The sequence below is a fragment of the Lathyrus oleraceus genome, chromosome 4 (genome assembly GCF_024323335.1).
Source record: "Lathyrus oleraceus cultivar Zhongwan6 chromosome 4, CAAS_Psat_ZW6_1.0, whole genome shotgun sequence".
NCBI classification, from domain to species: domain Eukaryota; kingdom Viridiplantae; phylum Streptophyta; class Magnoliopsida; order Fabales; family Fabaceae; genus Lathyrus; species Lathyrus oleraceus.
In genome coordinates this window covers 250,576,893-250,648,981 of record NC_066582.1, presented here as the reverse complement: position 1 = coordinate 250,648,981, position 72,089 = coordinate 250,576,893, and the positions used below count along the sequence as shown (strand labels likewise).

The window sequence follows — 72,089 nt, the reverse complement described above, 5'->3', positions numbered from 1 at the left end:
AGTTGATTAATATGATTTTTCACATTGACCTCCTAGGTTATGAGTTATGTACTACAATGAATTTTATCAACTTACTGGGTCTTAATGGAACACAAAAGGTCAAATTAAACACAATTAAAAAATATGACCAACAGAGACACACACATACACTTGAGAGAGCCTGAGAGAACTCAGTTTCCGCTGAGTAGTCCTACATCTATTTGATTTGAATATATTTTGCTTTGATAGTTTTCTATTACAGAATCCTGTTTCTTTTCTATGTTTAATACATTCAGGTTTGCTCGTGTTGGATCAGTTGTTTTAGCAATTCATGATGCTAGTGATGTGTTTCTTGAGATAGGAAAAATGTCCAAATACAGTGGTGCTGAAGCAACGGCTAGCACTGCATTTATTCTTTTTGTTTTGTCTTGGGTCATATTGCGCCTCATTTACTACCCATTCTGGATTCTTTGGAGTACAAGGTTAGTATTAGTTCATTTTCCAATTTACTTTTTTTTCCGTCTTCTGCTTTCTATTATATTTTCTGGTCCTCACCTAGTTATTATGTGGATTCTTCTCTTGGTCAATAAATATATGTCTTCCCTACATATACTTAATGAAAGTGAAAAAGATACTGCTATACATTCTTTTGAAAAGACTTGCATATTGGTTATCTTTTACTTACATTAGTGTCTTTATCACAAATCAAGTGCTCAGAGAACCTTATTACTATTAGTGGTTTATATTATGTATCTGGGGTACAACAATGGTTCAGTGCTGGTAGTTTTGTACTTTTGTAGAGCATTTGCAGTATTCATCGATGTCAAATAATGCGTGCTTTATTATGAACAAAAAATAGATACTTGGTGAAAACTCAATGTTGCACATTGTGGATAGCGGAAAATAGCAGATTGTTACAATTCTGCTCTGCAATAGTGTTATAGTGTCACTATATTACAATATTTTATGCTAACTAGTGTATTGTGGAACAATAGCAGTTTGTCCAAACACCGCTACCGATACCGGTGTAGCGCTGCTATAGCGTCTAATTAATGACATTGTATAAACTTCAACCAATAGCGCAGTAAGTACCAGAGTGAAAATGGTTTATGTTTTAGGAAAAACTTCGAAGCCGTTTTATTGGCTTGGTTAGTTTCACTATAGGTTTTTATCAATTCTTGACATTCTCCCCCTGGCCTTGTTTCACTTAAGAAGTATTGTTGTATACCCTTGCTATTTATGACATATGTCCGTCCCATGGAGATTCTCATTTGAACTGTTTTAAGAGTTTGGAAAAATCTACTGGATTCTCTTATGTGAGATTTTCACTTAATTAGCTCATGGTGAAAATTTTGTGTCTATCGAATGGACCAACAAGACTTGCATTTAATTTTTATTGACTTGGAGAAGGCGTATGATAGAGTGCCTAGAGAGATTTTGTGGAAAGTCTTAGAGAAGAAAGGGGTTAGGATTGCATATATTCGAGCCACCCAAGAGAGAAGACCTGTAGATTATGTGGTAAGGAGAGTAGATCAGATGGAGGAGTCAAATAGCTAGAGGTAGAGGAAGACCCAAGAAAACTGTAACAAAAGTTATTAAGAAAGATCTCGAGATTAACAATTTGGGTAAAAGCATGGCCACGAATAGAACATTACGGCGGAAGTTGATCCATGCAGCCGATCCCACTTAGTGGGAAGGCTTGATTGTTGATGTTGTGATCTCTCCGTAAATATTCATAAATTTTGGTAGAGGCTTACCTAGTTAATGTTTGAGAAGAGATAGATGTATAATTTTTTCATGATAAGTTTTGTTACCTGTAACATGCATAAAAAGTTAAAGAAACAGAGTCGCATGTGCATGCATCATTAGACTTACGTTATATCTGCATCATTGCATTATTATTTTTATATTTCTTTCCTGCCTTTGCTAGAGTTGTCTCCAGAATTTCAAATTTTGAGTGTAAATGGGCTCAGGATATATTGATAGGCACAGAATAGCCTGCTCAACTGGTTTGATTGGTTGATCCCATGGTCCTAATGGTGTGTTTTCTATATAACATTTGCTTTTGAAGCCAACTGTTATTGTACTAAGCCCTTTTAGTTTTATTAGAATCCTTCTTATTCTAAAAAAACATGTCAGTCAATCCATTCATGCTCTCTTTTCTATACTACCCATTATTAATTGTTCTTGTTAATCACTACAAGACATGTGAATGTTTGACCTGTGAAAAATCATGGGTAAAGGCATATAGGTCTGTGGTTAATAGTTTCCAATGTTTTACTTTGACATAGAACTCATCTGAAATCATATGGAAACTTCTGTTGAGGCAATGTTAGATGTCTTGTCTGAGCAGAATTATAAAATAAAATTTGTTCTCACAGGAATGTCTCTAGGTAAATCCTGAATCTTATTTTGAGCATAATAAAAAAACCTGTTTTCGTCAGTCATAATTTTAACAATTCAATATAAGTAGTAATACTAGATCTGTCCTTTGTTCATATATGATATGATATATCATTGTCGATTCAAGTGTTTTACTCTCTTCTCTTTTTTCCCAGCTATGAAGTTCTGCTCACCTTGGATAAGGAAAAGCACCAAGTGGATGGTCCAATATATTATTATATGTTCAATACTCTTCTATTCTGCTTGCTGGTTCTGCATATTTATTGGTGGGTGTTAATATATCGAATGCTTGTTAAACAAATCCAAGCAAGAGGAAAACTTAGTGAAGATGTTCGATCTGGTAAGCTGAATTTGTGCCTGGATTCCTAATCAAACTTTTAATGAAGTGAGAAAATTTCTGAAAATCATATACTGTATGCACAGTATTTTACTCCATCCACCCTAATTATAAGATCCACTTTCTGTACAGGGATACTGAAGTTACTAATTTACAAAAGAATATGATGTTATGACTTTTTTTGTGACATAATCCCTTTGATGTGTTTATCATAATGTCAGAAATTGATTGTGTTTTTTTATTCAATCAATCAGTTGCTGCAGTTGCTATATTGGCTTTAGTTTGTAAATATTTTAAACTAAGAAGCTATTTGTGTAATGCTTAACACAACTTCTCTAACTGTTTATGTGATCATAAACTGCTACATTCTTTTTATGCAGATTCAGAAGATGAACACGAAGATTGAGTAGGAAAGCAAAATCATCATTTAAACACAAGGCGAAGGTGAATTTAGTATAGTGCCAAATTGTTTTTCACCCTAACATAATGAAGAATTTCACTTTATTCATATGTTAGCACAGAAGTTGCTTGAAATCAATTATGGTTTATTTCTTGCAGATGACTTGGTTAGCTCCAAAAGTTTTATGTGCCTTTGCCCACAATGTTAATCATTTTCAAATGTTGATTCAAATTGGAGGGAATTGTATTTATACCGATTCGAGAGTAGACTACGGAGCTGATTTAAAGAGAAGCAGATTGAGAGAATTTTCAATCTTCTAAATTATTGGGCTATGCAGCACAACCAGAAGTTCAGTTCTGCTGCATGCCATTTTGCTATAATGGATTTGTCCCTCAATATTCATTCAAAATTTACAGTTAGAAATTTGAAGGACTGTGACCATTAATGTATACTATTTCTTGCACTAATTTTATCCTCGGCTTCCATATAGTTGGAAAACGAAATTGTTGTCCTTGATTTGCACAAATTTCAGGTGTCTTTTAAAACTTGATGTTGATTTTAGGATTTTAATCTAATTTATTAAAAAAAAATGGAAATATCTGTCGATGTGTAACATCATGTGAACACTTTATTCTTCATATAATATTCTAATGTTTCATTCGTATTGTTGGGATTTGGATCACCGCTGCCCAGCAGGAGTTCAGTTAGGTTTTGTAAGTGTGATGATAGAAAAATTAAAAATTAAAATTGAAGAGATGAGAGAGATGAAAATGATGGGAGAGACAGACACAGAAAAGAGTGCGAGGGAGGGTTGTAGGGACCAGCGCAACAAGGGATCCATATCCTACATTCACAGGTTTGTAATTGTTTATTGTCCGTCATTACCGTCACTAATTTCTGTCCGCTAACTTTTTCGGCCACTATTGACAACAATTTCTTTATAATCCTGGTTTATCGATCTTTTTGTTCCTGGGGTTTGGGGTTGTTGGGACTTGGGAATGTTTGAATATAAAAAGTTAAACTTTTTAATGTGTTTAGGCCCGATCACAAGGTTCATATTAGCTCTAGTCTAAATATGAAGTGTTTTAAAAGCTTTCAACACTTGAAAAGATTGGGGACATTTGAATCAGAGAATCATCGGATGATATCATTATAACTATGACGCTAGATCGATGATGTTATCATTTTAGCCATAATCCACGTGAAGGTTCTAGGACTGCAGGACTTGAGATGAATATGCCTAGAGGGACACTTGATAAAAAAAAATGATTAGAGCATGACCGTAGTTCATAGAATAAGTAATCTTCTGACAATTGTCCCCCCTTTCTTGGGCCCGGAGGTTTTACGTCTCTAAAGCCCTAAAACCTTGCAATGCAAAGAGAAGTGATAAGTCACGTCAAAGCACACACATTATAACCCCAAAATACAACTCATTATTGACAATCATTGATTTTAGCATAGAATTGTTTGCAAATACCATTTCTTTGACGCTGGAACAAAGCTTAAAGATATTAATGATACATTAAAGTTCACCACCTCATTTAGCTCACCCTCACATTTGTGAACATCTCGAGTCTTTGCGAGATCATTGACCACGTATATGGAAAACATGGATCAATGTTTCTACCACATCAATCAACATTAGAATGGTGAATTAAGGGAAAAGAACTGCACTGACCTCCACTTGGTCTTGTTGATCTATGACTAACGAGATCTTCCGAGTCAACCTCAACCCTAACGACGGGCTCACATCATCCCCACTGTATCAAAGTAAATCAACCCACTACCATTAGCATTTGCAAATTTCCCGTCCTCTCCCTTGCATCTTGAAAATGTCCCATCTTCAACGACCTCTTTGCCAAATGAAGAAATTCCAATTTCTCCTCTAAACCCATAAGGATATGATATCACACCACCACGTTGGTCCCACCGACTCCATAATCAACACCGAAATAAACACGTTGTTGAGGGGCTTGCCGAGGCAAAGAACGCATTTAGAACTGCTGAATGAACGACTCTAATGAATCAAGATGACCAATCCAGGTCATCGAGCGTCGCCACATCCATGAAGATGAGTTGGAGACCATATTAGAATCAACGAGGGAACATTAACATATCACAACAAAGATCAGACCAAATCAACTTGCCATCGCCGACCACACGATCATAGTTGGTGCATAACACGCTTTCCAACTCTCTGAAGGTGCCCATCCTCCGAGTTTGAATCCCCATGGTACCATCCTAGTCATCATCATATTTTTTGTTGGAATAACTCAGTCCTCTCTTTATCAAATGGTTCTTAGAGCGACGAAGATAGTCCTTTCAGAAACACCTTTAGTATAGTATCACCAATTCCTATTTGCCACATTAAGCATGACAGTTGAAGATCGGACAAAGTTAAGGAATAAGCTAAGTTAACACACAAAGTTAAGGAACATGCATCAATCAAATTTAATCAATACTAGTATATGCAACTAGAATTAAACAAAAAGAATACATAAAATATGATTGAAAGAAATTGAATAACAACTTATAATATAGTAACCTCAAAGTCTTGATGAAATTTCAAAACATGAGATTAATCTTGGACTTTAGTTGGTAATGTAATCCTAGTGCTCTATCTAATTTCGAAAAACTATCTAACTTTCCCTAATGTTGATTTTATCTTAAATAATAAAGATAATTAGACTTTAAGAGCACCAGCCCGAAAAACATAAACTGACCCAAAATTAACTAATTATTTTTATTAAGTTTGGAACTAAAACTGATAACTTGAATCCTCTGCACTCCGAATTGACTTCTGATATCAACATAAAACTTGTATCTGTTTCTCTTAATTTTTCAATGCATATTAGAACGTGTCTAACAATATCTCATAGCTCAAGTTATGACATGCATAGTGAGAAGGTATCAAACTATAATTTATTCTGAAAATAAGCAACAAAAATAAAATCAAAGAGAATTCAAACTTAACTTAAAAAATATATTAAAAGAAATTAAAATAACGCGAGAAATAAAATTGTCTCAGAACAAAGTAAAATATGATATATTAAAATACACTGATCAAAGTCCTCCACACTTGAACTTTTGCATTCCGAGAAAAACTCTAACTTCAAAATTCAAACATATTTAAAAACGAGAAATAAGAATAAAAATAGAACATGTAATTTCAAAGATTTTCAAGATCACATAGGGGTAAACAAATTTCTCATTCTAAGTTTCAAACATTATGGCATTAATGAGTAACTTCTCGTGACAATCAAAGCAAATAAGAGGATAATTTATCAAAGAATACACAAGAAGTGGCAAGATCCTCATAGGATGTAAATATTCTCTCACTCTCAAGTGTTTAGGTTCTCTGTTTAAACTCAAAATAAATCATGAAAGTTAGCACTATCATAAACTTGAAAAGACTCTAAGATTCACAGTTGAAATACATGCACATAAATATCCAAAGGACTTTGATTAGGTCGTAACGTAGTCAAGGTAATGGTGAGATGAATATTAAGGGGTACTAAGTTAAAATTTAAAGGGACAAAAGAGAATTGAAAGTAACTGTGGAAGTTGAACTAGTCATCATTTTATCACTGTAAAAACAACTTCTTTGCAACCATTTTCTCTTCTCTTTTCTCTTTTTCTTTTTTTTCAAAGGAATAATAATATGAATTTTCTTCCTTATTTTGTTTTCTGCCAATTGTTGGAATATCATAAATATACTAATTCAACCCACACACCTCCAAACAAGACTTCTTTATCCCCTTAAATAGGATCATACAATTGTTTTTCACTTTTAGGCTTGTTATGAGTTATAAACAAAAAATAAGATAAATATGCTCAAAGGAGTTTCAAACAAATGATGATAATTTTAGTGTTCACTTTTTGGCAAAGTGACTAAAAATAAAACAAAAACAAATTGCCTTTGTCATATTAGTGTGCACAAGTAAACAAAAAGTTTCAGCAATAGTCAAGTCAAGTTCTAGAGTAACTAACAACCATGAGTGAAATAACACAAGAAAGAAAAATAATAGAATTTTGTATGTCATCCATTATAAGACTCAAATTCTCACCAAGGGTAATCATCTATCACAAATGATGTATAATTTAGAACTTAGTCAATTTTATCATATTGAAAATGCAAAGAAAGACACTCATATCACACCACAAATCTTTAGTCAAAAGAAGGGAGAAACTACTTACACTACACAATCCCCAAAACCAACAAAAAAGCATGCATTTTTAATTATTTTTTATATTTTTTATATTTTAAAACGAGAAAATAAATGACATCCCTCACCCACACTAAAAACCCATATTATCCTCAACGAAAGAAACAAGCATAATATAAGAGAGAGGAGGGAGGAAAGAACACACCTGATTAGTCAAGGAAGATAGATGATTGAATAAGTAGTTTTTTCCAATGAGAGCATTTCTACAGTTTCCTCTTCCAATATGGGACTCTTATGGAATAGCTTAAGGCGGTGTCCACTGACTTTGAAATTTTTATCAATATCTTCACTTTTTATTCTTGGATCAAAGAACATTCTTCTATAAGTAAAAATGTCAAATGAAAAAGTGAAAATGGTATTCTCTTTATCCTCTTGTGCAATATAGATCTCAGGTTTTACAACATCCAAAATCAAGGGGTTAAGCCGCCTTTAGGACCGTCTCACTGCTTTTTCTCTATCTTCAAGTAAGATTCTATGCATACACATGGACGGGCTAATACTAGCAATGCCAGTCAAGGTCCGCCCAATTGCATTCTTATGTTTCTTTAATACCTGCAAAACTTTTGTTCCTTTTCCAATTCAAATTTAGATGAAATTATTACAGTAAATTTTTCTTCCAATTCTAAAAATTCATAATTTAAATTTGCAGGGAGTCACTTAACCTCTAAAGGCAGTTTTAGCGCAATGGATTGTAAAATTTTGGCAGTAGGAACTACCTTTACTTCTGCAATATTAACTTTGTCAATAAAAATCTCATAAGAAATATCAACTTGTAAAGCAACTTCATTTTCAACACAAATTGAACATAAATGAGTATTAATATAAACATTACAAGTATAAGTGTCATCAAAATCAGACATAGGAAGATTAATTAGTAAAAAGTGAATCAGGTGCAACAAGTTCTCTTTGTTGAATTGTAATTCCTTGTGCTGAAGCAGGTTGCTTGGCAGAAGCAAAGAAGTGTCAAATCACCTAGTGTGTTGAGTTGTGTTAGTGTGCCGAAGTGTCGAAGTATGTTGCTTTAGACAAAATTTCGACTTAGGCCTATTTTAGTAGTGTTAGCTATTTTGGGCTTTCGCTTGAGGTCCAAGTTAACCTAAATCTATGAATATAGAGAGTAACCCTTATTCTTATAATGAAGTGAATAAAGTATTCATAACATTGTAATTCAAAGTATTTTGCAGTTGCAAAGTGAATAAGAAGTTTTTCACAGTTTGTGGGCAGAGCGAAACTCTGCAGAATTTTTAATTCTTCTTCTCATTCATCGTTCTTTACTTTCTTTATTTCTCCATTGTTCTTCTCTTTTCATTGTTATTGTGTGGGTGATAACAATCTTGTTCATAAAGATCGATTGAAATTCTCCATAGGTTTTAGGGTATTTCCAACATCTGGTATCAAGAGCTCCAGTTTAATCGATTCGTGGGAAGAAAATCACCATGGCAACGAATCATCCAAACGGGTATTTTCCAGCAAATCTTCCGATTCTCAAGAACAACAATTATGAGAATTGGTGCAAGCAGATAAAGGTTATGTTCTGTTATCAAGATCTTTGGGATCTTGTGAAGGAAGGAGTAACAACACTTGCAGAAGACGCGACAAATCAAGAAAAGGTTGCACATAAATAATTGAAGAAGAAATATTATAAAGCTCTCTCTATAATCCATCAATGTGTTGATGCAGATAACTTTGAAAAGGTTAGTGATGCAGAGTATGCGAAAGAAGCATGGGAAATCATGGAGAAATCGTTTGGAGGCGTGGAGAAGGTGAAAGAGGTGAGGTTACAAACTCACAAAAGAACATATAAATTGCTTCAGATGGAAGACAATAAAAGCATAATTGATTTCTTTACCATGGTTACGAAACTGGTGAATCAAATGAAGGTTTGTGGAGAAATGTTGACATCAAGATTTGTTGTTGGAAAGATCTTAAGGTCGTTGGCTCCAAACTTCGATCACGTGGTAGTAGCCATAGAAGAGTCGAAAGATTTATCAAAAATGAAAAAGGAAGCGCTTCAAGGGACGCTTGAATCTCATGAACAAAGAATGGATGAAAGAGATGCAGGAAAGTCGAAGAGTGATATGGCTTTGCAGGCTCAATCAGCGAAGGAAAGAAAAGGCAAAGGAAGTTGGAATGGCAACAAAGACAGAGGAGGCTACAATAATTCTACTGGTCGAAATCAACAAGAAGGAAACTGGTTGAATCAGAGAAAACCTTGGACCAAGGCAACCAAAGAGGTGGTGTTGCAGGTAGAGGAAGATGTGGTGGTCAAAAGCCAGACAAGAGTCACATTCAGTGTTACAATTGTCATAAGTATGATCACTATTCTAGTGATTGTCCAGAAAAGCAGAAGAATTAAGAAATTTATGCAAAGCTGGCGAAACATGAAGAAGAAGAGACGTTGCTGATGGTTATAACAAGAGATGAAGAGAGATTCAAGGACCAGTGGTACTTGGACCCAGGATGCTCATCACACATGTCTGGAAGGAAAGATTGGTTTGTCAACATAAAACCCTCAATGAAGAACATGGTGAAATTTTCAAATGGCAACACTCTAGTAACTGAAGGTGTTGGTGATGTTCTGATTATGAGGAAAGGTGGCAAGAGGCCGGTAATTTCAAATGTGTTGTGCATACCAGGCATGAAGAGCAATTTGCTCAGCATATGGCAGTTAGTCAAAACAAACTACAAGGTGTCGATTGAAGATAAGATAATGAGAGTTATCGACTCAAATGGAAGGTTGATCTTAAAGGCTCTAATGTCTCAAAATATAACCTTCAAAATTGAACTAAATGTGATGGAGTATAAGTGCCTTGCAACAGCAGCCAAATAAGATGAATGGATATGGAATTATAGACTTGGCCATCTCAAGTTCAAAGACATCAGAGATTTGAAGAGAAGAAATTTGGGTTCAGGATTACTAGAAATCAACATTCCAAACGAAGTGTGTGAAGAATGTGTGCAGGTGAAGCAACATAAGAACATCTTCAGTAAGAATGCAGGAAGCAGGTCGAAGGCAATTCTTGAAGTCATATCCTCTGATGTATGCGGTCCTCTCCAGGTGGATTCGATTGGAGGTAACAAATACGTTGTTACATTTACAGACGATTTCAGTCGAAAACTGTGGTCTTACCTGATCAAGAAGAAAAGTGAAGTGATCGAAGTATTTGCCAAGTTTAAATCTATGGTCGAAAGACAGAGCGGTCAAAAGATCAAGATTTTGAGGACTGATGGTGGTGGAGAATATGTGTCGAAATACTTTTCGATGCATTATGTGTGAAAAAAAGGATTATGCATGAGGTGGTGCCACCCTACACTCCACAACAGAAGGGAGTCACAGAAAGGAAGAATATAACCATCATGAATATAGTTAGAAGTATGTTGAAAGGCAAGCATCTACCCAAAGAATTATGGGGAGAAGCTGTATCGACTATGACATATATCCTGAACAGATGTCTGACGAAGATGCTAGAAGGAATCACCCCAGAAGAATGTTGGTCTGGTGTCAAGCCTAGCTTGAGTCATCTGAAGGTGTTTGGATCTATAGCACATAGACATGTGCCAAATCAGTTGAGAAGAAAACTTGATGACAAGTCGAATCAGATGATCCTGATAGGATATCATTCGACTAGAGGATACAAGTTGTTTGACCCAGTGAATAAGCAAGTGGTGATCAGCAGGGACATGATCATAGATGAGCTTAAGGATTTGGATTGGACTGAGAATGTCAAGAAAGATTCAGTGAGAATCTTTTATGATGAACCAACTAATGAAGTCGAAAGAGAAGTTCTACAAGAAGAAGTTAGAGGTGAAGCAAGCCCAAGCAGACCTTAAAGAACAAGACACATGCCTGCAAGCTTGCAAGAATGTGTGATTACATCAGATGATGTGGTCAATGAAGAAGGTGAGCTGGTACATTATGCTTTCTACGCAGATGTCGAACCTATCAATGCAGTTGAGGAATTGAAAGATTCAAAGTGGATGAAAGCAATGGACGAAGAGTTGAAGTCAATCGAATTCAAGAACACTTGGTCACTTGTCGAATTTCCCCAACACAAGAAGGTAATCGATGTGAAGTGGATATACAAGGTGAAGTTGAATCCCAGAGGAGAAGTGACTCGACACAAGGCAAGACTTGTGGCGAAAGGATTTCTATAGAAATAAGGAGTCGAATTCGATGAAGTTTTTGCACCTGTTGCTAGGATCGAAACAACCAGGTTGGTTATTGGTCTAGCAAACATGAACAACTAGAAAATGTGTCATATGGATGTGAAATGTGCATTCCTTAATGGCCTCTTAGAAGAAAAAGTTTATATTGAACAACCAACTGGGTTTGTGAAACAAGGCGAAGAAAGAAAGGTGTACAGGCTGCATAAAGCCCTCTACGGACTTAAACAAGCTCCAAGAGATTGGAACAAGAAGATAGATGACTTTCTAAGGGAGAAGAAATTCATGAAGTGCAAATCTGAACATGGAGCATATGTAAGAAGAAGCAAGAATGAATTTCTTATACTATGTCTCTATGTCGATGACCTATTGATAACAGGTAGCTGTAAGAAGGAGATCGAAGACTTCAAAGGTGATCTCAACAAGGAATTCGAAATGTCATATCTGGGTGACATTTCATATTTTATTGGCATAGAATTCTACAAGAGTGGTAGAGGTTTTATGATGCACCAAAGAAGGTATGCAGGCGAAATACTCAAGAGATTTGAGATGCAAGATTGCAACCCAACTTCGACTCCAGCTGAGCCCAGATTACAACTGTCGAAAGATTCAGATGAAGATGATGTCAACCCAACCCAATATAGAAGACTTATTGGGTCACTTTGATACCTTTGTCACACAAGGCTTGACTTAGCATACAGTGTAAGTATGGTTAGTAAGTTCATGCAGAAGCCAAAGGTATCACATCTAACAATGACGAAGAGGATACTAAGGTACTTGAAAGGAACTCTCGACTATGGCATCTTGTTTCCTGCAGCCGATGAAGGAAAAGAATTCAAATGGTGTAGTGATGCTGAGGATCGAAAATCCACAGCTGGCTATGTGTTTATGCTAGGTGGTGCACCAGTTGCTTGGAGTTTGAGAAAAGAGTCAGTAGTGGCATTATCATCGTGTGAAGCAGAATACATAGATTCTTCTCTTTGTGCATGTCAAGCAACGTGGAAGGTGAATCTGGTCGAAGAGATAACAACAAAGAGTCATGGAGTAATTACCATGAGGATCGACAACATGTCAGTCATCAATATGGCGAAGAATATGATATCACATGGTCGAAGCAAACACATAGAGATGAGGTTCCATTATCTTCGAGAGCAGGTAACATATGAGAAGATGAATGTGGAACACTGCAGAACTGAGAATCAGATTGCAGACATCATGACGAAGGGAGTTCATGTCGAAGTGTTCAAAAGACTCAGAGCTGTGATGAATGTAGATAAATTGGACACAATGAATTAAATTGTGTGTTGAATTGTAATTCCTTGTGTCGAAGCAGGTTGCTTGATAGAAGCAAAGGAGTGTCGAACCACCTAGTGTGTTGAGTTGTATTAGTGTGTCGAAATGTTGAAGCATGTTGCTTCAGATAAGATTTCGACTTAGGCCTATTTTAGTAGTGTTAGCTATTTTGGGCTTTTATAGTTTTGGGATTTGGCTTAAGGTCCACGTTAAACTAAATCTATAGATAGAGGGAGTAACCCTTATTCTTGTAATGAAGTGAATAGAGTATTCATAACATTGTAATTCACAGTATTTTGCAGTTGCAAAGTGAATAAGAAGTTTTCCACAGTTTGTGGGCAGAGAGAAACTCTGCAGAATTTTTAATTCTTCTTCTCCTTCATCGTTCTTTACTTTATTTCTCCATTGTTCTTATCTTTTCATTGTTATTGTGTGGATGATAACAATCTTGTTTATCAAGATCGATTGAAATTCTCCACATGTTTTGGGGGATTTCCAACACTCCTAAGGTTCTATTTTGATAAGCCATAATATGATTATTAAATTCAAAATAAGAATCAAATTAACACATAATCAAATAAATCAATATCAAATATGACTAACAAAATCAAAATCAAAATCAAATCAACATAGAGTCAAATAGAATCACTATCAAATATTACTAAATAAAATCTAATGCAAAAAGATTAAAATAATATTTAAAAATTATGAAAGTGTGGCTAAAAATAAAGTAAAATAAAATAATGAATCCACCAATTTTTTTGGATTTTTTTTAAAATATGAAAATAGAAAAAATTCAAATAAAACAGAAAAACGAGGAATTTGCGATTTGATGGTCAAAATCCCTTAGAAGTTTCTTCAAAGGGAGTCAAGTTTGTTGTTTTTTTCTTCATATTTTCTAGAAAAAAATCAGAGTAATTCGAAACATTGACTTACATAGTCACTTGGTAAGCTGAGATACGTACCACTACTTACAACCCTGAAAATCAACAAACAAAAACAAAAAAACAAAAATAATAAAAAAAACAAAAAAATTGCTAACAATACTCTAAACTAGGATTCTAAAATTGGCAAATATCAACAGAGAGTCCACAGTAACATCGCCTATTTGATTTGTTGTCTCACACAAGTAAAAAATCGAGTAAATAAAGTGTAGAATATAGAATCGATACTTGATTCGTACCGCAAGGACTCTAAGTTAATTTAACCAAAGGAAAGAAACGAAAAAAAGGGAGTTTTAGATTTTAGGACAATTAAAAATAAATAAAACAATTACAATTGTGATTAACAGATTAATCTACTTGTTCGATAGCTTCAGAGTTATCATCGATTATCATATCACCAATTTTCTAAGAGGATTCAATTCTTATTTGATTATAGTATCGACTAACAAATGTTATCAACACTATGTGAGGTATATTCCTATATGTCACATTAAGCATGGTGGTTAAAGATCGGGAAAAGTTAACGAATAAGCTAAGTTAACACGTGAAATTAAGAAACATGCATCGATCAAATGTAATAAACACTATTATATGTAACTCAAATTAAGCAAACTAGAACACATAAAACAAGATTGAAAGAAATTGAATAAAAATTGATAATATAATAACCTCAAAGTCTTGATGAAATTTCAAAATAGTAGATTAACCTTGGAGTTTAACCAACCATCTAATCCTAATGCTCTCTCTAATTCCTAAAAATTGTATAACTTCCCCTAATGCTAAGTGTAAGATAATGGAAATCGTGTCATTCTCATTGATCTGAATAGAATATATATACATCAACGTGTAACATAATTATAGGAAACTAATTATGACTAGTTATAACAAAATATTCTATTCTATCACACCCCCGCAGTCGAAGCGAGAGGTTCACGAACGCTTAGACTAGTTCGAAAATCATCAAAGAGAATGCGAGGAAGTCCTTTGGTGAAGATGTCTGCGATCTGATGTCTTAAGGGAACATGAAGGATGCGAGCCTGACCACGAGCTACCTTTTCTCGAACAAAATGAATGTCCATCTCAATATGCTTAGTGCGCTGATGCTACACAGGATTACCAGATAGATAGATGACACTAACATTATCATAATACATTAAAGTGGCCTGAGGAATAGGAAAATGGATTTCCAGGAGAAGATTGTGAATCCAACACGATTCGGAGACAACATTGGAACCCTCTATATCCGACTTCAGCACTGGAACGAGAGAGAGTTGGCTGCCTTTTGGAAGACCAAGAAATAAGGTCGTCACTTAGAAAAACACAGTAACCATATGTAGAATGTCTGGTGTCAGGACATCCACCTCAATCAACGCCAGTGTAGGAGATAAACTTTGTAATGGGAGATAGGGATAAGTGTGTTCCAAAATGTAAGGTTCCCTGAACATAGCGCAAAATGCGCTCAAGAGCAAGCATGTGTTCTGTGCGAGGGGCATGCTTGTGAAGACAAACTTGTTGAACAACATATGATATATCAGGTCGAGTGAAGGTGAGATACTGTAGGGCCCCTACAAGACTCTGATACAAGGAGGGATCCTCATAAGAAATGCCGGAGGAGGTGCTGAGTTTCTGCTTGGTGTCAACAGGAGTGGCTGATGGTTTATAAGACGCCATGCCAACACATTCAATGATATATGAAGCATAAGTGCTTTGACTGAGAAATATGCCATCAGGATGACGAGATACTGCAATACCCAGAAAGTAACTCAGAGGGCCCAAATCCTTCATTGCAAACTCAGATGCTAAGAGTGGCATAATTGATTGGCGGAGGACCTGAGTAGAGGTGATAAGGATGATGTCGTCTACATATAACAAATTGTAGGCCATGTCTAAACCTTGTCGATATATGAAGAGGGAGTGGTTTGATGTGCCATGGAGAAAGCCAATGCTAGCGACATAGTCAGCAAAACGTTGGTACCATGCCCTAGGCGCTTGCTTGAGACCATACAATGACTTCTTCGACCGACATACATAATCTGGATGACGGAGGTCGCGGAAACCCAATGGCTGATGCATGTAAACAGTCTCATGAAGATCACCATATAAAAAGGCATTTTGGACATCCAGTTGATGAATGGGCCAGGATTTGGAGAGAGCAATGGTAAGCATTGTTCGAATGGTAGCGGGTTTCACCATGGGGCTAAAAGTCTCATCACAATCCACACCTGCAACTTGTGACCTGCCATCACCTACAAGACAAGCCTTATAACGCTCAAAGGAGACATCCAAATTTTTCTTATGCCTAAAAATCCACATACATCGAATAAGATTAGTATCACAAGGATGAGGAACTAAATCCCACGTCTTATTTCGAATAAGAGCATCAAATTCAGATTGCATTGCGGATTTCCACTTCGGGTCTGATAATGCTAGTTTGGGGTTTTTAGGTATGGGAGAGATGGTGTGGTCAAAGTGAGAGATTGATAAGTTAAATATTGTGTGGGGTTTGATAATGCCTTTCATGCTTCAGGTGGTGATGGTTCGTGTAGGTGGAGGTGGATGCGGTTGAATTGGTGGTGGTGATGGAGAGTTTATTATAATGTGTGTTTTGATCGAAGAGGTAAGATATGATGATTGTTGGTTTATTGAAGGTAGTGGTTGGTCAATTGGGACTGTGGGTATTGGTTGGTTATGTGCAACATGTGGTGAAATTTGATTTTGCCACTGATGTATAAGGTAGGGGTGAAGGTCATCAACTAGGAATTGATAAGAGTGAGGTGAAGGGGAGTGTATCTTGGTGAATGGAAATTGAGTTTCATCAAAGATAACATGCCTCAAAATTATTAATTTTCTATTAGAAAAATCAAAACACTTGTAACCTCTATGATTTGGCAGATAACCCAAGAAGACACGCGGAGTAGAGCGAGGTTGTAACTTATGAATGGTAGATGACGGGAATAATGGATAACATAGACAACCAAAGACTCTGAGATGTGTGTAGGTGGGATCACAATGATACATGAGTTATACTGGTGACTGATTATGAAGTGTTTTACAGGGAATACTATTTAACAGGTAAGTTGCCATGTGGAGAGCATGATGCCAAAACGAGGGGGGAATAGAACAATGAGCTAGCATACTGCGTATCATATTATTAATGGTTCTTATTTTGCGTCCCTCTTTCCCATTTTGTGAGGATGTGTGGGGACAAGAGAAACTAAAAAATAGACCATGATCAGTGCAATATTTTTGAAAAAGCTCATTATTATATTCACCGCCGTTGTCACATTGAAATGTTTTGACTTTTTGCAAAAATTGAGTTTGAATGAGTTGAGTAAATGACTTGAACGTTTCAAACACATAAGATTTTCTGCTAATAGGAAAAGTCCGCAAGAAGTTTGTAAAATCATCTAAGAATATGACATAATACTTATGACCAACAGAACTTAAAATTGGAGACGTCCATAAATCACTATGTAAAATGTCAAAAGGTATCAAAGTCGTAGTTTGAGAATAAAAAAATGGAAATATGACCTATTTGTCTAAAACAAAATAGTCACAATAGACATAAGAATTAAAAGGTTCATAACATATGAACTTATTTTTGCGAAGGGAATTCAAAACAGACACGTCAGGATGACCAAGATGACTATGCCAAAGACTGAATGTGAGACCGACAAAATTGGGAGGGGTGGTAATTGCATAAAGATCTCCACGACCGTCACATCTGAGAAGGGTGATCCTCGTTTGAAAATCAGAGACAGTAAAACCAAAAGGGTCAAAGGAAACAAAAATATTGTTGCTAGTGGTGAGTCGTCTCACATAAATTAAATTTTTAATAATTTTCGGGGCATGCACGACATGGTTAAGATGAAGTGGTTGGTGAGATGTGGTTATTTGTGTGTGTCCGGTGCCGTGAATTGAAATTCCATGGCCACTGCCAACAATGACTTTCTGATTCGAATTACTTGCTGGAAAATAAGACGAGAGATTACCTTGTGATGCAGATGTGTGCGATGTTGTGCCCGTATCCATGTACCACTGATTGTCAGGAGTGTGGAGTGACATGGTGTGCATTGTGGTCTCAATGTCTGTCAGTATCTGAGATGGGGTAGAGGTTGCATACACCTGAGGACGCTGTTCTAGAATGCCTGGCTGCTTAGAAGGACCGACATGGCGTGTCCACTGAGAGGTGGGATACGGATACGGTGGCATAGTCCATGGTGGTGGAGTCCAACCCCATGGTTTCCAGGTTGGGTATTACTGTTGCTATTGCCAAGAAGGAGCGGACCTAGGTGAGGGAGCGCTGAGAGCTCCAGACTGAGGTGCACTAAGGTTATCACGTCCCCCTCCGTGACCCTGGTTGCCATGAGAGCGAGAACGATTTCCGGGGAGGCGGTTGCCATGCTGAGAGGTGTCTTCAATAGGTTTCGATTGAGTGGTGTGCATAGCAGCATGAGAGCTTGTGTTTGCCATCTTAGCCATACCGACTTCTTCCAAAGGGAGCATGGAACGAGCCTGATAGAATTCCAGAAGAGGGTTGCTCTGGAGAATCAAAGTAGAAACACTGCGGTAAGCTTCTGGAAGACCAGAGATCAGCTGAAGGACCAAACGATGATTGTTGACAGGGGATCCGACATTTCTCAACTGATCAGAAAGCATTTTAAGACGTTGACAGTAAGCAGAGACACTGGGAAATATCTTCCAAACGATTCCATGATTTCCATTGCAGTGGAGTTGGATTCCAGAATAGTGGTCAACAAATAGGTAGAAATAGTGGAATAAATCCACTGAAGAACGGTGACATCAAGAGTGGACCATTGTTCATGGTTGGCGTCGGTAACGACTGGTGGCTCTTTTCCGATAGATGGAACGATGTGATGCAGAACTCGATGTGAGCGAGCATGGATATGGAAAAGCTCGACCCAAGTACCATATTGATCTTTTTCCCTCTCAAGAATAATAGGAATGTGGTTCCTAATATTGGAGACGGCAAGAACGGGATGAAACTCTGATTTGGAACCTCGAAACGTGATGTTCTTGGGCTGGTCGGAATCACTAGTATCAGTGGTTTTGTGGGTATCAACATCACTGTATTCTGAATGGTCTGAATCAGACATGGATGCAGGTGGAATAGTGAAAACACACAAACAATAGAGATAGGTGAAAACACGTACAGAATAAAACCACTTGTGAAAACACATACAAAACGCAAACACTCAAACACGCAAACATGCAAACAATAGCGGCTGATTTACGGAGGAGAGAATGTGCGGTTGTGGTGTGATACGAAGGTGTCGATCGTAGAACAGGGATCGGAATCGCATGGGTCCTTGTGCATGGTGGTGTGCGATGGCGGCGGCGTGAACAAAGGTGGAAGGCAAGAGAATAAGGTGGTTCTCGTGCTTGGCGGCGGCGGTACAAAGGACAGTAGTCCTGTTGCGGCGACAAACTTCAAGGAGGGAGAAGAAGCATGTAACGACAGACTGTAATGAGGGAGAAGAAGAAACGCATTTCCGCGTTTGCTTTTTTATTTGTTTTAGAGAGAGAGATCAGTTAGGATTGATACCATGTAAGATAATGGAAATCGTGTCCTTCACATTGATCTGAATAGAATATATATACATCAATGTGTAACATAATTATAGGAAACTAATTATGACTAATTATAAAAAAATATTCTATTATAACCTAAGTTTATCTTAAATAATAAAGAAAATTGGGTTTTAAGAGCACTGGCCCGAAAAACATTAGTTGGCTCAAAACTAACTAATTTATTTTTATTAAGTATGAAAATAAAACGGATAACTTGAATTCTCTGCACTCTGAACTGGCTTCTGATATCAATATAAAACCTGTATCTCTTTCTTTTAGTTTTCCGGTGCATATTAGAATGCGTCTAATGACATCCCGTAGCTCAAGTTATGATCTGCACAATGAGAAGGTTTCAAACTATTGTTTATTTTGAAAATAAGCAACAAAAATAAAATAAAAAATAATTCAAACCTAAAAGAAAGTAAGCAACAAAAAAAAATCAAAGAGAATTCAAACTTAAATAAAAAAACATATTAAAAGCAATGAAAATAACGCGAGAAGTCATAGAACTGTCTTAGAACAAAGTAAAATATGGTGTATTAAAATACACTGATCGAATCCCCCCACACTTGAACTTTTGTACTCCGAGTAAAACTCTAACTTCAAAATTCAAAACCAACTAAAAATGAGAAATAAGAATAAAAATAGAACATGCAATTTCAAAGACTTTCAGGATCACATAGGGGTAAACAAAATTTTCATTTTAAGTTTCAAGCAATATGGCGTTAGTGAGTAACTTTTTGTGACAATCAAAGCAAATAAGAAGACAACTTATCAAAGAATACATCAGAAGTGGAAAGATCTTCATAGGAAGTTAAAATTTAAAGGGGTACGAAGTTAAAATTTAAAGGGATAAAAGAGAATTGAAATGAATTGCGGGAGTTGAAATAATCATCACTTTATTCACTGTCAAACAACTTGTTTGCACCTATTTTCTCTTTTATTTTCTCTTTTTATTTTCTTTTTTTCTTTTTTTCCAAAAGGAATAGTAATATGAATTTTCTTCCTTCTTTTGTTTTTTTTCTTCTGTTTTTTTGTCAATTGTTGAAATATCACAAATATACTAATTCAGCCACACACAACTCCAAACAAGACTCCTTCATCCCCTTAAATAAGATCATAACATTGTTTTTCACTTTTAGACTTGTAATGAATTATAAAATAAAAATCAGATAAATAGGCTCAAAGGATTTTCAAACAAAGAATGATAATTTTAGTGTTGGTTTTTTTGGCTAAATGACTAAAAATAAAACAAAAACAAATTGCTTTTATCATATCAGTGCACATAAGTAAAAAAAAAAGTTTCAACAAGAGTCAAGTCAAATTCTAGAGTAACTAACAACCATGAGTGAAATTATACAAGAAAGAAAAATAAATAGAATTTTGTATGTCATCCATTATAAGACTCAAGTTCTCACCAAATATCATGATCTACCACAAATAATGTAAAATTTAGAATTTAGTCAATTTTATCATATTGAAAACGCAAAGAAAGTCACTCATTCAACAACATGAGTGTTGACCTATATTTTCTTAACATTCATTTGACGCTACAATTAGTATTCATCACTAATGATGATTAATTAAGAAATTTATCAATTTGTGTCGAGTCACAACACAAACAAAGCGTGAATGGTAATTAATATTAATAATATTCAAAAATTGAAAGATCGAACTTGTGTTTTATGGAGTTGGGCATCTTATTCTATTTTTTTTGAATTGCTTTATTCTGCACACCACAAATCTTTAGTCAAAAGAAGGGAGAAACTACTTACACAACACAATCCCAAAAACCAACGAAAAGGTATACATTATTTTATTATTAATTTTTTTATATTTCAAAATGAGAATAAGGTGCAACAAGTTCTCTTAAGGTTCTATTTTGATCAATCATGATATGCTTATCAAATTCAAAATTAAAATCAAATTAACATAGAGTCAAATAAATTAATATCAAATATGACTAACAAAAACAAAATCAAAATCAAAATCAAAATCAAAGCAACACATAATCAATACAGAGTCAAATAAATTCACTATCAAATATGATTAATAAAATCTAATGAAAAAAAGATTAAAATAATATCTAAAAATTATGAAAGTGTGACTAAAAATTAAGTAAAATAAAATAACGAACCTACAAATTTTTTAATATTTTTTTGAAAATATGAAAATAGAAAAAATTCAAATAAAACAGAAAAACAAGGAATTTGTGATTTTGAGGGTCAAAATCCCTTAGAAGTTTCTTCAAAATGAATAACGTTTGTTGATTTTTTTTCTGATTTTTTAGAAAAAAAATCGTAGCAATTTGAAAGAGTAGTTTACAGAGTCATCTGATAGACTCAGGTACATACCACTACCAGCAACCCTTAAAATCAAAACAAAAAAAACAAAAAAAATTGCTAACAATACTCTAAACTAGGATTCTAAAATTGACAAATATCAACAGAGAGTCCCCGACAACAAATCCAATTTGACCTGCTGTCTCACACGGGTAAAAAACTAGCAAATAAAATGTAGAATATAGAAGCGACACTCAAGTCGTATCACAAGGACTCTAAGTTAATTTAACCAAAGGAACAAAACGAAAAAGGAGAGCTTTAGATTTTCGAACAATTGAAAAAAATAGTTACAATTGTGATTAACGAATTAATATACTTGTTCGATAATTTCAGACTTATAATCAGTTATCATATCACCAATTCCCTAAGTAAATTCAATTCCTATAATCATATTTGATTATAGTATCGAGTAACAAGCGTGATAAATAATATGTGAGTTATATTCCTATTTGCCGTGTTAAGCATGACGATTGAAGATCGGGCGAAGTTAACGAAAAAGCTAAGTTAATAAGCAAAGTTAAGGAACATGCATCAATCAAATTGAATAAACACTATTATATGCAACTTGAAATAAGCAAACAAGAATACACAAAACAAGATTGAAAGAAATTGAATAAAAAATGATAATATAATAACCTCAAAGTCTTGATGAAATTACGAAACAGTAGATTAACCTTTGAGTTTAGCTGACCATGTTATCTTAACGCTCTCTCTAATTCCTAAAAATTATCTAACTTTTCCTAATGCTGAGTTTATCTTAAATAATAAAGAAAATTAAGCTTTAAGAACACCGACCTGGAAAACATATACTGACCCAAAACAAAATAATTTATTTTTGTTAAGTCTAAAACTAAAACTCATTATTGGAATCCATTTCACTTCGAGTTGACTTCTGATATCAACATAAAACTTGATAGCTCTTTCTCTTAGCTTTCCAATGCATATTAGAACGCGTCTAACGATATCTCGTAACTCAAGTTATGATCCACACAGTGAGAAGGTATCAAACTATAGTTTATTCCAAAAATAAGCAACAAAATAAAATCAAAGAGAATTCAAACTTAACTTAAAAAATATAGTAAAATCAATGATAATAACGCAAGAAGTCATATAATTTTCTTAGAAAAAAGTAAAATGAAGTGTATTAAAATACACTGATCAATTGTAAACATGTGCTAATCGATTAGATTATCATAAAATGCATTTATTAGAAATTCCTTTTTGAGTCAACCTCTAGACTATGAATATAGGTCCCTTCCCTAATTTCATTTCATCCAGAAACGTGTTTTGACCTCTCTCTCTCTCTCTCTCTCTCTCTCTCTCTCTCTCTCTCTCTCTATTTTTTTTCACTTTCTCTCATTAATATTTTAGCTATAGTACCTTTGTGAGAAAAGTTCTTTTAAGTATAAGCTCTAATTCTAGAAGGGTAGAATTGTAAAATTTACAAAGGGGTTATTTTATACCTTGGTTGAATATTATCCATTTAGGGACATTTGTTTGGGTTAGAAGTCAAATCTGTTAAAAGCTTTGGTTTAGGGATTGTGTGATAAAACCCTAGTTTAGGTTTGAGATTAGCTTATATTAAAATCTCATAGGTTCTTGGTCAGTTCGGTATAAACCAAGATTAGGTTAAAGCTTAGTCCGTGGTAAAAGTTTGGAAAATGTCCGAGATTATCCCGATATTAAAATCTCAAAGGTTATTGGTTAACCCGTGTAAAATCAAGGTTTAAGATTCGTGAGCTCAACACAAGATAAAAGCTTACAAGGTTTAAGAAGCTTGAAAACTAACCGCTCCAAGATTCTTATTTATGGAGAGAAAACTAACCGCTTCAATATACCGTGTAGAAAGAAGACTAGCAACTTTAATCTACTGTTTGGAAGAGAAGACTCAAACTGCTATATTCTGAAGTCTTGTATTATTTGGTTAGAGGTCAACCATCCACTATGATTCTTTCCCACTAAAAGGTCTCAGCATTTATTGGACACTCTCAAGATCAATTCTTGGGGAGATGAGTATGTTATTTTCTTGTTTGACCTAACCTCTATACATCGTGGTGTTCATCTATTTCCTTTAACTCTTTATTTTTCTCCTATTTATTTTTTGCAAATTATTTTTTCCACTGTTAATTGCTTAAAATGTTTTGAAACTCTGATTTTACTTCCCAAAGTTTTTCAAAATCACTTTTTTCTGAACCACACAATTCACCCCCATCCTTGTGTATGAAGTCTCATGTCCAACAATTATAACCAGAGGGAAAATATCATTTGGATGCCCCATACTTTTTCGCTGTCTACGAACTCGATGATGGACCTCTCTTATTTCTTGGTCGAGGTTTCCTCTTTCTTTTTATTGATGGTCATCATCTCGGCTATCCACCTTTTGAGAATTCCCTTTGAAGGGTTGTTAGGCCACACAACACTGACCTTTATAGAAGCAATGTACATACGCTTCCCCCTCGACTGACTTTTTCTCCTCCGACCATTGACCTTTTTTCGGTGATGCCTCATCTTTCTGAGGAGACCAATTCCTCTTTGGTGAGTCTTCTCTGTCTTATGGTTTCCCTTCCTTTTTCTTTTTCCTGTCACCTTCTCGGGTGTACTCAGTTAGGTGTACGTTATTTATCAACTCTTCAAATGCATCCTTCAGCTAGATGCAATCATTGGTGTTGTGGCCATGACTTTTGTGGAAACGATAATATTTTGATTTTCCTGTCCTTTTTTACTCTTTAAGTGGATAAGATAGCTTGATGTCAGCCTCTTTGAACTCATTACTAGCGCACTCACGCCAAATCTTTTCCCTGGAAGTGTTCAAAGGTGTGTAAAAAGAACCTCTTGATCGAGACCCCTGCTCCTTGTGATCCCTCCGACGATTAACTTCTTTCTCGAAGAATTTATCATACTTGTGGCTTTTACCAGAGGTACCATAATAACTAAGAGCTCTTCCTCCCGTTTCATGTAAGTTCGGGCATTGTCCAACAATTGATTCATCTTGTCCACCCCTTCTAGCCCAAACTTCTCTCGAAGCTGGCAATCTGCTCTTAAGCCCTTCTTAAATATCCAACACTTAAATCCATCTTCCCCACCTTCTATTGCCACAACTACTTTGGTGAACTTGTCAATATATTCACACAGGGTCTCCTCTCCTTCTTAACATGAGTGATTCTATTAAATACCTCCATCATGATCGAGTGCTTCTTCTGAGCGATAAATTGGTAGGTGAACACATCGCAAAGGCTCCTCCATGAGTTTATACTCCCTTTGGGAGAGACTTTTACCACTTCCTAGAAGCTACTCTGGTGGTTAATGCGAATGGTCTGCACTTGACAAGTCCTTATGTGTGATAATACTCCTGACGATCATCACCATTCTCGATATACTGATCAAGATCCCCGATCTTGTCGTAGTCAAATAGTTTTAGCAGTTTCTCCAACGTTCTCGATATCCTAATGTTAAGAATATGATAGAACAACAAGTTTCTTCTTTATTATGCCACTGGGATGCTACTTCACGTATTTCTCGTTATTATATCACGAACCAAGGAACAAGTCAAATTAGAAGCTTTTGATAGAACATGGATTTCTCTTCTCTCTAACAAACAAGGGGAGGAGTTTGATGGCTCTTGCTCCCATGAGGCCGGTGAGAAGATGGAACTTTTTCGTGTGCCATAGGCGCCACGGATGGAGTTGGATTTGGAGCAAATACATGCCGGCCTCGTGAAGCCATCTCACGCACCGTGCTTCCCCGGGAAGGAGCAAACTGTATGTTTTCTTCTGATCTCATAATCCTCTCAGTCGGGAGTTGAGAATTTTGTTACTTCATCATATTGTGCATGTTATTCACTCCTTGGACACCTAAGTTTATCTGCAGTAATTGGAGACCAGGCAACATCCCTGATGTCACCGTCAAAGGTTAAGGTAAAGGTTTATTAGGTAGTTCGGCCATGTTAAGCACTTGATTATGATAGAAAATTGGAAGAGGTTGAGATATTTCTTAAAGGACTCTTTGAGGAATTGCATTTGATTCAATTGAATATGATGGTGAAGTCATCACACTGGATCGTTTGATATTGGAGGAGCAAAAGGAAGATCCGTATTCTTGCTTGGTTCCGCTGCTGTAGTGACAGCGCAACGACCTTGGCAAATCTAGTGGGTTTGGAATCAACCACAGTGAGAGTTGTTGAATTTCAGATTTTTAGGGGAGGAGATCAATAGTTTGATGATCGAAGATTTGAGATCTGTATCTTCTAAAGAAGAATGAAGGTTTCTTGTTTAAGTTCATAGGAATCACAAGTCGATTCCCATAGACGGTGTCACTGTTCTGTGAGGGAACTAGAAATGTGAGATGGATTGATGATTGGAATTTTGATGCGGTGCACTAAAATTTCCATTATAGAGGCGTGAGGGTGTGGCAACAAGGTTTGCACTATAATGCCAAAATCAATGAGAGAGTGAGAAATAGAGAAAAGTAAAGATGAATTTGAATTACCTGCAAAATGGTGCCTTCCTCTCTTTATATAACAAAGGTAGTTACAATCGCTTCACGCAAAACGCGATGCATCATGATGAGGTCATTTGATTGATCTAGGCGATGTGTGATGAGTATGGGGTTGGGATCGTCTATGCTCAAAAGTATAAAGGTATTTCTTTCTATTGCCTGGTGCTCAATAGCGTTCAATTTTGGGCCTCCCTTATTGAGCCTTCTGGGAGAACAACTTCAAAACCCGTGTCAAAGAGAACAACTTCAAAAACCCATGATTCAAGTTCCATGCACTGACATAACGAACGATATGAACATCTTCCAAGCAGGAGAAGGAAAATTAGAAAAAAACCTTTCTCCAAAGAAGTAATGCCATATTTACCAAATCTCATATAGCTTGAGGCGCAAGCTAACCACTATCAACAGAGAAGAACCCTTGAACCAAGTTGACTTTGAGGAATATTGCACACATTGGTTACCGCCTATGCAAAGTTTTTTACCACATTCCCAATAAAGACTTTAGGATTGGGTATTTATGAAGGGGGATGAAGCATTTCTGGAACAAGGATTTAATATACTCCAGTGAACTTGGGACAATAAATGTGAGCACGGTGAAGATGTAGGTCAATAATGAAAAGCCGAACTTCTATTCACCAAAGCAAATATGTTGTTTTCCGAAGGCCAATTATAGCGATTTCTAACGAATGTATAAATTATAGTTGAAAATTTAATACAAAAAAAATAGGATGTTATATATATATATATATATATATATATATATATATATATATATATATATATATATATATATATATATATATATATATATATATATATATATATATATATATATATATATATATATATATATATATATATATATATATATATATATATATATATATATATATATATATATATATATATATATATATATATATATATATATATATATATATATATATATATATATAATCAAATTTCTTGGCACGACTCTCAACCGAATTGACTTAATTGAACTTTTTTATATTTAAATTTTATTAATATTTATTAAATCTTAACGTTTTTAGATACAGACTTCACAAAATAAGTTTTTTAATAAAACTTTTGAAGAAATTGGGTTGTGTTATTTTTTATACTACAATAATGTCCATTAAGGTTACTGATATAGGCTAAGATGCATGCAAACCCAACTATACCCACGAGAAAAAAAGAACCTCCATATAGCGTAATAACGGCTTAAAATCATGCACAAAATTATCTTCCTACGAAATTGGATTTTAATTAACTTCTGAAAAAATCACGTTGAATTGAAGCGCTTTTCTGCCCTTAAATATTCAATATTTTCAGACCTTAATTAATTCGTTTTCTTTCTCTTATGTTGATCCCTTCTTCTTGATCCCTCCATCATCCATTGAGGTGAGTTCTCTATAATCACCAATGTGCTTTCTTGGATCTGTTTTTACTCTTCATTCACAATCTTTCTAGGTTTTGGTTAAAGCTTTAAAATTTTCTTTCCATAATGTTGTTATTATTGTGGTATGTGGCCATTGATTTCTTGGACTTCATCTAGGCATGGTTTTCAGGGGTTTTCTGCCTTCTGAATGTTTGAATGATCAATGTTATCTGGAAAATACCGTTCTTACTTTAATTGAAAACTGGTTTTAAATTGCAGTTGCACTTTGTCTGAAAATGCAGTCAATACTGTTATAATTGTGGTTGAGAACTCTGTAGCACCGAAACCTATGAAGAAGTATGTTAGTGTCGGTTTCAGTGACACTTGTGATTATGTTTAAATTATCCATTTTTCTCAAATTATTATCGGTGTCGACGTGTTAGTGTCGGTATCGTGTTTCCGGTGTCCGTGCTTCATAGGTTGAGACACTTTACGGAGACCTTCAAATCCTTTAAGTCGCAATTGCAAACCGCCAGAGCCGTTTCAAATTTCTGAGAGGCCCTGTGTGAGAAGTCGAAGTTAGTTTCAGTTGAGTCGTGAACTTCTATTAATGGACCCTATTTAACCGTAAATTAATCATGAAATATGTGTATAGAGTCCTTTTTGCCATAGATTAATCATGAAAAAGTGTGAGATCCCTATGTTGTAGGCCACCTTGCACACCCTCAAAGACGGTCCTACAAACCGCAATTTAAAACCATGATCGGGATGTTTTTATCTGAATAAAAATGCTGCTTATTTTGTTTCATTTTATGTATATACACTATCTCTAAGGAGATTTGATCTTTGTTCCTTGAGCTTACAAAGCCAGAGTTGAAACTTCTTGTGGCATGATTTTTCTGCTTGCAAAAATTACAATGAAAAAACTTATATATGATATCATGATTTACTTTTTATTATCATTAAAACAAGTTTTTATGTGTGTGTGTATTTGCTCAGCAGGAAATAAGCATTCCTTCAATGGCAGACGAGACCTTTAGAGATGATTTGCAACAAAAACATCTTGGTCGCTTAAAAGATCAAGTTCGTTTGGTTAAAAGGAAAAACTGCGAACGATACGAGGTTGCTCCAATCAAAGACAAACTATCATTTGAGAATGGGTTTTTTATGGTATTCCATGCATGCAAGCTGTTGGTCCAGAAAAATGATGGAATGATATTAATAGGGGTGGGGGGTCCTTCGGGGGCTGGAAAGACTGTGTTAGCTGATAAGATATTCAACTCCATGCCTGACATTGCTGTTATTTCAATGGACAATTACAATGATTCTAGTCGAATTGTCGATGGAAACTTTGATGGTAGGTCGTTTTTTCATCTTTTCTTGTGTGAATACATAAATGCCACAACTCATTCTCTCATTTTCTTCTCCCTGATGAAAGTATCAATTGCGAAATAACATACTTTTCTTCTAACATAAGTACATGCTTGTGCTCACCGCTGATTAGATTTATGATGATTTGAATTAGTGTAATGTAATGACATGCATGTAAAACACTAAAACTGATAACAAAGTCTTTAGAGCTAATGATTTCGTGCGGTGCCAATCTCCTTTTGCTGATTTTCATCTTATTTATACTTTAACAAATCTACAGTATAATGACGGAGTTCGTATTCTTATGGAAGTGCTAGTTTTTTTTTACCAAAATGATATTTTCACATGTTAGTCATTGAATACTTATTGTGAAGAAAACACTTAAATGAATTTATAAGCCCTATATAAACTGAGATAAATAATTTCAAAATGGAGAGCATTAAAAACGTTGCTCATGCATGAAGGGCGTTAGTATGTTGTTGCAAAGATAAAATTGCTTGGTCCACAGAATGCTGTGTCTGTGTATGACTTTCTTTTCATACTTTGATTATTTCTATGATATCTTGATCAATGTTGTCGCCTCTAATATATCTATTTGAGCAGATCCACGTTTAACAGACTACGAAACATTGCTCCGAAATGTATGTGATTTAAAGGAAGGAAAGCCAGTTGAAGTTCCTGTGTATGATTTCAAATCCAGTTCACGTACAGGATACAGGTTAGTCCTGAGCTACCTCTGAATACTTGTGTGTTTTGTTTCTGTATTTTGCTATTCCTTAATTTATTAGGAAATCTAGGCTATGCATTCAATTTTAGCTTGCAGTGTATTTTATTTCCAGGACGGTCGAAGTCCCAAGCTCTCGTATTGTGATTATAGAGGGCATTTATGCTTTGAGTGAGAGGTTAAGACCTCTACTGGACCTTCGAGTATCTGTAACAGGAGGCATTCATCTTGACCTCATCAAACGAGTTATACGTGATATACAACGTGCTGGTCAAGAACCTCAAGAAATCATTCATCAAATATCTGAGACGGTGCACACTTTGTTTTATTCCCTTCATTGCTATACAATATAGATTTGTGCTTAACTACATAATTGCTCAATTTTTTCTTCTGCAGGTATATCCAATGTACAAGGCTTATATTGAGCCAGATCTCCAAACAGCACATATAAAAATAACCAACAAGTTTAATCCATTTTTTGGATTCCAAAGCCCTACTTACATATTAAAGGTTAGTTCTCAGATAACAATATTATACTTGTGTCAGTGTGTAAGTACACAAATATAGAAATTCCTGTTAGTTCTGATGCTTGTGAGTGACCGTTGATATTACTTTAGTTATACTTGTATTAGTGTAAGTACACAAATATACTGTGATCTGTGATGCTATTTAAAGAGTTAGTGATCAATGTTATAATTTGTTCTAGTCAACCAGGAATGTATCGGTGGATCAAATTAAAGCTGTTCTCTCACAAGATTTTGAGGAAACAACTGAGCAGACTTATGACATATATCTTCTACCACCCGGTGAAGATCCAGAGAGCTGTCAATCATATTTACGGATGCGAAATAAAGATGGGAAATACAGTCTCATGTTTGAGGTTTGCCTCATCCAGTTTTGGTTCCTTTCTTCCGTAAAATTTAAAATCCGAATAGCCTAGAATTGACTTGCTTCCTTGTGTAAACTAATTGATGGCTTATACATGAAGGAATGGGTGACTGATGATCCATTCGTCATATCACCAAGAATTACTTTTGCGGTCAGTGTGCGTCTTCTTGGTGGACTTATGGCCCTTGGATACACAATAGCAACTATCCTTAAAAGAAGCAGCCATATCTTATCTGATGATGGGGTTTGTGTTAAACTAGATTGGCTTGAGCAACTAAATCGACATTATGTTCAGGTAATATTAGAGTACATCTATAATCCTATTTTACTACTCTCAACTGCTTTAATGAGATTTTCATTTGTTTAAAATTTTCTGGTGTTTTGGATTTGGTATTAAGATGCTTATTGCATGTATCTTTTATGGTTTGGCATCATGGTTTCAAATTATAGTTGTGGCCGCATATGTGATTGTAGTTAAGGGAATCGTGGCTTTTGTAGTATATATTGCACACAAGAAACAATCATTGCGTAAATCTAAACTAAGGAAGACCAAGCCTATTACAATTTGCAATTTGAATCCATGTTTATAATCTTTTAGGTTTTACATTTTGTGCTTTTATTTATTCTTTGATTTGTATCTCTTTTCTTTTGGTTGATGTTGGACTTTCCGCCTTAATTGCGGTCCGCCCCTAGTTGCCTTAATTGCGTCACTTTGGCTTGTCTCATTGCAGCCCCTAACACCTTCATTATGTTAGCTTTGAAGGGGTGGATTTAGTCCCACATTTTTTAGAGATATGACCCGTGTTGTGTTTATAAATGGGGGCAATCCTCACCTTACAAGCCGGTTTTGTAGGGATGAGTTAGGCCCAACCCAAATTCTGAGATGGTATCAGAGCCTATCCTAGATCCATTGTTGGGCTTCCCGCATCGTCCACGCTTTGGGCTCATTGAGGCCCAAGTGTGAGGGTGTGTGTTGGACTTTCCGCCTTAATTGCGGTCCACCCCTAGTCGCCTTAATTGTGGCTCTTTGGCTTGTCTCAACAGTTGATAACACATTGCATAATAAACAGGTACAGGGAACAGATCGATTAGCTGTATCATACATAGCACAACAAATGGGTTTGGAAGGTTCATACATTCCCCGGACTTATATTGAGCAGATTCAACTTGAAAAGCTTGTAATGGTATGAAATACTCTAGTCTTCTAGTACCTATGGTCCCTCGTCAAAATTCATTTTCTAACTGTTACACACAGGCCATGCCAGATGGTTTAATAAGGAGAAAGCTTAACCTTACTGAGGATTTGGTGTCAAGCCCCAAAGCAGCACATTTTAGAACCTCTAGTGATGGGGCTCCCATGAGACATAAGCGTATCAGAAGGTGAATATTTTCCATCTGTATTTATACTTTTCTTTTGACTCTACAACATTCAATCTTATACAATATTGCAAGTCTTATAATTGTGTACTGAAATTTTCCTTTAAGCTTGAATGGTATTTCTTTTACCGTGTATTGCATTAGAAAACCAGGTCAAGCATTTTCTAGAGTGGATAATTCTAGCTGATTTTGACCAATGAGTTTGTTGTAGTTATATCATTTGACCAACTTATCTCTGCGTCTTTCCAATATTTGATCGCTCTGATGTATGAACTAATTGGATATCCATTGTACTTTTTAAATGATAAAATAAGAGGCTTTTGTAGAATTTGCAAATATAGTAGTATCTGTGATGTGAGTTAAATATAGGCCAGAGTAATTTTATCGAATACAAATATTTTCAACAGTGATATTTCACATTTGAATAATAACGCCAATGTGCATGCATCTTCATTAGTGATATGTCACAGTCATTTACAAATCAAGAGGATGAAGATCAAGCCAAAGTAACTGGATTCGTGCCGAACGATCGAGGACTTCATGAAAAAAATTGTTCAGATTCCGAAATGAAACTGGAAAATCAGGCAAGTTCATTTAATTTTAGCAATTTTCATTGTAAAATCATTTTCTTAATTTAAAGATCACTCTATAGAATTTCTTTCAACAATGATTTTGGTACTTTGCAGGGTGCCATCACTCAGCTTTCAGAACAAATTGCTTCCCTGCATGATAGAATGGGCAAATTTTCAAATCGTATCGAAGAGCTGAACTCAAAGTTAACCACAAACGAAAATTGTCCAAACCAACAAAATATGGTCCTGCAATCTGAGTCGTATGATGGCTCTGCTCCCACCTCTTACTTCGTCACTTGTTTGAGTAATGGTTCCCTAACTGGATCTATAATGCCAAATTCCTTATTCCCACCACAATTAGCTAAGGATACACCTTTAAGAGATGAGGTATGCATCTTTTCATATTCTGATGTGTCAACATTCTCTCAATTACTAAGATATGTGATATTGATGTTGCATTAGTTCTTCACTGGTTTTTGTGATCATCAGATATCAGGTATTGCACAGGTTCAACGCCAGATAATGAATCAGTTGGACAATTTGAATAGTATTTTCTGTGCGAATTTGGAAGAGAAGCCTCATCAAACAAGAACCAACCGGAAAAGTGCTTCTTCTTCTTCTTCAGATTCCGGTGGACGTCATATAATAGCAGCAGTGGCTATTGGTTGTTTGAGCATCTTTGTAATGAAGGGTTTGTTAACCTGAAGTTGATTCTTGTAAATAAATCAATGCTATATAGGCTAGTCTATTTTTCTTCTATTTCGTGACATTTCAGATTATAGAATGATTTTTTTTAGCAAAACCTGAATCATCAAGAATTCCAAGATTGACTCACTCAAATTTCAACTTGTTAATGTTTGTCAGAATTTCGTAATTAATTTATGAGTTTGGTCATAGAATTCTGAAATCTCCAATTTAAACTACAATATTAGGTGAATAAGTAAAACTAATATTACTAAATCACATTGATAAAGTTAACTTCTTTGTCCATAATTGTGTTATTTATGAGTGCATAGTTAAATATATATCTGTGTTTATTGTTAAACTTTTGTATCCCTCAATCAGCTTTTAACAGGGAGGCTCTTATTTTGCTAAGAGGTTTAAGAAAGATTGTTTCATTTTTAAGGTGGATTTCTAGGTGGAGTTTTTTTACTATATGCTCTCTATACTTGGTTTGATTCAAAGTGGTGCGCTTGGATGCATGCCTGTGTGTATATTTGGATAATTTGTCTGTTTTAGTTCATGGGGTCCGACGCCTTCTTCTCGTGCTGGAAGCAGTGGGATGTTCTCCGGAGATTAGAGTTGAATATTTTCTCTAATTTTAGAGTTGAGTCTTCAGATCGGGTAGTTTCTCACATTTAGTATGTGGACGACACTTTTATTTTATCTTTAATTTTAGAGTTGGGTCTTCTTGATTTCTAAGAGGTTGGTTATCCAACGTCATAAATATGTGAATTTAGGAGAAAAAATAATTTTGTAGAATTCAGTTTTTAATTCTTTACTTGTATTTTATCTCTCGTGTTACGAAGATGCTTTTGAAGGTCTGAAAGTGAATTGTGAGGATCCAAACTTGTATTTTATCTCTCGTTTTACGAAGATGTCTTTGAAGGTCTGAAAGTGAATTGTGAGGATCCAAATAAGCTTCCTTGGGGTGAAAGGTGATGTTAAGATTTCTTGGGTCTATTGGTCTGATGTTTGTAAGTCTAAGAGTCTGACAGAGTTGGGGTGTTGGACATATGTCTCCATACACAAGAAGGAGGGTGAATTGTGGAGGTTTGGAAATTGTTGATTTAAAAAAATCATTTGATAATCCAAAGTTTAAATCATATTATGAAAACAGTTGAAAATGCAACAAAAATTCAAAGTAAATAACCTAAAAGTAAAGAGATAAAAGAAGAGAGATAACACCGAAGAATTATGCAAGTTGAGTCTATAAGATTTAATCTTGTCTCAAAGAATTGATCTTGAGAATGTCCACTATGGATCAGAGCTTTTAAAAGATAAATCCCACAAACCCCCTTTGATAACGTGAAAATACATCGTATATTTGCCTTGATTTACACTAAAAAATCGTACTACTTTCTTTTATATTCCGATTATTCCGCAAGTGTTCGAGTTATTTTTGCAGGTATTTCAATCCCCGTGCTTAAATGAGCAAAGTATAGAAAAGGAAGGAAAAGAAGAAGAAACAGAAGAGAAAACAGCAGAAAAGCAGAGAATACGAATTATGTGCATGTGACGGCCGTCACAAAGCCTGTCACGACCGTCACGCCCAGCCTGTCACGACCGTCACAGGCCCATCACGAACGTCATGCGGCCAAAATCAGTGCTTTGAAACTGTCAACATAAGTGATCCACCGGTCCTGGGGACCTACTACAATTTATTTAATTTAGTCTAAGCAATTACTTCGAAGAAGCAGAATCCTACTGACCTGTGGAGGACTGCTCAAGTACTTCAAGATTCAGCATATTCTATTAATCCAATTTCCAGGTTTTCATTCAATTATAATTGTTATTGCTTTATTATTATTATAATCATGTTTGCTTTATTGTTGATCTGTTTATGTTCGTCTGTGTTTGCATTGTTTAACATGTCCGGCTAAACTACCGGTATCAGTATGTAACAATTTAATTAGATGGGATTTAATAATAATCGGTGTAAAACTTCTTTCCTCAAACAATCTTTTTTGCTGTGGTTTTTAATTTAAATTTAATTAACTTTGTCACAAGAGTGAGAAGCTATTTAATACGATTTTGCCACGAGAGTGGGAAATTAACTAAGGTGAGAACCGACAATCGCGAGAGCGTGAAGGTCGAACTGGATAGTAAAAACTAGGCATTGGTTTTAAAAACAACGAGAGCACTTTAAAAGTAATTAGAACTTATTTATTTTCAAAAAGTAATACGCCTCTTTCCTTTCTCTCTAAGAGACAAAGCATGGGCTTGGTTGCAATCCTTTCCATCCAACTTAGTTACAACATGGGAAGAACTGAAGAACGTTTTCTTATCCCGATATTTTCCGCCAAGCAAAACTGCTATGCTGAGAGCTCAAATCAATGGATTTCGACAAAAGGATGTAGAATCTCTCTACGACGCGTGGGAGAGATACAAAGACATGATGAAGATATGTCCACATCACGGTCTCGAAGACTGGGTGATCATTCACACATTTTACAATGGGCTTTTGTATAACACAAGACTGACAGTAGACGCTGCCGCGGGCGGTGCACTTATGGACAAGCCATACAACGAAGCCTATCAACTCATTGAAAACATGGCCCAGAATCATTGCCAAAGGGGAGGTGAAAGAACTCCAGTAGAAAAGTCCCAAACAAAAAATGGAATGTACGAAATCAGTAGCCTTGACCACGTCCATGCAAAGGTAGATGCACTTGTTCAAAAGTTAGACAACTTGACCATATCACCCGCAGCCACCGTGGCTGCCGTGACTCCAAACTGTGAGTTATGCGGAACTCCTGGACACACTGCACCAGAATGTCAGATATTAGCAGGAGTCCCAACTGATCAAGTGAATTACGCACAAGGAAATCCTTATTCGAATACCTATAACCCAAGTTGGAAAAATCATCATAACTTTTTGTATAAGAATAACAACGCCCTGTATGCACCTGGCCGAGCAGCCGTTGTTCCACATGGATATCAAAAGCCAGTTAATAATGCTCATAACATGCCTAGGAAGTCCAACCTTGAACTAATGATGGAAAGCTTCATAGCTACCCAAGCTCATACAAACAAAGAGTTCTTGAACCAAAACATACATACTAGTGAGCAACTTAAACAATTAGCGAGCAAAGTGGGCGCCTTAGCCACCCACAACAAAATGCTTGAAACACAAATTTCACAAGTGGCTAAACAACAAGCATCTACTGCCGCTCCCGCTGGCACATTTCTTGGACAACCGCGACCTAATCCAAAAGGATATGCAAATGCCATTATATTGAGGAGTGGAAAAGAACTAGACGGACCCGTAGATCCAAGACTCCAACATCCTGCCATGTACCAAAAACCAGACAAAACAACAACTGAGAAGGTAAGTGAACCGAAGGAGAAGGAAGATAATACCCGAGAGGCCGAAGAGAAAGAAAAACCTTATGTGTCTCCACCACCTTATAAACCACCCATTCCGTATCCTCAAAGACTCACAAGTTCTAAAACTGCAGGGCAATTTAGGAAATTTGTTGAACTTCTGAAGCAACTAAATATTACAATTCCCTTTACAGAAGCCATCCCACAAATGCCCTAATAGGCCAAATTTCTTAAGGAGATCCTATCCAATAAGAAAAAGATTGAGGATAATGAAACAGTTACACTCACTGCTGAGTGTAGCGCAATAATCCAAAATAACATGCCTCCAAAACTAAAAGACCCAGGTATTTTCTCCATACCCCGTGTCATTGGAAAATTCGTCATAGACAAAACTCTATGCGACCTAGGAGCCAACATTAGTAAAAGGCTTCATAGAGAATGTCTGTTTGAGCCCTTAACCATCTGTAAAAGGCTCAACATGGGAGAACTAAGACCAACCAAGATGTCTGTTTAACTAGCTGACCGCTCAATCAAATATCCTGTCGGTATACTAGAGAATGTCCCAGTACGTGTAGGTAAATTCTACATTCCTACAGACTTCATAATCATGGACATCAAAGAAGATGCGAGTACACCTATTATATTAGGAAGACCATTCTTAGCTACCACCGGAGCCATAATAGACGTTGTCATACCCCGATTTTGGTCCTGAATCTTTCCATTTTTTTTATTTTTCATTTGGCACTTGGCCAAAAGTTCATTTGCATACATTCATGACCAAAGGCAACCATCCATTCCCAAATCCATATTTTCTGATAAACATTGGTCATTATCTAGGCTTTTTGATCATGGTATTTTTTTAATTTATAAAATGGGTTCTAATTGTGTGACTTTTTATTTTCAATTTGGTTTTAATTTCAAATTAAGCCTAAATTCCAAATTTCAATTTAATCTTAATTGTGTTTTTACTAATGATTCAAATTCTAATTGATTTTTAATTTCCAAATAAAATGTTAGAATTTGATATCAAAGTAGTTTTAACAAATTATAGATTAATTTGATTTTAATTGGTTTTTATTGTTTTTTTGATTTTTAATTGACATTTAGATTAGTCTTGGATTATTTCTAAAAAATCCAAATCCATTTTATAACCAAAACACCCATTTCATAAACCAGGGTCTCACCATTCTTATTCTTTACAATCACTTCAATCAAGTTCAAACTATAACCATAACCTTACCATTCATTCAAACTTTCAAACTTTCATTCAATATATCCAACTCCATCCAATACAATTCAATGAACATTCATTACATAATCCCAAATCACGATTTCATGTGGGATCCTATTACATAAACCATTTCAACTCACATGTTCAAAACCACTGCTCAATTCCAAAGTTACAAACAATTTCACACATATTACATAAACCATTCAAAGTCATGGAGCTCTTTGTCCATTCAATCTCATTTTTCCCAAATTTCCTAACCTTCAACCTACAACTAACTTCTACATTACAACCAATTTCCAAATTTCATCAAAAAAAAAAATCACAACCAAGATATAACCATAATTCACATCTAATCCCAATTCCAATCCAATTTCATAAGACAAGTTGCTTCCGACTTCAATGTCATGTTGCAAGCCCCTTTGTTCCAACATCATCTTTCATGTGCTCATGACCAAGAAGCCTAACAAAGCATGAATGAGGCCATAATATGTCAGGCTTTCCATACACACATGCTATTTAAACCAAGCTGAAAATGCAGTGCAAGAACAAACATCAAACCAAGCAATAAAGAATTCCAAGCAAGAATATGTCATGAAACAAAAGAAACTAAGTTGCATCAACACAGGATTAGTGAAACAACAACAACCTGCAAAACACTTCACCAAAACAGATACTCATGGAATAACGCTTATTGTTTATTTGCATTACTTTGCTAAGATTATTCATGTGCTGAGGATGAATGATTAGCCGGCTGGATCGCAGGAGAGGTTTGAGAGGTTCACTGAGCTTGCTTTGACCATTGTTCACAGTGCAGCAAAAGTTTTTGCTGCTGGTTGGATTGAGGTTTCATGTTGGATTTTGACTGGAGAACAACAAACAACTGTCATCAAATCCAACTATGTTCAAGTATTATTAAATCAGGATATGAGTTTTTTCGATACTTACGGGAATAATGGAGACATTGTGAGTCAAGTATCGAGTGATATGCTGCTTATCCAGTCTGCTCTTAGCAAAAAGGTTGGAAATTATATTCATAATATGGCTACATTATTCAGTGGTCTTGTAATTGGCCTTACCAACTGTTGGCAGATTGCTTTGATAACGTTAGCAACGGGTCCCTTTATTGTTGCCGCGGTAGGAATATCAAATATATTTCTCCACAGACCTGCTAGAATATCCCGACTGGAAAATGAATAGGAACTGAATCTAGTGCAAATCAAAGAAAGTAAATGGCTTGTGAAGTGCTTCTTGAATTACTTAAGACATGAAAAAACAAAGTAAATGTTCTCTTTGGCATACTTACCATGTTCTTATTTCATAGTCGCATCGACTATACATTCCTGAAGAAGTCTTACATCATTGAGGTTGCAGAAGGCTATTCTTCGAGCATGAAAAGGCCCTCCTGTTACATTTCCTCAACCTTTTCCAATCAAAGCAGCTTGGGCATGACCAATCGGTGATTGCAATGCAAATGCTCACTCTTCCAATGCTTGCACATGCTTTTCAAAATGGGCAAAGTTGGGAAGTTGTGAATCCTGCAATTATAAAAACAATCATAGCCCTGCAAAAAAAAAAATCAAACCAAAGCTCCTCATGTTTTCATCGTTTTCACTGCAGTAAAAAACATAGCACTAGCAAAGCGTTAAAATTCAAGAAATAATCCCAAAATGGAATGGAGACAAAAGTTCAAAGGAAAAGCACAGGCTCAGATTACCGTTCCAAGATCTAGCATCAAATAGAGCAATCCCAATTGAGCACATCAAAAGGAGTTTGCAGAGGCACCTGTTTTGATATGCATAAGCCAATCCCAAACCCTAATTTTGTTGGACATAAAAAGGAGAGAAGAGAATCAGAACCGGGGGACGAAAAAAATTAGGAGGCGACCACAAACGAAAAAACCCTAAAATCGGCCAAACGAAAACCTAACCTTCGGAAGCAAAGCCTGATTTTGTTGACGGCGTGAAGAACCTAGCAAAGAGAAGGAGATCAAGCTCACCGTCACCACCGAAGGTGAGCCGTCTTATTCAATTCTCTTCTGGAAACCATGGTTTTTTTGTGTTTAGGTTGAGAGAGGGAGGCGCGAGTTCGAGAGTTAACACGAAAGAGAGATGCGGTTGAGTTTTGGTATGAGCAAGGTTGAGATGGAGAGAAGGAATGATGAGCGATTGTGAGAGAGCAAGAGAGACGCGGTTGAGAGGCGAGAGAGAGATTGAGTACGATGAACTTTTCTGGGTTCTTGTTACAGTACCTCTACCTTTTTTTCATTTTTTCCTTTTATTCATTTTCTTTTTATTTGTTAGAAAAAACCAACGTTTAAACCATAAAGATTTCATGTTTAGTCTTCCTGTTTCTTTTATTTAATAGTGTATTAATGTTTTTTTGGTATTCCCAATCCATTAGCTCTAGAACCCAACAGCCAGGCGGCTGGGTTTAATTTCCTATTTTTTTCTTGGTAGTCCAATAGACTGTTTTTTATCTTAGTTTTTAATTTTAATTCTAATTTTTAATCTATCTTGGTTTACTTATCCGAATTAGTATTAAGATAGCAATTAATCATAAATGGTCTAGTGGAGAGAGGGCAATTTCATGGTCTTTAGTGGAGCGGGTTCGATACTTAGGTGTCATACCCCAAAATTTGCCCGTTGGTATTACAAAGCATTTCTCAAGACTCTCCGGCTTATTCTGCAAGGCACCGACATCAAGTGAACAAAAGCCCAGCTCACAACAGGCCCAATCCAAAAGGGGCCCAAAATAGCTTGCTCGCTAGGCGAGCAATCCCTTCGCCTAGCGAGTGCTTCGTCATGCCACTCGCCCAGCGAAGCGTTGGATCCAGGAAAAGGCCCAGACCTAGTTTGCTCGCTAGGCGAGCAATTCCTTCGCCTAGCGAAGCTTGCGAAGTTTGAGATTTTTGGACCTCATTTTAAGCCCATTAGGTCACCACTACCTCTACTATAAATACCTGCTCCACTGCCACGAAAAAGAACACACACAGACGGACGAAGACGGACGGAAACACGCATCCAGAGGGAGAAACACAGAAACCCTGCTGATCCAAAGAATTCAGAAGGCGGAAACCCTGAAGGCCGTTTATTCACTCCGAAGCTACCGCCGTCCAACTCAATCCGGCTCGCCAATTCAAGGTTACAACTTGATTTGCAAACAGGTTAGCCTCACTATTATCGCTTTAGCTTCTTAATTGGCATATGATTATCATTTGGTGTCCGTACTTTGCATGTGGTATCATTTTAATACCTTAATTTGCATGTGATATCGTTTTGTATGTTCACTTGGCATATGGTACCACTTCATGTTCTTAATTTGTGGATTATAATTGAATTCATAAACATCTTGAAGTCTTGCATGAGAATTTAAATGTGTTTGCCTATTGTGAAACTGAACCATATAATTGTATGTTGGATGCCATAAGCCATGCTGCAGGTTGAGGTCATAATGTTCTCAAATTTCAAACCCGTGGCCGCTCGCTAGCTCATCGCTAGGCGAGCCCGCAGCGAGCCTTCGCTGAGCCTTCGCTAGGCGAAGCAGAGGCGACCGGGCCAGGGGCTGCTTTGCTTTTTGCTGCCTATTTCATGTTTACCTAATGATGATTCTGCATGATTTGGCCTAAATTCTTGGCTGCTATATTTATCTTATGATGCAATTTCCAATTGTATTTTTATGCTTTAATCCGTGTGTTCATGGTGTAAAGGCTAGCATACTTCCGAAGAAATAGCCGGTTAGGTACTCCGCTTTACGCATGGGAAGCCTTCATGGAGGGGGATCCTAAATCATTTCACTTTAATGTGAAGATCCATATTGATTGCCTAATTAATTTTGCTATATTAATTTTTAATGTAATGTTGATTTTGATGTATCGATTTAATGCGGTATCACCATAATTACCTAATGAACCTAAAACATGGACTTTAAATAAATGATATTGGACCTCTCTTTATTACCCCGCGATTACAATATTACGGTCATGTCCCGCGAATATGGGGATATCCTTAGCAAAGACCCTTCGGTAAAATCATCATAGTCCCTCGGATGTTGCCTTCGAAAATACCATTTTGTCCCTCGATGACCCTTCGGTGTAGCCTACGGTTAAATGATGGTAGTCCCTTCGAATGCTAAGGTATCCTCACAACTGTTGCCTTCAATGACCTATCGATGACCCTACGATGACCCTTATACATCCCAAGGATAAACTACTTGCTTCTCAATAGTAAGGACAGTTTTACCCTCATAAGGATGGGAAATGCCCAGAAAGACCTCGGACAGGTATAACCTTAATTGCTCATTCATAACAAAAAAATGCTTTTCACACCCCACACGTCTCCTTTTGGAAAATCACCACTTAGCATACATCCGTACTAGGATCATTGCCAAGTTATATTTTTCTAAACTACTTTCAAAAAACTAAATGAGATAACCACTTTGTATACATTCATGCAAGAATCATTACAAAGTTAAATTCTCCTTTTCAAAACATTTTTCATACATTTCTCAACCACCTTTTTCAAACAAAGAAAACATAAATGATTGAGCAATTAAGAGCCCATGGATAACCATGGATACAAAGGGTGCTAATACCTTCCCTTTGTATAAAGTACCTCCCGAACCTAAGAATTTAAAATTAAGGTCTTTCCTGTTCTTTTCCACCTTTCCTTAAGGGATAAAAGAAAAGTCGGTGGCGACTCTTGCTAACCGCGACATTGCGATTACAAATCCAATAAAGTCAGTTCACCGTATGACAGAACTGGAGACTCTGCTGGGGACTGTCTAAGAGAGGTCCATCTTAAAAAAAAAAAATCATTTATGTTTTAATTTGTTCTTTCGTTTTAAGGGATTGTCTGAGTGAAAGATCCTACACCCGGATCTAGTGTACCTTAGGTAAGTAGCAATAGATCATCGCGACTATCCGGCGTATACTGGAATGGTTAAAATGATAGCTACGGTTAATGTGACACTTTGGTCGTCCTGATGTTCCTCCCGTTACTTGAGGAAAAATTTGGCTTCCGCGTGGTGTCATCAAAGCATTAACCAGACCTTTAGAACCCTAATTGACTTATCCTAGCCATTAGAAAGTAGTGAGATAACTGATTTCGGTTCCGACTGAGGTTGGTTGATACTCGATACTACACTCTTTGAGATTGGACTTTAGGGAAGCTTCGGTCAACCACTTGGTGTTGCACTGAAGTGGACCTAAAGAAAGGTCGATGATCTGAGATCCTTCTAGAACCCGGTTACTATTCTAGGACAGGTTGAACCAACCCAAACTTCAGTGGGGAGGGTACTTACCTATGGAACTCATGCAAGCCTTAAAACCTAGGAATAATTGTTGTGTGACATGTTTGTGCTTGCATAACATCATAACATCATAACATCATAACATCATAACATCATCATACTAACCATTTCAAGGACTTAGGAATTTAGCTTTGCTCTTTGAACAGGTTATGGCTTCCAGGAAGACTATCCGGATCAATCTTGTAGTGATCTCTCCTCAACTCAAGGATTTGGTGTCAGAACTCCCCGATCATGCTCAGTTCAACAAGAAACATGGTCATCTTCTCAACTTAGTTACCACTGGGTTCAAAGAAGATATGATGAGAGTCCTATTCCAGTTCTTCGATCCTAAGCATCATTGCTTCACTTTCCCAGATTATCAGTTGGTACCCACATTAGAAGAATTTTCCAAGCTGCTTGGGATACCTATCCTGGATCAAATACCTTTCAGTGGTCTGGAAAAGATTCCAAAGTCTGAAGAAGTTGCCGCCGCTTTACACATGACAAAGTCCGACATTGAAACTAATTGGGTAACAAGAGGTGGAATTAAAGGTTTACTTGCCAAATTTCTGATAAGTAAGGCCCGAGAATTCCTAAAAGTTATGAATGTCCATGCTTTTGAAGATGTTTTAGCATTGCTAATCTATGGTTTGGTGCTATTCCCTAATCCAGACCAATTCATAGACATGAATGCTATTAAGATATTCCTCACTCATAACCCTGTGCCTACCTTGCTTGGAGATGTCTTGCATTCCCTTCACACTCGTACTATGAAGAAGCAAGGGACTCTCATGTGCTGCGTACCTTTGTTGTCTAGGTGGTTTATTTCGCACCTCCCTCAATCAGTCTTGAAGAATGATCAAAATCTGAAATGGTCCCAAAGGATAATGGCACTCTCCCATTTAGACATCCGTTGGTGTTCTAACCTCAGAGAAAATGCTACCATCATCGACCGTTGTGGAGAATTCCCTAATGTACCCCTCATGGGGATAAGAGGAGGTATTACTTATAATCCTGCCTTAGCCCTACGACAGTTTGGGTATGCCCGAAGAGATGGTCCACACGAAATGATTATTCAAGGTACAGTGTTCGACTATGACAATGACCCTCAAAATCTCCGTCAAAAGTTTGTACGAGCTTGGGGCATGGTGAAAAGAAGCAATTTAGGCAAGAAAAATTCTATTCCTATGGAGCTTTATCTCAGATGGGTCCGCGCCAGAGCGCGTGAACTTGTCATGCCATATCTTGCAGTCGGACCATTGATTGTTGAATCAGAGGTCGAAGGAGGTACTTCCCAGATCATTTCTTACCCAGATATGCCTACTGATGCTGAGGAATTGAAAAGATCCTGGACCCAGTTGAGAGAGGAGAGGGATACTTTCGAAGCTCAGTTCAATGCAGAAAGGAAGAAAGTATTAGAGCTCACCGGTCAGCTTAATGAGGAACGAAGACTCAATGCATATCTTCGCCCAAAAAGAAGTCGCCCCTGGGAGACTTGAGATTTCATTGTATTTTACTATTATTCCTTTTGTAATGAACATCGATAAAAAAAAAAGGTAGCAATAAAACATTTCCCTCTTGTTGGGGATTTATGCAGAGTTAAATTCCAAAAGTCCTTGAAAACATTTCATGCATTGCATCGCATAACATAACATTGCATAACAGGTGTTCTAAAAGACCATATTCTCACGGTCTGCCTCTTAAACAGAAAAATGGATCTCGAACAGACTGTCAAAGATCTCCAGACTCAGAATGCTCAATTCAAGGAGATGATGTTAAGCTTATCCAAGGGGCAGGAGGAGCTGAAGGCTCTTTTGGCTGAAAAGAAGAAGGACAAGAAAGCTGTGAGCTTCATTAACCCGGGCAGAAGGCGTAAAGGACAGGCTACGGGAATCAAATTTGGAATCCCGAATGGTCCAGAAGAGGGGGCGGAAAAGGATTCAGAGGAGGAGGACGCTGATTTCTCTAACCCTGAGGATGAGGATGAAGAGTATGAAGATGAACAGTACTCTCCAAGAGATGATAAGTACAAACTGCTGGAAGAACGCATGCTAGCCATGGAGGGTCAGAGGACACCTGGTCTGGATTTCGAAAGTCTGGGTCTGGTCTCCGATGTGACCATTCCCCGCAAATTCAAAACCCCCACTTTCACTAAGTACGATGGTGCATCCTGCCCTCAGATGCATTTAAGGGCTTACGTGAGAAAGATTCAGCCGCATACCACTGATAAGAAACTGTGGATCCACTTCTTTCAAGAAAGTCTGTCTGGCACTCAGTTGGAATGGTATTATCAGCTCGAGAGCTCTGACATCCGCACCTGGACTGATTTAGCAACAGCTTTCTATAAGCAGTACCAGTACAATTCTGAATTAGCGCCTACTCGGCTACAGTTGCAGAATATGGCTATGGGATCTAAAGAAAGCTTCAAAGAGTATGCTCAGAAATGGAGAGATTTGGCTGGCAGGGTCAAACCCCCTATGACTGACCGAGAGTTAGTAGACCTGTTCATGGGTACCCTGACTGGCCCATTCTACAGCCATCTACTGGGGAGTTCTTCATCAGGTTTCACTGAACTTATACTGACAGGTGAACGGGTGGAGAGCGGCATTCGAAGTGGAAAGTTACAGGCAGCTACTTCTACAAGCAGTAAGAAGTCCTATCATGGGAAGAATGAATCGAATGCTGTGTATGGTCAGAAGAATCATAATAAGAAAAATGGTGACCATGCCGTTGGAGCAGTGACAATCGCAGCCCCGCCAGCTCAAAATTTCCAGCAAAGACAAGACAGGCCAAGAAGGCAGTTTACCAAGCTCAATATGACTTTAGCACAAGCACTGCAAAGCATGCTGAAGGTAAATTTAATCACTCTCAGAGGTCCTCCTACAAATGTCAACACTGCTTCGCCTCGTTATAATCCCAATGCCAGGTGTGCATATCACTCTGATACCCCCGGACATGATACAAACGATTGTTGGCTGTTGAAGAATAAGATTCAGGACATGATCGACGCTGGGGAAATTGAGTTCGAGCCTCCGGAGACTCCTAATGTCATCACCGCTCCTATGCCTAATCATGACAAGGCTGTTAATGCTCTCGATGACAATCCTCTCATCACTACTGTAGCAGACTTAACATCTCCTCTCCCAATTATAAAGAGGAATTTATCGCAAGCTGGTTTATTTCCAGGTTGTACTGAAGATTGCAATCTCTGCATACTCCGGCCCGAGGACTGTCTGAAGTTGAAGAATGGTATCCAACAGCTGATAGACGATCGTACAATTCTCTTTGAAAGGGTTTCTAAGACGGAAAACCCTGTTGAAGAAGTATCTGTGATTGCAAGGTCCAAGGTTCCAGCGAAGATTACTGCTCCCAGAATACCCGTAAAGATTATTGCTGAGCCCAGAGTAGCTCCCCTGATCATTACTGCACCTGGCCCGATCCCGTATTCCTCAAGCAAAGCTATTTCGTGGAATTATGGAGGTGATGTTTACATCCATGGTGTAAAGCAAGTTGGCAATTCTGCTAATCCTAATGACATTGTTGGGACTAGTAAAGTTACTCGAAGCGGAAGGATCTTCTCTCCAGAAATCTCACCTCCTGTCCTTGAAACTCGAGGAAAGGAACCAGTAAATCCTTCTCAGTCAGAGACACCGGTCGAAATTACTCCCGAAGATGTTGCCAAACAAGAAATGGAAGAAGTGCTGAAAATCATTCGCAAGAGTGATTTTGATGTTGTAGAACAGTTGGGGCATACCCCGTCTAAGATCTCGATGTTATCCTTACTGTTATCTTCTGAACCTCATGCCAATGCATTGATAAAATTCCTGAAGACTGCCCATGTACCTCAGGAGACCTCCGTCGATCAGTTCGAAAACTATGTTGCTAACCTGACTGTTGACGACGGCCTAGGTTTTTCCAATGCTGACCTGACACCAGCAGGAAGGAACCACAATAAGGCCCTGCATATTTCTATTGAGTGTAAGGGAATCACTTTGGCTCATGTGTTGATCGATAATGGCTCTTCCTTGAATGTGCTACCGAAAGTCGTGCTCGATAAACTTGACTGTAAAGGCATTGAATTGAATCCTAGTGACATTGTGGTGCGTGCTTACGATGGTGCAAAGAGTGCTGTCCACGGTGAAGTTGTTCTCCCTATCAAGATAGGACCTCAAGTCTTCAACACTACCTTTCATGTAATGAACATTCGCCCCGCCTATTCCTGCTTGCTGGGACGCCCCTGGATTCATGGGGCAGGTGCTGTAGCTTCGTCTCTCCATCAAAAGCTGAGATATCCAGTAGAGGGAAAGATTGTCACCGTGTGTGGAGAAGAAGAGTACATTGTCAGTAGTGTGCATACCTTCAGATACGTCGAGATGGATGGTGAATTCATCGAGACTCCTTGTCAGTCATTTGAAGTAGTTCCTCCGCCTAGTCCTGTCCTTAAGCCAACTCCCCTTGTGCCCGAGGTTATTCGAGCTCCTCCTGCTATGATTTCTCTGAAAGATGCTCAAGCTGTGGTCGAAGATGGTGGCTGTACTGGCTGGGGTCAACTGATCAACGTACCGTACAAGTCTGACAAAGCTGGTCTGGGATTCAACTCTGGAAAGATGGTCAAAGATCAAATCAATGCTGTAGAAAATGCTGACAGTGATTGCGACCTGGATAGCTGGATCTACCCAACAATTGGCGACGGACTCAATAATTGGAAGGCTGAAGACACTATCCCGATCTCCTTTAGTCAGGAGTAATTGCTATTGTCCATTTAGTTTTGCAAATCTTTATTTTTTGAACTTCTTAAAGCATTGTGTCTATACCCGGGGCACAATAGCTAAATTGTTAAGGGTTTTGTCATTTCATAAGCATATTCATATTCAATAAATCAATGGACTTTTTTCGCATTCAAATATTGCGCTCTTTATTTTTTCTGTCGTCTTTCAAACAAGCTATGCTTTCTTACACACACTCACGTAACAAATTGCAGATCCGTATCCACTCTGGATCCTATTGACAATAATTCCGCTACTGTTCATTATGACTTTGAAAATCCGATCTACCAAGCCGAAGATGGAAGTGAGGAAGATTGTGAAGTCCCTGGAGAGCTTGCCAGATTGTTACTGCAAGAGGAAAGGACTATACAGCCGCATGAAGAGGCCCTCGAAGTCGTAAATCTAGGTACTGAAGTGGAAAGAAAAGAAGTCAGAATAGGAGCAGGATTGGAAAACAGTGTCAAAGAAAGATTGATTCGGATGTTACATGACTATGTAGAGGTTTTCGCTTGGTCTTATGAAGACATGCCTGGGTTGGATACTAATATAGTGGTGCATCGGCTGCCTACGAAGGAAGACTGCCGTCCTGTCAAGCAAAAGGTTCGCCGCATGCGTCCCGAAATGTCTGAGAAAATCAAAGCCGAGGTTATGAAACAATTCAATGCCGGTTTCCTAGCCGTTACTTCTTACCCTCAATGGGTTGCTAATGTGGTACCAGTACCGAAGAAAGATGGTAAGGTGCGAATGTGCGTAGATTACCGAGACCTGAATAAAGCAAGTCCCAAAGACGACTTTCCACTCCCGCACATTGATGTTCTGGTAGATAACACCGCTCAACACAAAGTATTCTCATTCATGGATGGATTCTCGGGTTATAATCAGATTAAGATGGCACCTGAGGACATGGAGAAAACTACGTTTGTGACGCAATGGGGCACTTTCTGTTACAAAGTAATGCCATTCGGTCTAAAGAACGCCGGGGCAACGTACCAGCGTGCTATGGTGGTTTTGTTCCATGATATGATTCATCATGAGATAGAAGTATATGTGGATGACATGATAGCTAGATCTCATACTGAAGAAGAGCATCTCGATCATTTATACAAACTGTTCGAGAGGCTGAAGAAGTACAAGTTGAGATTGAACCCGAACAAATGCACTTTTGGAGTAAGATCCGGTAAACTCTTGGGCTTTATTGTCAGCGGTAAAGGAATTGAGGTTGACCCAGCCAAAGTGAGAGCTATTCAAGAAATGCCAGTTCCCTGTACGGAAAAAGAGGTAAGAGGTTTCTTGGGACGCTTGAACTACATTGCTCGATTTATCTCCCACTTGACCGCTACCTGCAAACCCATCTTCAAATTGCTGAGGAAGAATCAAGAGATGATATGGAATGACGAATGCCAGGAAGCTTTTGACAAAATCAAGAACTACCTCCAGGAACCTCCGATTCTGATACCACCAGTTGAAGGAAGACCTCTAATCATGTATTTGACCGTGTTAGAAAATTCAATGGGGGTGTGTATTGGGGCAACATGACGAGTCTGGTCGAAAAGAGCATGCCATATACTACCTGAGCAAAAAGTTTACCGACTGTGAAACAAGATACTCACTGCTCGAGAGAACTTGCTGTGCTTTGGCCTGGGCTGCTCGCCGACTAAGACAGTATATGTTGAATCAGACCACTTTGTTGATTTCTAGGATGGATCCCATCAAATACATGTTCGAGAAGCCTGCCCTCTCTGGAAGAATAGCGAGATGGCAGATGATCTTAACAGAGTACGATATCCAGTACACTACCCAGAAGGCAATCAAAGGAAGCGTGTTGGCTGATCATTTGGCTCATCAAGCGGTGGATGATTACCAATCTATGAATTTTGAGTTCCCAGATGAGGATGTCATGTTTGTTACAGATAATGAAAAACCTAAACCAGATGAAGGACCCGAATGGGGATCCCGATGGACTATGGTCTTTGAGGGATCTTCTAATGCATTGGGCCATGGTGTTGGGGTTGTACTCATTTCTCCCGGAGGTTACCATACACCTCTCACGGCTAGACTATGTTTCCATTGTACCAATAATATGGCTGAGTATGAAGCATGTATTTTTGGACTCAAAGCTGCTATAGATTGGCGAATCAAGTTTTTGAGTGTGTACGGAGATTCGGCCTTGGTAATCAGTCAGATCAACGGGGAATGGGATACTAAACATCCAAATCTCATCCCTTATCGAGAGCAGGTGATGGCATTAATCCCATACTTTGAAGAGGTAACATTTGAACATATTCCACGAGAGGAGAACCAGTTGGCAGACGCATTAGCTACCATGTCATCTATGTTCAGAGTCAGATGGGGCAGCGAAGCTCCCAGGATTACCATCGGACGATTAGATGAACCAGCTTACTGTTATGGACTTAACACTGAGAAGGTACAGGAGAAACCTTGGTTCCACGACGTAAGAAGATATTTAGAAGCTCAGGAATACCCTGAAGGGGCATCCATCAAGGACAGAAAATTCCTGAGGAAGTTCTCCGCTAAATTCTTTCTGAGTAACGGAGTGTTATACAAACGTAATCATGATTCGACTCTGCTTCGCTGTGTGGATAAAAAGGAAGCAGAAAGGATTATGGAAGACATGCATGACGGTATTTTTGGGACTCATTCTAATGGACATACAATGGCCAAGAAGATTCTGAGATCGGGGTATTATTGGTCTACCATGGAAGCGGATTGCCACCATCACTCCAGAACCTGTCACAAGTGTCAGATCTATGCGGACAAAGTACATGTGCCTCCTGCTCCATTGAACGTGTTGACAGCTCCTTGGCCCTTTGCGATGTGGGGCATCGATATGATCGGAGAGATTAAACCTACGGCTTCTAATGGACATCGCTTCATCCTCGTCGCTATTGATTACTTCACAAAGTGGGTAGAGGCAGCCTCATTCGCTTCTGTCACCAAGAATGTGGTGGCACGGTTCATCAAGAATAGTCTTATTTGTCGATATGGCATCCCTGAAAGGATCATCACCGACAATGGTACTAATTTGAATAACAAGATGGTTACTGAACTCTGCACGCAGTTCAAAATAAAGCATCATAATTCTTCTCCGTACCGGCCAAAGATGAATGGCGCCGTGGAGGCTGCTAATAAGAACATCAAGAAGATCATACAAAAGATGACAGTAACGTACAAAGACTGGCATGAGATGTTACCATTTGCTCTCCATGGTTATCGCACTTCAGTACGCACTTCGACAGGGGCAACTCCTTTCTCTTTAGTCTACGGAGCGGAAGCTGTTTTACCAGTGGAAGTCCAGATTCCTTCTCTAAGAATCATGAAAGAGGCGGGCTTAGACGAAGACGAATGGATTCAGACTCGACTTGATCAAATAAACTTGATTGACGAGAAGAGACTCGCGGCTGTTTGTCACGGGCAGATATATCAGAAGCGCATGACCCAGGCATTTAACAAAAGAGTCAAGAGACAGGTGTATCAAGTAGGCGACTTGGTGATCAAACGTATCATTCTACCACAAGGTGACCCCAGAGGCAAGTGGACTCCCACATACGAAGGGCCATTTGTGGTTAAGAAGGTATTCTCTGGTGGAGCCATGATACTTGCTACAATGGATGGCGAAGACTTCCCGCATCCTGTGAACGCGGACATAGTTAAAAAATACTACGCATAAAAGAGACCCGCTAGGTCGACGTACCTAGGCAAAAGTAAGGGCATCCCGGCGAACCAAAAGGGTTCGGGCAAAAATTAGGGATAAATATATAAAGAGGTATACCCGGCAAGTCAAAAACCTGAAAAGGCGGCTTGGGCAAAAAAGGGTATCCTGGTGGACTGAAAACCTGAAAAGGCGGTCCAGGCAAAAATTAGGGATTAAAGCGTATGACTAGGTCCCGTTCTCAGTCAACTTTCATCCAAGTTCAAGGGACTGACCAAGCCAATCACTTCTATCCGACAGCAGGGGATGAGATGCTTGAAGACATAATGGCAGTAGTAGACTTAAAATCAATAGGACTTTTTCTGCATAGCTTTCTCTCTGTTTTTGACAGTTTCCTCTTACTAGGATTTCTGTCTCCTTGTACACAATTTGCCTGTTTATAGGCTCTCTTTCAAAATCAATACAATTTCATTTCCAAAAAGATGCTTTTGTTTTACTTTCTCTGTTTTGTTTGCGTAAACGTCCATTGATTTAATTTGAATTGATTTATGCACTTGAATATGATCAATGTTTACCAAAAATGCATGCCTAGAATAGTAATAGCAATTACTACACGACTTCAGGATCGAGGAGAAGGTCTAATCATGCTTCCAATGAATCCACTACCAATTCTCTTCCCCCAGCAAGCCTGTTTTTCCCAGAAGAAATTGGCAGTATTCCCCGGCACAGCCAGCTATTCCCCAACAGAGGTCGGCATCATCAGACAGATTGATCATCTCATCCATCCCTAGCCAGGCTCTGTTGAATATCTCTACCATCAGACAGAAATCAGAACCCCCAGCCGAGAGAGGGTCCTCAACACGAATATCTCCAATCAGTAGATGGGGATTTATTTTCCCCAGTAGAGTCCCCAAGCAGAACTTCTCATACGCATAACTCGTTCATTACATCGTTTCACAACATACGCATGCATACAACATTCGCATTTATTTTCGAAAGCATAAAACATCTCATGCATCATGACATAGCATAGCGCTAACCTTTCTTTGCAGATTAATTGTCCTCCTGATATAGTCAAAGTACAAGGCTCATTCAGGCAGACGCCGTTATCAATCACAGACAAGATTCAGATACATATTCCAGATGCAATTCATGGGAACATTCATTCTGACAACACTTCGATATCCCCCTAGCGATGGCATCTTTAAGCCCATCCCAGACATTTATTGCAAGTACAACGTATACAGATACAGCCTAACATACGGTTCATCCGGATTCATCTCAACATATGACTCCTTCAACAACTCAAATACAGTCTAATGTACGACCAAGTTAGACCTTCCAGGCATCAGATACAGTCTAATGTACGACCAAGTTAGACCAGATGCTGCTCAAATACGGTTTAATGTACGACCAAGTTAAACCTTCATCTTTCTCAGGTGCTACCTTCGGACAGGTACATTCCTGAATGGTAGTCTAGTATACGGCTACTCCCTTTCTCAGGTGCTACCTTCGGACAGGTACATTCCTGAATGGTAGTCGAGTATACGGCTACTCCCTTTCTCAGGTGCTACCTTCGGACAGGTACATTCCTGAATGGTAGTCTAGTATACGGCTACTCCCTTTCTCAGGTGCTACCTTCGGACGGGTACATTCCTGAATGGTAGTCTAGTATACGGCTACTCCCTTTCTCAGGTGCTACCTTCGGACAGGTACATTCCTGAATAGTAGTCTAGTATACGGCTACTCCCTTTCTCAGGTGCTACCTTCGGACAGGTACATTCCTGAATGGTAGTCTAGTATACGGCTACTCCCTTTCTCAGGTGCTACCTTCGGACAGGTACATTCCTGAATGGTAGTCTAGTATACGGCTACTCCCTTTCTCAGGTGCTACCTTCGGACAGGTACATTCCTGAATGGTAGTCTAGTATACGGCTACTCCCTTTCTCAGGTGCTACCTTCGGACAGGTACATTCCTGAATGGTAGTCTAGTATACGGCTACTCCCTTTCTCAGGTGCTACCTTCGGACAGGTACATTCCTGAATGGTAGTCTAGTATATGGCTACTCCCTTTCTCAGGTGCTACCTTCGGACAGGTACATTCCTGAATGGTAGTCTAGTATACGACTACTCCCTTTTCAGCAGCTTCAGCCTAACGTACGGCTCATTCTGCAACTCAGATACGATCTAGCGTACGATCCATTCTGATCTTTCATCCCCAGCAAAGTCATCTGCCTAATGAACAGCTCACTCTGGTATTCAGACACGGTCTAACGTATGGTCCGTTCTGATCCCTTATCCCCAGCAGTATAGCATACTCTGACTCCCCAACGAAGTCAACAGCATAATGGATGGTTCACTATACGGTCTGATGTATGACCCGGTGTGACACCCATGTCTCTAGGTATCGTCTAATGTACGACACAATCTGGAAATCTCCTCAGCAAGTTTCTTGGATGGCATCTTTAAGCCCATCTCCGTCAAGACAAATGAACAAGTGCAAATTCTTGGGGCATTCTAAGTGTTCAATAATCTTTCACCTCCAGACCACGAACGGCACCTACCATTCTACTCTCTCGGTTCAAGAATATTGAACAGGGGCAGCTGTCATACCCCAAAATTTGCCCGTTGGTATTACAAAGCATTTCTCAAGACTCTCCGGCTTATTCTGCAAGGCACCGACATCAAGTGAACAAAAGCCCAGCTCACAACAGGCCCAATCCAAAAGGGGCCCAAAATAGCTTGCTCGCTAGGCGAGCAATCCCTTCGCCTAGCGAGTGCTTCGTCATGCCACTCGCCCAGCGAAGCGTTGGATCCAGGAAAAGGCCCAGACCTAGTTTGCTCGCTAGGCGAGCAATTCCTTCGCCTAGCGAAGCTTGCGAAGTTTGAGATTTTTGGACCTCATTTTAAGCCCATTAGGTCACCACTACCTCTACTATAAATACCTGCTCCACTGCCACGAAAAAGAACACACACAGACGGACGAAGACGGACGGAAACACGCATCCAGAGGGAGAAACACAGAAACCCTGCTGATCCAAAGAATTCAGAAGGCGGAAACCCTGAAGGCCGTTTATTCACTCCGAAGCTACCGCCGTCCAACTCAATTCGGCTCGCCAATTCAAGGTTACAACTTGATTTGCAAACAGGTTAGCCTCACTATTATCGCTTTAGCTTCTTAATTGGCATATGATTATCATTTGGTGTCCGTACTTTGCATGTGGTATCATTTTAATACCTTAATTTGCATGTGATATCGTTTTGTATGTTCACTTGGCATATGGTACCACTTCATGTTCTTAATTTGTGGATTATAATTGAATTCATAAACATCTTGAAGTCTTGCATGAGAATTTAAATGTGTTTGCCTATTGTGAAACTGAACCATATAATTGTATGTTGGATGCCATAAGCCATGCTGCAGGTTGAGGTCATAATGTTCTCAAATTTCAAACCCGTGGCCGCTCGCTAGCTCATCGCTAGGCGAGCCCGCAGCGAGCCTTCGCTGAGCCTTCGCTAGGCGAAGCAGAGGCGACCGGGCCAGGGGCTGCTTTGCTTTTTGCTGCCTATTTCATGTTTACCTAATGATGATTCTGCATGATTTGGCCTAAATTCTTGGCTGCTATATTTATCTTATGATGCAATTTCCAATTGTATTTTTATGCTTTAATCCGTGTGTTCATGGTGTAAAGGCTAGCATACTTCCGAAGAAATAGCCGGTTAGGTACTCCGCTTTACGCATGGGAAGCCTTCATGGAGGGGGATCCTAAATCATTTCACTTTAATGTGAAGATCCATATTGATTGCCTAATTAATTTTGCTATATTAATTTTTAATGTAATGTTGATTTTGATGTATCGATTTAATGCGGTATCACCATAATTACCTAATGAACCTAAAACATGGACTTTAAATAAATGATATTGGACCTCTCTTTATTACCCCGCGATTACAATATTACGGTCATGTCCCGCGAATATGGGGATATCCTTAGCAAAGACCCTTCGGTAAAATCATCATAGTCCCTCGGATGTTGCCTTCGAAAATACCATTTTGTCCCTCGATGACCCTTCGGTGTAGCCTACGGTTAAATGATGGTAGTCCCTTCGAATGCTAAGGTATCCTCACAACTGTTGCCTTCAATGACCTATCGATGACCCTACGATGACCCTTATACATCCCAAGGATAAACTACTTGCTTCTCAATAGTAAGGACAGTTTTACCCTCATAAGGATGGGAAATGCCCAGAAAGACCTCGGACAGGTATAACCTTAATTGCTCATTCATAACAAAAAAATGCTTTTCACACCCCACACGTCTCCTTTTGGAAAATCACCACTTAGCATACATCCGTACTAGGATCATTGCCAAGTTATATTTTTCTAAACTACTTTCAAAAAACTAAATGAGATAACCACTTTGTATACATTCATGCAAGAATCATTACAAAGTTAAATTCTCCTTTTCAAAACATTTTTCATACATTTCTCAACCACCTTTTTCAAACAAAGAAAACATAAATGATTGAGCAATTAAGAGCCCATGGATAACCATGGATACAAAGGGTGCTAATACCTTCCCTTTGTATAAAGTACCTCCCGAACCTAAGAATTTAAAATTAAGGTCTTTCCTGTTCTTTTCCACCTTTCCTTAAGGGATAAAAGAAAAGTCGGTGGCGACTCTTGCTAACCGCGACATTGCGATTACAAATCCAATAAAGTCAGTTCACCGTATGACATTAGGGATAACCAATTTTTGTGTTTATATTTGTTATGTTTATTATTTTATTTAATTTCTTTTTCTATATAGTACCTTGCAATTTATTTTAACTTTAGGTTATTAATACCCATTTCCATACCCTTGTAAGTCGATTGCTTTTTAAGCATCGCCATCAACCTCACATAGCTTACTCTTGGGCTTTCTTACAATGAGCCAGTTCTCTTGCACTTACACTCATACATTGCATTATTTGTTGTTTGGGCCCGATTTAATTATTTCATGATTTTGAATCCCCATTTGACAAAATGTACCCCACTCCCCCGATGTGTAATAATTTTGTACTGTTTTATTTCTTTGTTTGTTTGACTGTTTAGTTAGATACTAACACAAGAATAAAATCAACCATTTCCAAAAGATCAAAAATAATGACTCGATCCAACGTCGAGTATTTTCTCAATAAATAGACCAATTCATTTCTCCCTCCTATTCTATTCTATTTCTTTCAAACTTTCACCAAACGCTTGATTCAACGTCAAGCCAATTTTCTTAATAAAAACTCAAAAAATATTAATTCATAGTTAAGACTTTTTCAATAAGATGGAAATGGAACGTGGTGTATACCGCGCACTCCTGAGACTAGGATTCGAGATGTATATCTCGCCAATCCTAGCTCTCGCCATCATCCAAATTTATTCACTTTGTTTTCTCTCAAACACTCATTCAAATTTCTCTTAAACGTCCATCAATACTTGATCTACGGTCAAGTCATTTTCACAACAAAACTCAAAATACCTAATTCTTATTTAACACTTTTTCAATAATGGTGGAAATGGAACATGGTGTATACCGTGCACTCCTAAGATTAAGATTCGAGACGTATGCCTCGCCTATCTTGGCTCTCGCCATCGTCTAAAATTGTCAATGCGGTTTCTTCAAACCCTTTCTCAATCAAATTCAAAACACTTAATTCTTATTAAACATTTTTTTGCAAATAAGATGGAAATGGAACGTGGTGTATACCACGCACTCCTGAGACTAGGATTCGAGATGTATATCTCGCTCATCCAAGTTCTCGCCATCACTCAAAATACATCTAACCAATCAAACTTTTTTCTCGCCGCCGTGCGATTAATCAAAAACCTTTTCATAAATGAAAGATATATTGTTTTAAGTGATACAAAATAATGTTTCCGCCACGATTGTTGAGTAGAGATAAATTACGCTTTTCCGAATGTAGATTTATAAATCGGTTCGATGTGTGGTATGCGTCCACTCCTCATCTGTTTTGGGTAAAACAATGTTTTCGTCGATTAATACAGTATAGCTTTCGCTAAAATCGACCAACAAATAAACATTTTTCTACCCAGAACTACGTAAGCCTTGATTTCTCTTTTGAGATACGTAGGAGCAGGATTTTTAAATCTTGTCAGGCCCACTAATAAAAAACTTAGGTTTAGTCCTTCGTCAAAAATCCAAAAACATTCTCCTATCTTCTATTCTTTCTTTCCCACTTAATAACCTGAAAAGCCTAACATTTCAAACTAACACTAACGCACACAACTAACCTAATGGTTCCCGTTGAGTACAACGGACGCGAGGGGTGCTAATACCTTCCCCTTGCGTAATCAACTCCCGAACCCTGATATTGGTTGCGATGACCATATCTTATCCTTTCTTTTAGAGGTTTTATCGATATTTCCCCTTTCCTTTTTAGGAATAAATAAAGTTCGGTGGCGACTCTGTTCAGTCCATCGTTGCGAGCGTGCGATCGCGCTTCGCTTTGAAGTCGTATCCCCATTTTTTTCGAGGTGCGACAGACGTGAAAAGAGGTAAGCTAACATTCAAAGTTGGAGAAGAAAAAGTTGAATTCATCTTGACACAATTCTTACAAGCGCCAGCTATAGACGATGCCTGTTATCTACTTGATGTCATAGACGAGTGCATAAGAGAGATGGAGATGCAAGAAACCATATATTCTGATATAATGAAAATCCAAATCCCTCAAATCTTTGAAGATGATAATTGGCGTGAATCATACCAAAATGACAGTCTAAGCGAATGCTTAGCACTTACACCCAACCACATGCCATGCCCGAAGAAACCAGACTTGGAATTAAAAACACTACCAAAGAACCTAAGATACGAATTCCTAGACACTGAACTCAAAAGACCAGTAATAGTCAACGCTGACTTGGGACAGATGGAAACTGAAAAGTTACTAGATATCTTAAGAAAATATCCAACTGCATTAGACTACAGCATCGCCGACCTAAAAGGAATAAGTCCTTATATTTGTATGCCTCATATTATGCTAGAGGAAGATTGTAAAACCTCTAGAGAACACCAGAGAAGGATCAACCCAGTCTTAAGTACTGTAGTCAAGGATGAAGTAAAGAAGTTATTAGATTCTAGAATCATATACCCGATCTCCGATAGTCAATGGGTTAGCCCCGTTCATGTAGTACCCAAGAAAGGGGGTGTTACAGTTGTTAAGAATGAGAAGGGCGAATCTATAGCACAAAGAGTTGTGACTGGAAGTAGAATGTGCATCGATTATAGAAAACTAAACAAAGCCAGTTGAAAGGATCATTTTCCTCTGCCTTTCATTGATCAAATGCTTGAACAATTGGCTAAGCATTCTCACTTTTGCTATCTAGACGGTTATTCAGGATTCTTTCAAATTCCTATCCATCTTGACGACCAAGAGAAGACAACCTTCACATGCCCTTATGGTACATTCGCTTACCGACGAATTCCATTTGGACTATGCAAAACTCTCACAACATTCCAAAGATGCATCATGTCAATCTTTGTTGACTTTATAGACGACATTATGGAAGTCTTTATGGACGATTTTTCTGTTTGTGGGCAGAGCTTCGAAGGATGTCTATCAAACCTTGAAATGGTACTGGAAAGATGCGTAAAGGTGAATCTCGTCTTGAACTGGGAGAAATGCCATTTCATGGTCCAACAAGGAATCGTGTTAGGACGGGCTAGGACAAAGAAAGGATAAAAAACTTCATGCTATCTACTATACAAGTAGAACATTAGATCCAGCCCAAATGAACTAGGCCACCACTGAAAAGGAATTTCTAGCCGTTGTGTTCGCTTTAGACAAATTCCGTTCCTACTTAGTAGGAGCGAAAATCATTATCTATATTGACCATGCCGCTATTAGATATCTGCTAAGTAAGAAGGATGCCAAACCAAGACTCTTAAGACGGATTCTACTCTTACAAGAATTTGACTGAGATAAAAGATAAGAAGGGCACTGAAAACGTAGTAACAAACCACTTATTACGAATCAAAGGGAATAAACCTGAACAAATTCCAATCAATGATGATTTCCTTTACGAACGACTTATAGCCCAAATGGAGAGCAACATGTCTGAACTAACCTTAAATGATACCGAAATAGAAGAATCCGTGGAAGAAATTCATGCGAATGCAACTCTGCCATGGTATGCTGATTTTGTCAACTACCTAGCTGTTGGAGTACTTCCACCGGACCTATCATACCAACAAAAGAAGAAATTCTTTCATGATCTAAAACAATACTACTGGGATGAACCTCTGCTTTTCAAAATAGGTACCGACGGTATTTTCCGTCGATGTGTTCCTGAGGATGAAATAGACGACATAATCTCTCATTTCCATTCCGCCCCCTGTGGTGGGCACACAAGCACATCAAAAACTTATGCTAAGATCTTACAATCGGGCCTCTTTTGGCCTACTTTATGGAAAGATGTCCATAATGCGATTAAAAATTGCGACCGGTGCCAACACACTGGTAACGTTTCAAGACGCGATGAAATGCCACAAACGGACATCTTAGAAGTGGAAGTCTTTGATGTGTGGGGGATTGACTTCATGGGACCATTTCCATCTTCTTTTGGTAATAAGTACATACTCGTAGCTGTCGATTACATTTTGAAATAGATCGAGGCCGTAGATTCTCCTACAAATGACACACGAGTAGTGTTTAAGTTGTTCAAGAACATAATCTTTCCTAGATTCGGTGTGCCAAAACTAGTTGTTAGTGACGGTGGCTCCCATTTCATATCGAATATCTTTAGAAAACTTCTTCTGAAGTATGGAGTCTGACACCGTGTAGCAACGCCGTATCACCCACAAACCAGTGGGCAAGTCGAGGTTTCGAATAGATAAATCAAAAAAATTCTAGAAAAGACTGTTGGAATATCTAGAAAAGACTGGTCATCTAAACTAAACGAAGCTCTATGGGCCTATAGGACAACCTACAAGACCCCAATAGGGACCACACCCTTTAAATTAGTCTATGGTAAATCATGTTATCTCCCTATGGAATTAGAACACAAAGCTTATTGGGCAATTAAGACCCTAAATATAAATTATACTTCCGCAGGCGAGAAGAAAATTTTGGACATTCACGAATTGGAAGAACTTCGACTAGACGCCTATGAGAATGCCAAGATATACAAAAAACGAACCAAAAAATGGCACGATAAACGTATATCTAGGAAAGAGTTTAATGTCAGCGACATAGTGCTACTATTTAATTCGAGACTTAAGCTTTTTCCGGGAAAACTTAAATCTAAGTGGTCAGGCCCTTTTGAAATCACAAAAGTCTTTAAAAGCGGTGCGATAGAAATGAAAGGTCGAAATAGTGAACCGTTTATGGTAAACGGGAAGCGACTAAAACATTATCATAATATTGATAACAGAGACTATTCAAATAGTCTAAGACTTATAGAGCTGACTGCTCAACCCCAAAACTAGTACATCACAACGTTACTGTCGAACTTACGACATTAAACAAAGTGCTTAGTGGGAGACAACCCGCCTTTTTTTAATTTGTTATCTTTGTTTTTAAGCATTTCCCTTCTTTGACTTTTATTTGTATTTTGCTCCCTTTCACTGATTCTATGCAGTAATGTACTTGTTGCTTCTAGTTACTAACTTAGAAACATTGGATACTGATTAACAGGCGAATTTATAACTAGTTAGTAACTAACTCTCATCATGCAACCAGTAGATACAGTTTTCAGAGGCAGAGTTTAGAGAAGGCGCTATGATTATTTAGCTCAGAAGGATATGGTTTTATCCATATATTATGATGGACCTACCATGGATAGGTTAGGTATCCAAGATAACATCTTGTTTATGTTTAACCAACTAGGATGGGAGAATGCTTCTATTAAGAGAAGGTTTGTCACATACCATGAACTCACCCTAGGATTCCTTAGCTCCCTAGTTTACAACCCCTAGCATGGTTACAGACTCAACAAAGGGTTGATTTCCTTTAGGCTGTTTAGTATGGACTTCACTTATAACCGTAGAGACCTTGCTGACCTCCTAAGATTTCCTAGTGTCCCATTTGTTTTCACTACCCGCCAGGAGGAATTAATCGATGACATCGACCTAGATTACTTTTGAGGTAGTTTAACTGGAGACTACCACCCTAACCCAAACGAGATACACTCCCAAATGATACACAACCCTGCTATCTGCTACTTCCATAAAATACTAGCCCACACACTGTTTGGAAAAGAAGCGAACAACACCATAATGTCACGAGATGAACTTTTCATCTTACTTTGTGTCGACCAAGGTCGACATGTCAATGTTGTTACATTTATGATGAAAAGATTCGTTCACCTTGCAAAGAACAATCGCACCCCAATCATAATAGGCGGCCTAGTAACCATGATAGCTGATGCCATTGGACTTAGACGCCCACTTTACGAGCATACACCTTTTGGACGCATCCGACCCATGGACATTGAATTTTGCTTTGACCGTAGAATCATAGGAAACCTTGGGCCGAATACTTTTGATTACCTAATTAATAACGAAGTTGTCCAGCTATTTACCTTACCAAACCATGAGAGAACAAGTGTTCATAACCGAAATAACTGGCTTTATGATTTAGATGAACACCACATTGCTCCACCATCACCTTCTGAGACACCGCCTATATATGAGTATTTAGATGACCCTATCTCTGTTGATGAATCTGACCCTGAAACCCCTCCAAACTACTATAACATAGATGAACCGGAACTTCCATCCTATGCAGAAAATCTGACCTTAATTCTTACCCGTCTGGATGGTTTCCACACCGACATTACCAATGTGAAAGAAGAAATAAAGAGCATGCGCCTTGATGTCTTAGGCTTAATGGATGTCGCCGTCGAACAATTTGATCACTTGAACCAGGCTGTAGCGGCTTTGGGACAAAACCGTGGCTGATTACATCGACCGCTAACCTCTCATACTCACATTAAAGCAATGAGGACACTACTATGTTTTAGTGTGGGGAGGGCGCACTTTTATTGCTATTATTTCTTCTAATGTTACATTTAACTTTAGTCTTTTAATTTAATTTAAATAACATTGTTATTTCTTTTTGCTTCTACAATAAATTTAATTTACCAGTCATTTTATTTTTACTGCTGTTAATTCCATACTGCTTTTATATTGTTGTTGTACTGTGTTTCTGCTATCATTCATCATCAATACACAATACACCTGGTCATTTAAAATAACACAATCCAATTATCATGAATATTCAAGCATATGCGTTCGCAGCGGAAAATAATGAATACTCATGTATTTCATAAAATGATCCATGTCCCATACCATGATCATCTCTCAATAATCACCTCAAGATAAAATAAAACAAGTAATAACCTAATGCATATCCAAACAAGATATGAGTTCAATACTACTAATCTACCCAGTGTTACATGACCAGAGCATTGACTCATTACCTAGTCTTCAAACTAAAATACGGAAACTCTCCGGCTAATCTCGAGCGAGCTACCATCCACTTGCTTCAGCAATACTACTCTGGAGTATCTGCACGATACCCATGTAAAGGTAACATTCAAACATAAAGGGCGAGAATTCAAATCATTATGAAGGAGTATAATAAGGTACAATGATTAAATCAACAATTAAAGGAATTCATCACACTTTGTATAACCATGTAAATAATATTAATCAACATTTATTTCACATGTTTCAAACATCCATCAAAACTCAAGGAGTACAATATTAAAATCCAATACTATATTCCCAAAAATACACATAACTACAATTATCACATAATCACACATTTTGCCAAGTTATGTACTCAAACATCACCAAATTCAATTACCATATCTCATACACACATCACAATCACAACAATGCATACACTCAATTATCACATAACTCTAATGTGACTCAATACAAGACATGTGACTCTATGCATGCGGTACCTCAATGTGAACCCAACGTTTCACCGCTTTCCGATTCAATATCTAGAATCCAAGCCACGCTTCCGATCCGAACAAGATCAAAGCCACTACCACGCCTATTTCCAATTAAGGATCAACGTGTGCTACGTCTATTTCCAATTAAGGATCACCGTCCACTACCACACCTATTTCCAATTAAGGATCAACGTGTGCTACGTCTATTTCCAATTAAGGATCACCGTCTACTACTACGCCTATTTCCAATTAAGGATCAACGTATGCTACGCCTATTTCCATTCAAGGATCAACGTCTAATACCATGTGAACCCACAGTTTCACCGCTTCCACTATGAAGCCGACCATGCCATGAATGAATGTACAAATACCAACACATATGCAATTAAGATCATCTCTACCATCTTAACATTCCACATATCACCACAATTCAACTCTATGAATTATCCACCAATGGTACATATACACATTCATAACAATTACACCATTTACATAATATGCAATTAAGATCATCTCTACTATCTTAACATTCCACATATAACCATAATTCAACTCTATGAATTATCCACCAATGGTACATATACACATTCATAACAATTACACCATTCACATAATATGCAATTAAGATCATCTCTACTATCTTAACATTCCACATATAACCATAATTCAACTCTATGAATTATCCACCAATGGTACATATACACATTCATAACAATTACACCATTCACATAATATGCAATTAAGATCATCTCTACTATCTTAACATTCCACATATAACCATAATTCAACTCTATGAATTATCCACCAATAGTACATATACACAATCATCACAATCCACTATTCACATATATATACTAATTATCAAATGCACACACCTAGATTTCATTCCATATTGAATACAATTTTCTGGAAACCCTAGCTCCTCTCTTGTTCTTCCCCTCTTCTCCTTACTTTTCCTCTTCTCTTTCTCTATTGTTGTCAAATGATCGAATGAATCCTAATTCTCACTCTCCTCACCTCTTATATACTAGTATTCTATTTGGGCTTAAAGAGTGATACCTCTAATTTAATTAATAGGTCCAATAAGACCTAATATTTAAATATCTCTAATTAGTTCAATTAAATTAAACTAACACAATATGCACACCAAGTTAATTAATTCCATTATTTAATTATATCTCATATCAACTAAATAATTAATTAACACACCAAATTAATTAATATAATCAATTATTACTACCTAACAACCAATTAATTAATTAACACTCTAAATAAATAAATAAAATATAATAATAATAGTATAAGAAATAATTACTAAAAATTGGGTTGTTACAATTCTCCCCCACTTAAAAGATTTCCGGCCTCGAAAATTCCTCAAACGAACAACTCCGGATACGATTCCTTCATCTTATCCTCGAGTTCCCAAGTAATATTGTCATTGCGACTCCGCCCCATCTCACTTTCACCAAAGCAATCTCCTTACCACGAAGCTTCTTCACTTCTCGATCTTCAATTCGCATAGGTGATGTATCAACCGTCAAATTATCCCGCACTTGAACATCATCTAATGGAACAACATGCGATGGATCCGCAATGTACCTCTTCAATTGAGACACATAGAACACATCATGAAGATTAGAAAGTGACGGTGGTAATGCAATCCGATATGCCACTTCACATACCCTCTCGGAAATCTGATAAGGACCAATGAAACGCGGCGTCAACTTACGCGACTTCAAAGCTCTACCAACACCCGTTATTGGTGTAACTCGAAGGAACACATGCTTATCTTTCTCAAACTCAAGAGCTTTCCTCCTCTTATCATGATAACTCTTCTGACGACTCTGAGAAGCCTTCATCTTCTCTTGAATCATCTTAATCTTATCTTTAGTCTCTTGAATCAACTCGGGTCCAACCACAATGTAACACCCCGATAAAATATGACAATTATTTAATTTAAGTTAATAATATATTTATTAATTTAATTAAATAATTGGATTATTATTTGGAATTATTATTATTGGAATAATATAAATTGGAATAATAAGTTGGAATATATATAAGAGTTCCATTTGGTAAAGAAAGGTTTTTTCACGTGAAAAGGGAAAGCGACAGAAAGTGGAGAAAGGGCAAAGAGGAAGAGCAAGAGAGCAAGGGTTGAAGAAAGGAAAAGCTTGAAGCTAAAAGGATTGCCGGATTTACTCAGGTAAGGGGGGTTTATCGTCGTTTAATGGGTATTATGGGTTAACATGTAATGGGTAGTGATAAGCCATTGATTTGACCCTAATTGGGATGTTGAATGCTGAAAAATTGAGATGAATAAGTTATGTTAAAGCTGTAATTGAATCTGTAATTGAATGAGTCTTGATTTTCCAAAAGTGTAGCTTTTTACGGAATTGGAATCGGAGGTCCGGAAGTCCTCCAACGGCGGAAAATGCGGAGAATTCTGCATTCTGCTTCGTGTTAGCGCAGGAACAGCTTTCTGTCTTGCGTTAACCGGTTAACCCAGGGTGTTAACCGGTTAACACTGTTATGAATTGTGAAATATTGCTGTCTGTCTTGCGTTAACCGGTTAACCCAAGGTGTTAACCGGTTAACACTGTTGTGAATTGCCAGGAAGCGTGTTCTGTGTTGCGTTAACCGGTTAACCCAGGGCGTTAACCGGTTAACACTGTGTGAAAAGTGAAAAATTTATATTTAAATGTGGTGTGCATGTTTGATGTTTGGCCTATATTGGCGTATGATATAATAGGGATCATTTCCCGTTGTTTTGAGCGGTAGGGGTATTAGTAGAGCGTGCTAATACTGTGATTGATTATGTGGCATGATATGATTATGTGATAAAAATGTGGATGATGTATGATTGTATGCATAATGCTGTGGATGTATCTATTATGTATGCAATTGCGAATGGACTGTTTATGGCTTAGAGTGTGAGCATATGTCCATTGTGGATGATTGTTGGTGTTTGCATGACTAAGTGATTTAGCTTGCATATTGTGGCCTTTATGGTGGTAGCTAATTCCCATGGTGAGGAATTAGTGATGAATTATTGTGGATTGTTGTTGATGTTTGCATGCTAGGTGATTTAGCGTGCATAGCATAGCCCTTGGGGTGGTAGCTAATTCCCATGGTGAGGAATTAGTGATGTGAGTCACTAGGTCTCAAATGAGTGGGACTAGTGAGCTTGGTAGCCGTATCTGGATTTGATCGGTGAGGTTGAACTATATGTTCACGAATAGTCGGTACCGCATGCATGGAGTCTCATTGCATAATGTATGTATTGTGTATAATATGAATGGATGTGTTCCAATATTATACGTGTGTTTTGATGTTTATGTTGAGCATGATTATGAGTATGAGTTGATGTTGTCGTTACTGAATGTGTGATATGATTAGGGTGATGAGATGTGTTCATTTACTTAGCATTACATGATATTTTATAATGCTTATTATATCGATTGAGGAACTCACCCTTACAACTATGTTTCAGGTAACGAGCAGTGATTGAGTAGAAGCTAGTGCTTGGAGTCTAGTGTAGTTCCTTAGTGAGTCATGCTCTGGTATATGTAACATCGGGACGGGATGTTTTACTTGTTTTCATTTTGTTGTTGGACAACTTTACATGTAATGTGTTACATGGATTTGCATGTTGTCAGATTTATATTCCGCTGCGAATTGTGCAATATTTTATTTTGATTAATAAATGAGCATGACAAACTATTTTGGTGAATGGTGTGAAGTGTCAGGTGTGACACCCTTAATTGCATATCTACTCTGATTTATATTTTGTTGTTTTAATAAAATTTGGGGTATTTTAGAAGGGTGTTACACACAACACTCTCTCCCGATTCGTACCAACATAAAGGAGTTCTACACCTTCTACCATACAGAGCCTCAAAAGGTGCCATTCCAATACTCGAAGGGAAACTGTTGTTATACATAAACTCGATCAAAGGCAAGAAACTATCCCAATTTCCTCCTTGTTCTAAAACACAAGACCTCAAAAGATCTTCAAGTGACTGAATAGTCCTCTCCGTTTGACCATCAGTTTGCGGATGATATGCCGAACTCAAACGCAACTTCGTACCCAAAGCACTTTGCAAACCTTCCCAAAATCTCGAAGTGAACCTCAGATCTCTATCCGAAACAATGCTCGACGGAATACCATGCAAACACACAATCCTTTCGATGTACAACTTAGCAAGTCTCTCCATCGAATAATCCATCCTTATCGGAATAAAATGAGAACATTTCGTCAACCTGTCCACAACGACCCAAATCGCCTCACAATTACTCAATGTTCTTGGCAAGCCCGAAACAAAATCCATAGAGATATTATCCCACTTCCACTCGGGAATAGATAACGGTTGCATCAAACCAGACGACTTTTGATGTTCAATCTTTGACTTTTGACAAGTCAAACATGAATACACAAATTCCGCTACATCCTTCTTCATACCTTGCCACCAAAACATCTTCCTCAAGTCTTGATACATTTTAGTAGCACCAGGATGAATACTCAGACCACTTCTATGCCCTTCCTCAATAATCCTCTTTCTCAAATCCGCAACATCCGGAACACAAACTCGATCACGACACCTCATGATACCATTCTCATCAATCCGAAAGTCACCACCTTTGCCTTGATTAATCAATGTCATAACATCGACTAATTTCAAATTTGACTTCTGACCTTCTCTAATCTTGTCAAGAATGCCACACGTAAGCTTCAACATACCAAGCTTAACACACGAAGACGTCGCTTCACAAGCCAAACTCAAATCTCTAAATTGCTCCAACAATTCAAACTTTCGAATCATCAACATAGACATGTGCAATGACTTCCTACTCAATGCATCGGCTACAACATTCGCCTTTCCAGGATGATAATTCAAACCAAAATCATAATCTTTCAAGAATTTCAACCATCTCCTCTGCTTCATATTCAATTCTTTTTGATCGAACAAGTACTTCAAGCTCTTGTGATCACTAAACACATCAAATCTCGATCCAAACAAATAATGTCTCCAAAGCTTCAACACAAACACAACGGCGGCCAACTCTAAATCATGCGTCGGGTAATTCCTCTCATGAACTTTAAGTTGCCTTGAAGCATAAGCTACTACTTGCCCTTTTTGCATCAAAACACCTCCCAAACTCAACAAAGAAGCATCACAATACACAACGAAAGTTTCTAACGGATCCGGTAAAATCAAAATAGGAGCCGTAGTCAATCTTCTCTTAAGCTCTTGAAAATTCGCTTCACACTGCGAAGTCCAAATGAAAGCTTGACCTTTCCTAGTCAACTGCGTCAACGGTAACGACAACTTAGAAAATCCTTCAATGAACTTCCTATAATAACCAGCCAAACCAAGGAAACTTCTAATCTCAGCAACAAACTTAGGAGCTTCCCACTGAGATACAACTTCAATCTTCGTAGGATCCACAGAAATACCACCACTCGAAATCACATGTCCAAGAAAACTTACTTCACTCAACCAAAACTCACATTTAGAGAATTTAGCAAACAACTTCCTCTCTTTCAACACCGATTACACAACCTTCAAATGTTCGACATGATCCTCTTTACTCTTGGAATAAATCAATATATCGTCAATGAACACAACAACAAACTTATACAGATAATCATGAAAAATTCTATTCATATACTCCATAAATACACCAGGTGCATTAGTCATACCAAAAGGCATCACGGAGTACTGGTAGTGACCGTACCTTGTCCGAAAAGCAGTATTTTGAATATCCTCAGCCTTTACACGAATCTGATGATACCCAGACCTCAAATCAATCTTGCTAAACACACTAGCTCCAACCAGCTGATCCATCAGATCATCAATCCTCTGAAGTGGATACTTGTTCTTAATCGTCACTTTACTCAGTTGTCTATAGTCAACACATAATCTCATATAACCTTCTTTCTTCTTGACCAACAGAACAGGTGCACCCCACGGCGACACACTAGGACGAATAAACCTCTTCTCGAGCAAGTCTTCATGTTGACTCTTCAACCCTTTCAACTCAGAAGCAGCCATTCGATAGGGAGCCATCGATACAGGACTAGTTCCAGGAACTAAATCAATCGAAAACTCAACCTCACGTTCCGGCGGTAAATCACTTATATCTTCCGGAAATACCTCCGCAAATTCACAAACTATTGGCAATTCTTCAATCGTCCTCTTCTCACGAATATCCAAGGTTGCCAACAACATAAACAACTCTGCACCACCTTACACCGATTCATCAACTTGCTTAGCAGACACAAACCAATCTTCCTTAGCACCAACCTCAGGAAAAATAACCGTCTTCTCGAAACAGTTGATATACACCCGATTAACTTCTAACCAACTCCATCCTCGAATCCGACCTCTCTTCGGATTCAGGAAAAACACAACATTCTCAAAACAGGTTAACTGGCCAACACTGCACTCTTGCATGCAACAACATAATATCCAAGCTTGATACAATTGGAACATCCAAGATAAGCAGACGCTCCTCCCCCACTTATTTCATTCCCAACCTGCAAATGGAAAATAAAACAAGCATCGACAGTGTTCTCACACACATGTCGCATACTAGGGAACATACATAATTAAACAACCTGGACGGACGGACCAACCTGCTCTGATACCACTTTTGGTGTCAGATACAACAGGGTTGGAAAACATTAACGACTATTGACCAACTGGTCGACCAGGCTCTGATACCACTAATGTAACACCCCTTTTTCTACCCCAAAATACTTAACATATAATCAGAGTAAATAAGAACGCATATTCGTGAATATTCATGAGAAGTGAAATGTGTTATTTTAAATGACCAGGTGTATTGTATATTGATGAGGAATGATGTTGGTTTTTGAAAGCTTTTAGTTTTTGAAAACGTCGATGTGACGCCCTTTTGTTTATATGCGTGCTTATTTACTTTGATTATATGTTAAATATTTTGGGGTAGAAAAAGGGGTGTTACAACGCCCGTCATACATTAAGTACATGACCATTACACACAGATGACCGTTGCAGATGACCGTTACGCAAGACCGTTACGTGTGACGACCGTAACATCCCTGTGATGATCGTCACGGATCCAGAGGGCGCTAATCATTCTACTTTCCTTAACCTTCCCACTCACACCACTATTTTCTCCAGTAACCCTTTATTCACATCCTTTTAAGCGAGAAATGTGTGAGTACCTTAAAACTCATGAAATCCATCTCTCCCACCAAAACCTATATTTTCATATTCGCACACTAAATGGCCTGTCAAGAGAGAGCTGCTCCCGATCTCTCAAATATTGTATTTAGAAATGGAGAAGTCGGCGAGTGGCAGAGAGACAACTACCTCAGGTTCTATCAACATTCATTCCAAGCTACGAGGTATGTTGATAGCGACTGTCTGACGGAGCTGGGACTTTCAGATGGCGTAGAATGGATGCTGAACAACTCTAGTTTGACGCAGCTTTTCCCTAACCCGCAACCAACTTATGAAGCGCTGACCTTGGAATTCCTGAGTTCATTCTCCTATATTACCCCTCCTGGTGCAACTCAGTTTCTCATTGGAGCCGCCACATTTAGAATGTTCGGTACCGAGTATTCCCTGAACCAAACTCAAATAGCGCAAATGCTTGGCTTCCGACATGGAGAGGGAGTTCACTGCTGTATCCTTGACGGATGGTCAAAAATGGCATTTGGAGTGTGGCATAGCCTTACCAACATGAACGTCACAAGCTGGGATGCGCTCAACGTAACTTACATCCATAACCCAGCTATAAGATATTTCCACCGAGTCTTAGGGCACACGATTTTCAGAAGAGTCAACAATCACAAGGTAAAATATAAGGAGCTCTTCTTTCTTCACTGTGTATTCACCCCGGTGGCGTTCAATTCCATCCCATTCTTGTTGGCCAACATCCAGGCTGCATGCATGAGAGGCAGCCAGGCGTTCTGTTTTGGAGGAATCATCACCTCCATAGCATTAGGCCTGAATCTGGGAGATAGGCCTGCCGACTTACCCGCCTTGCCACCCGAGTTCCTCAACATCGACTATTGTCGTTCCCCACACCTCATCAAGGCCAGAGATGACGGGAAGTACCATCCTGTGGTTAGGAACAAGATAGTTAGAAGCATCATTATGCCCAACAGGAACCGTACAGATTCGCAAAATATGGCAAATTAGATTTTTGATCTGAATGCTCCTGAGCCAAATGAAGGAGATCCTAATAATGGAGCAGATGAAGTCGAAGAGGAACTTGACCGAGAAATGCCACAGCCACCTCCTGAGTATGTTGCAGAGACATCTTCCCGAGGCCAGCGAAGAAATGAGCGACGACCCGCCACCATGGAAGATATCTACGCTGAGATGTTGCGACACAACCAGAGGATGGAGGAACGCCAGACAGAAATGATGGAAACAATCCAGCAGATACAAAGGGATTAACATGACTATGCGAACTGGCACGACCAGGGGATGACGAAGCTTTCCGAAGAGATGAGTGCCCTGACACATCGCGTTGATGCCACCCAGGAGTACACTCAGCATGTGGGGTTGGATCCTACCCAGCATGGTAGAAGTGAGCGTGCACGAGCAAGAGTTAGAGCGCGCAGAGCCCAACGTCGTGACGACGAGTA

General features: G+C 38.1%; 2 protein-coding genes and 1 non-coding gene across 4 annotated transcripts in view; 2 read left to right on the top strand and 1 right to left on the bottom strand.

Moving 5' to 3' along the window:
* Positions 1 to 3,645, top strand: part of LOC127074908 (ASC1-like protein) — a 5,393-nt gene extending 1,748 nt beyond the window's left edge. Inside the window, exons 4-7 of the mRNA XM_051016321.1 lie at positions 276 to 461; positions 2,538 to 2,722; positions 3,100 to 3,163; positions 3,278 to 3,645. Coding sequence (XP_050872278.1) covers positions 276 to 461; positions 2,538 to 2,722; positions 3,100 to 3,125 — 397 coding nt within the window. The 3' untranslated portion in view covers positions 3,126 to 3,163; positions 3,278 to 3,645. The remainder of the gene's footprint in view (positions 1 to 275; positions 462 to 2,537; positions 2,723 to 3,099; positions 3,164 to 3,277) is intronic.
* A 23,689-nt stretch (positions 3,646 to 27,334) lies between these two features.
* LOC127074907 (inorganic pyrophosphatase TTM2) lies at positions 27,335 to 33,383 on the top strand. Of its 2 annotated transcripts, none has more exons than XM_051016319.1 (12): positions 27,335 to 27,575; positions 28,555 to 28,909; positions 29,527 to 29,641; positions 29,763 to 29,958; positions 30,044 to 30,157; positions 30,354 to 30,527; positions 30,636 to 30,830; positions 31,606 to 31,719; positions 31,791 to 31,915; positions 32,370 to 32,496; positions 32,599 to 32,871; positions 32,974 to 33,383. In XM_051016319.1, exons 2-12 carry the CDS (start codon positions 28,573 to 28,575, stop codon positions 33,187 to 33,189), a joined length of 1,986 nt encoding a protein of 661 aa, XP_050872276.1. In that variant the 5' UTR covers positions 27,335 to 27,575; positions 28,555 to 28,572; the 3' UTR covers positions 33,190 to 33,383. The 2 variants fall into 2 exon arrangements, with proteins under 2 accessions (XP_050872276.1, XP_050872277.1); XM_051016320.1 differs by having other exon boundaries at positions 28,552 to 28,909.
* Positions 33,384 to 35,521: 2,138 nt separating this feature from the next.
* Positions 35,522 to 35,628, bottom strand: LOC127077685 (small nucleolar RNA R71). The gene has a single exon (XR_007787469.1). It is a non-coding gene; the product is annotated as a small nucleolar RNA R71 (small nucleolar RNA).
* Between the last annotated feature and the right edge of the window lie 36,461 nt (positions 35,629 to 72,089).

Coding starts and splice junctions, on each gene's coding strand:
- LOC127074907 (XM_051016319.1), top strand. CDS start 28,573: ATGGCAGACGAGACCTTTAGAGATGATTTGCAACAAAAACATCTTGGT. Junction 30,528..30,635: donor AATACAGTCTCATGTTTGAG/GTTTGCCTCATC, acceptor TTATACATGAAG/GAATGGGTGACTGATGATCC. Junction 32,872..32,973: donor ATACACCTTTAAGAGATGAG/GTATGCATCTTT, acceptor TGTGATCATCAG/ATATCAGGTATTGCACAGGT.